The sequence below is a fragment of the Diorhabda sublineata genome, chromosome 5 (genome assembly GCF_026230105.1).
Source record: "Diorhabda sublineata isolate icDioSubl1.1 chromosome 5, icDioSubl1.1, whole genome shotgun sequence".
Classification (NCBI taxonomy): Eukaryota; Metazoa; Arthropoda; class Insecta; order Coleoptera; family Chrysomelidae; genus Diorhabda; species Diorhabda sublineata.
The window spans coordinates 36354482-36420634 of NC_079478.1; the positions used below are offsets into that span (position 1 = coordinate 36354482).

Consider the following 66153-nt stretch of genomic DNA (forward strand, 5'->3'; position numbering starts at 1 on the left):
TAAAAAATGTATATGATCTAAATTGTAGAACGCAAAAAAATGAACAAAAAAGTCATGTATAAAAATTTTCGTATCTCCAACGTAAACCGAGTTATTATGAAAAAACGTTTTTTCAAAATGGCGAAGTCACAGAAAACGGTGTAATTAAATTTTTTTGAGGTAAAAAATATTAATAATCGTAACTTCTGTTCGTGTTTTTTTGATTAATCCATACTGTCTCCCAAAATTAGTATTTTTTTTTCGAGATAATCGAAAATGAAAATTTTACAATAATTTTCGTAAAAACCCCCCTAATTTTGATAATACATTCGGAATTTCGCGAAAATATATCTATATATAACTTAGTTTTCCCTCTATAAGCAAAATATAGTAGAAATTTCAATAAATCGAAGACAAAAATGGAAAAAGACAAAAAAAATCAAAAATCATTTTTTAAACTAACTTTTTCACGAGACACTGTATAATTATTTTTATTATAAAACAAAAACGAATAATTTTTATTTATTATTATTCGAAATTTTTTATATCCACTACGAAATAACAAAAAAAAGCAAAAAACTATTTTCAGTACCAAAATTTTCAACTTTACCACTTGATATCTCAATAACTATGAACGATAACTAAAAAATGTATGGGACCTAAATTATAAAACGCAAAAAAATGAACAAAAAAGTTACTAATAAAAATTTTCGTATCTCAAAGGTAAACCGAGTTATTATGAAAAAACGTTTTTTCAAAATGGCGAAGACACAGGAAACGGTGTAATTAAATTTTTTTAAGCTAAAAAATATTAATAGTAATTTGTTATTATTCAAAATTCTTTTATATCCACTACGAAATAACAAAAAAAAAGCAAAAAATTATTTTCAGTACCAAAATTTTCAACTTTACCACTTGATATCTCAATAACTATGAACGATAGCTAAAAAATGTATGGGACCTAAATTGTAGAACGCAAAAAAGTGAACAAAAAAGTTATAAATAAAAATTTTCGTATCTCAAAGGTAAACCGAGTTATTATGAAAAAAAGTTTTTTCAAAATGGCGAAATCACAGGAAACGGTGTAATTAAATTTTTTTAAGCTAAAAAATATTAATAGTAATTTGTTATTATTCAAAATTTTTTTATATCCACTACGAAATAACAAAAAAAGCAAAAAATTATTTTCAGTACCAAAATTTTCAACTTTATCACTTGATATCTCGATAATTATGAACGATAGCTGAAAAATGTATATGACCTAAATTGTAGAACGCAAAAAAATGAACAAAAAAGTTACTAATAAAAATTTTCGTATCTCAAAGGTAAACCGAGTTATTATGAAAAAACGTTTTTTCAAAATGGCGAAGACACAGGAAACGGTGTAATTAAATTTTTTTAAGCTAAAAAATATTAATAGTAATTTGTTATTATTCAAAATTTTTTTATATCCACTACGAAATAACAAAAAAAGCAAAAAATTATTTTCAGTACCAAAATTTTCAACTTTATCACTTGATATCTCGATAATTATGAACGATAGCTGAAAAATGTATGGGACCTAAATTGTAGAACGCAAAAAAATGAACAAAAAAGTTACTAATAAAAATTTTCGTATCTCAAAGGTAAACCGAGTTATTATGAAAAAACGTTTTTTCAAAATGGCGAAGACACAGGAAACGGTGTAATTAAATTTTTTTAAGCTAAAAAATATTAATAGTAATTTGTTATTATTCAAAATTCTTTTATATCCACTACGAAATAACAAAAAAAAAGCAAAAAATTATTTTCAGTACCAAAATTTTCAACTTTACCACTTGATATCTCAATAACTATGAACGATAGCTAAAAAATGTATGGGACCTAAATTGTAGAACGCAAAAAAGTGAACAAAAAAGTTATAAATAAAAATTTTCGTATCTCAAAGGTAAACCGAGTTATTATGAAAAAAATTTTTTCAAAATGGCGAAATCACAGGAAACGGTGTAATTAAATTTTTTTAAGCTAAAAAATATTAATAGTAATTTGTTATTATTCAAAATTTTTTTATATCCACTACGAAATAACAAAAAAAGCAAAAAATTATTTTCAGTACCAAAATTTTCAACTTTATCACTTGATATCTCGATAATTATGAACGATAGCTGAAAAATGTATATGACCTAAATTGTAGAACGCAAAAAAATGAACAAAAAAGTTACTAATAAAAATTTTCGTATCTCAAAGGTAAACCGAGTTATTATGAAAAAACGTTTTTTCAAAATGGCGAAGACACAGGAAACGGTGTAATTAAATTTTTTTAAGCTAAAAAATATTAATAGTAATTTGTTATTATTCAAAATTTTTTTATATCCACTACGAAATAACAAAAAAAGCAAAAAATTATTTTCAGTACCAAAATTTTCAACTTTATCACTTGATATCTCGATAATTATGAACGATAGCTGAAAAATGTATGGGACCTAAATTGTAGAACGCAAAAAAATGAACAAAAAAGTTATAAATAAAAATTTTCGTATCTCAAAGGTAAACCGAGTTATTATGAAAAAAAGTTTTTTCAAAATGGCGAAATCACAGGAAACGGTGTAATTAAATTTTTTTAAGCTAAAAAATATTAATAGTAATTTGTTATTATTCAAAATTTTTTTATATCCACTACGAAATAACAAAAAAAGCAAAAAATTATTTTCAGTACCAAAATTTTCAACTTTACCACTTGATATCTCAATAACTATGAACGATAGCTAAAAAATGTATGGGACCTAAATTGTAGAACGCAAAAAAGTGAACAAAAAAGTTATAAATAAAAATTTTCGTATCTCAAAGGTAAACCGAGTTATTATGAAAAAAAGTTTTTTCAAAATGGCGAAGACACAGAAAACGGTGTAATTAAATTTTTTTAAGCTAAAAAATATTAATAGTAATTTGTTATTATTCAAAATTTTTTTATATCCACTACGAAATAACAAAAAAAGCAAAAAATTATTTTCAGTACCAAAATTTTCAACTTTATCACTTGATATCTCGATAATTATGAACGATAGCTGAAAAATGTATATGACCTAAATTGTAGAACGCAAAAAAATGAACAAAAAAGTTACTAATAAAAATTTTCGTATCTCAAAGGTAAACCGAGTTATTATGAAAAAACGTTTTTTCAAAATGGCGAAGACACAGAAAACGATGTAATTAAATTTTTTTAAGCTAAAAAATATTAATAGTAATTTGTTATTATTCAAAATTTTTTTATATCCACTACGAAATAACAAAAAAAAAGCAAAAAATTATTTTCAGTACCAAAATTTTCAACTTTACCACTTGATATCTCAATAACTATGAACGATAGCTAAAAAATGTATGGGACCTAAATTGTAGAACGCAAAAAAGTGAACAAAAAAGTTATAAATAAAAATTTTCGTATCTCAAAGGTAAACCGAGTTATTATGAAAAAACGTTTTTTCAAAATGGCGAAGACACAGAAAACGATGTAATTAAATTTTTTTAAGCTAAAAAATATTAATAGTAATTTGTTATTATTCAAAATTTTCTTATATCCACTACGAAATAACAAAAAAAAAGCAAAAAATTATTTTCAGTACCAAAATTTTCAACTTTACCACTTGATATCTCAATAACTATGAACGATAGCTAAAAAATGTATGGGACCTAAATTGTAGAACGCAAAAAAGTGAACAAAAAAGTTATAAATAAAAATTTTCGTATCTCAAAGGTAAACCGAGTTATTATGAAAAAACGTTTTTTCAAAATGGCGAAGACACAGAAAACGATGTAATTAAATTTTTTTAAGCTAAAAAATATTAATAGTAATTTGTTATTATTCAAAATTTTCTTATATCCACTACGAAATAACAAAAAAAAAGCAAAAAATTATTTTCAGTACCAAAATTTTCAACTTTACCACTTGATATCTCAATAACTATGAACGATAGCTAAAAAATGTATGGGACCTAAATTGTAGAACGCAAAAAAGTGAACAAAAAAGTTATAAATAAAAATTTTCGTATCTCAAAGGTAAACCGAGTTATTATGAAAAAAAGTTTTTTCAAAATGGCGAAGTCACAGGAAACGGTGTAATTAAATTTTTTTAAGCTAAAAAATATTAATAATCGTAACTTCTGTTCGTGTTCTTTTGATTCAATTCAAAATTTCAATAATCTAACTAACGTACTCGATGAAAATCCAACTATTAAGTATTAAGTATCAGTATACAAACTGCCTTAAATACTAAATCTCATCGTATACAATAATAACTACAAATAATCATAAAATCGGTAGATAAGGATCTAGTGGTTGTAGTTCTAGTGATTAATGTGGTTTGAGTGAATTTTTATAAATAAAGGACACTTTGAATCGCTTAACTATGTGAAAGAATCCGGCCCTGTACCGCATATATTTCTTTATTAATTGATATTATTAATTAAATCGACTACGATTTTTTCTAGGACAGTTATGAAGAAAATTTTCTCCAATATAATTTTTTTTTGTTGTTATAGTCGATTCACCCATATTTACTTTGCGATATCGCGACCTTCGTAATAATTGAACTAATTAAGGTAGAACGAAAAAAAAAATGCGTTACCAGTCATTTGGGACATCGAACATGTGACAACATTAATTTATAATGTAAACAGGTCTAAATAGAACATTTCAACCAAATCACGACGTTAATTCACGTGAGATAAATTAATTTACGTGTAAATTAATTCATACGAGTCCAAAAAATAAACAGAAACTAAAAAAGTTTACAATTTTCTTAACTGTGTTATCAAATTTGTCCGATTTCTTCAGAATTTGACTGTACTAAATTAGGGAGGGGTTTCTAGGACCCTAGGGTACAATGACCATGCAGCTGGTAGTCGAAAAAGATTCAACGACGAAATATTTTAAGGTTAGATTTTACTACAACGAGTTCTAGGTGTGATTTTAATTTTTAAAAGTGCTAAATGGAAAAAAAACGACGTTGTATTATTTTCTTAATCATATTATTAACTTTAACGATGATAAATGAATTATTTCCATGTTGATTTAAAAAAAAATAATTTTCTCGCTTGCGAATGTATATATACAGAGTGTTTGCAAAAATTCGATTACGTAAGAATTATAAATTCGAACATTATGAATTTTTAATCGATGATTACTTATGTTAAATTAGTGTGTTTGACGGAAAAAATAATTCCAGGGGTGGCTCGTGCCCAATGGTTAATAATCCGTAACGTTTACAGTTTAATACTTTGATTCACCCTGTATCAGATTCGATGAATATTAACGAGATTAATAATTTTTAACAATTTTCACTACTAATCGAATGTTTTGATCTGTATAAATCTTAATTTTTCTAACATTATACAGGGTATTTAACTTATTACGATTTTTATAAAAAATTGGTTACAACCTTCTAAATACCCTGTACAGAAAAAGGCTAATATCAAACTAATAATTCGAGGTATAGGAAATATTTGGAGAAAAAAGAAGTTTGTTGGTAGTACTTTTCGATATTTACGTAAATACAGGGTGATTCATTTGAAATAAACCAGAAAAATAATGTATATTAGTATTTTGATTCACCCTGTATCTAATTCGTTGATTATTAACGAGATTAATGATTTTGAACAATTTTCACTACTAATCCAATGTTTTGATATGTATAAATCTTAATTTTTCTAACATTATACAGGGTATTTAAGGTATTAAGATTTTTATAAAAAATTGGTTACAACTTTCTAAATACCCTGTACAGAAAAAGGCTAATATCAAACTAATAATTCGAGGTATAGGAAATATTTGGAGAAAAAAGAAGTTTGTTGGTAGTACTTTTCGATATTTACGTATATACAGGGTGATTCATTTGATATAAACCAGAAAAATAATGTATATTAGTATTTTGATTCACCCTGTATCTAATTCGATGAATATTAACGAGATTAATAATTTTTAACAATTTTCACTACTAATCGAATGTTTTGATCCGTATAAATCTTAATTTTTCTAACATTATACAGGGTATTTAACTTATTACGATTTTTATAAAAAGTTGGTTACAACTTTTTAAATACCCTGTACAGAAAAAGGCTAATATCAAACCAATAATTCGAGGTATAGGAAATATTTGAAGAAAAAAGAAGTTTGTTTGTAGTACTTTTCGATATTTACGTATATACGGGGTGATTCATTTGATATAAACCAGAAAAATAATGTATATTAGTATTTTGATTCACCCTGTATCTAATTCGATGAATATTAACGAGATTAATAATTTTTAACAATTTTCACTACTAATCGAATGTTTTGATCTGTATAAATCTTAATTTTTCTAACATTATACAGGGTATTTAACGTATTAAGATTTTTATAAAAAATTGGTTACAACTTTCTAAATACCCTGTACAGAAAAAGGCTAATATCAAACTAATAATTCGAGGTATAGGAAATATTTGGAGAAAAAAGAAGTTTGTTGGTAGTACTTTTCGATATTTACGTAAATACAGGGTGATTCATTTGAAATAAACCAGAAAAATAATGTATATTAGCATTTTGATTCACCCTGTATCTAATTCGATGAATATTAACGAGATTAATAATTTTTAACAATTTTCACTACTAATCGAATGTTTTGATCTGTATAAATCTTAATTTTTCTAACATTATACAGGGTATTTAACTTATTACGATTTTTATATAAAATTGGTTACAACTTTCTAAATACCCTGTACAGAAAAAGGCTAATATCAAACCAATAATTCGAGGTATAGGAAATATTTGAAGAAAAAATAAGTTTGTTTGTAGTACTTTTCGATATTTACGTAAATACAGGGTGATTCATTTGAAATAAACCAGAAAAATAATGTATATTAGCATTTTGATTCACCCTGTATCTAATTCGATGAATATTAACGAGATTAATAATTTTTAACAATTTTCACTACTAATCGAATGTTTTGATCCGTATAAATCTTAATTTTTCTAACATTATACAGGGTATTTAACTTATTACGATTTTTATAAAAAATTGGTTACAACTTTTTAAATACCCTGTGCAGAAAAAGGCTAATATCAAACCAATAATTCGAGGGATAGGAAATATTTGAAGAAAAAAGAAGTTTGTTGGTAGTACTTTTCGATATTTAGGTAAATACAGGGTGATTCATTTGATATAAACCAGAAAAATAATGTATATTAATATTTTGATTCACCCTGTATCTAATTCGATGAATATTAACGAGATTAATAATTTTTAACAATTTTCACTACTAATCGAATGTTTTGATCCGTATAAATCTTAATTTTTCTAACATTATACAGGGTATTTAACTTATTACGATTTTTATAAAAAATTGGTTACAACCTTCTAAATACCCTGTACAGAAAAAGGCTAATATCAAACTAATAATTCGAGGTATAGGAAATATTTGGAGAAAAAAGAAGTTTGTTGGTAGTACTTTTCGATATTTACGTAAATACAGGGTGATTCATTTGAAATAAACCAGAAAAATAATGTATATTAGCATTTTGATTCACCCTGTATCTAATTCGTTGATTATTAACGAGATTAATAATTTTTAACAATTTTCACTACTAATCGAATGTTTTGATCCGTATAAATCTTAATTTTTCTAACATTATACAGGGTATTTAACTTATTACGATTTTTATAAAAAATTGGTTACAACCTTCTAAATACCCTGTACAGAAAAAGGCTAATATCAAACTAATAATTCGAGGTATAGGAAATATTTGGAGAAAAAAGAAGTTTGTTGGTAGTACTTTTCGATATTTACGTAAATACAGGGTGATTCATTTGAAATAAACCAGAAAAATAATGTATATTAGTATTTTGATTCACCCTGTATCTAATTCGTTGATTATTAACGAGATTAATAATTTTTAACAATTTTCACTACTAATCGAATGTTTTGATCTGTATAAATCTTAATTTTTCTAACATTATACAGGGTATTTAACTTATTACGATTTTTATAAAAAGTTGGTTACAACTTTTTAAATACCCTGTACAGAAAAAGGCTAATATCAAACCAATAATTCAAGGTATAGGAAATATTTGAAGAAAAAATAAGTTTGTTTGTAGTACTTTTCGATATTTACGTAAATACAGGGTGATTCATTTGAAATAAACCAGAAAAATAATGTATATTAGTATTTTGATTCACCCTGTATCTAATTCGTTGATTATTAACGAGATTAATGATTTTGAACAATTTTCACTACTAATCCAATGTTTTGATATGTATAAATCTTAATTTTTCTAACATTATACAGGGTATTTAAGGTATTAAGATTTTTATAAAAAATTGGTTACAACTTTCTAAATACCCTGTACAGAAAAAGGCTAATATCAAACTAATAATTCAAGGTATAGGAAATATTTGAAGAAAAAATAAGTTTGTTTGTAGTACTTTTCGATATTTACGTAAATACAGGGTGATTCATTTGAAATAAACCAGAAAAATAATGTATATTAGTATTTTGATTCACCCTGTATCTAATTCGTTGATTATTAACGAGATTAATGATTTTGAACAATTTTCACTACTAATCCAATGTTTTGATATGTATAAATCTTAATTTTTCTAACATTATACAGGGTATTTAAGGTATTAAGATTTTTATAAAAAATTGGTTACAACTTTCTAAATACCCTGTACAGAAAAAGGCTAATATCAAACTAATAATTCGAGGTATAGGAAATATTTGGAGAAAAAAGAAGTTTGTTGGTAGTACTTTTCGATATTTACGTAAATACAGGGTGATTCATTTGAAATAAACCAGAAAAATAATGTATATTAGCATTTTGATTCACCCTGTATCTAATTCGATGAATATTAACGAGATTAATGATTTTGAACAATTTTCACTACTAATCCAATGTTTTGATATGTATAAATCTTAATTTTTCCAACATTATACAGGGTATTTAAGGTATTAAGATTTTTATAAAAAATTGGTTACAACTTTCTAAATACCCTGTACAGAAAAAGGCTAATATCAAACTAATAATTCGAGGTATAGGAAATATTTGGAGAAAAAAGAAGTTTGTTGGTAGTACTTTTCGATATTTACGTAAATACAGGGTGATTCATTTGAAATAAACCAGAAAAATAATGTATATTAGTATTTTGATTCACCCTGTATCTAATTCGTTGATTATTAACGAGATTAATGATTTTGAACAATTTTCACTACCAATCGAATATTTTGATTTGTATAAATCTTAATTTTTCTAACATTATACAGGGTATTTAACTTATTACGATTTTTATAAAAAGTTGGTTACAACTTTTTAAATACCCTGTACAGAAAAAGGCTAATATCAAACCAATAATTCAAGGTATAGGAAATATTTGAAGAAAAAAAAAGTTTGTTTGTAGTACTTTTCGATATTTACGTAAATACAGGGTGATTCATTTGAAATAAACCAGAAAAATAATGTATATTAGTATTTTGATTCACCCTGTATCTAATTCGTTGATTATTAACGAGATTAATGATTTTGAACAATTTTCACTACTAATCCAATGTTTTGATATGTATAAATCTTAATTTTTCTTACATTATACAGGGTATTTAACTTATTACGATTATTATAGAAAATTGGTTACAACTTTTTAAATACCCTGTACAGAAAAAGGCTAATATCAAACTAATAATTCGAGGTATAGGAAATATTTGGAGAAAAAAGAAGTTTGTTGGTAGTACTTTTCGATATTTACGTAAATACAGGGTGATTCATTTGAAATAAACCAGAAAAATAATGTATATTAGTATTTTGATTCACCCTGTATCCAATTCGTTGATTATTAACGAGATTAATGATTTTGAACAATTTTCACTACCAATCGAATATTTTGATTCGTATAAATCTTAATTTTTCTAACATTATACAGGGTATTTAACTTATTACGATTTTTATAAAAAGTTGGTTACAACTTTTTAAATACCCTGTACAGAAAAAGGCTAATATCAAACCAATAATTCAAGGTATAGGAAATATTTGAAGAAAAAATAAGTTTGTTTGTAGTACTTTTCGATATTTACGTAAATACAGGGTGATTCATTTGAAATAAACCAGAAAAATAATGTATATTAGCATTTTGATTCACCCTGTATCTAATTCGATGAATATTAACGAGATTAATGATTTTGAACAATTTTCACTACTAATCCAATGTTTTGATATGTATAAATCTTAATTTTTCCAACATTATACAGGGTATTTAAGGTATTAAGATTTTTATAAAAAATTGGTTACAACTTTCTAAATACCCTGTACAGAAAAAGGCTAATATCAAACTAATAATTCGAGGTATAGGAAATATTTGGAGAAAAAAGAAGTTTGTTGGTAGTACTTTTCGATATTTACGTATATACAGGGTGATTCATTTGATATAAACCAGAAAAATAATGTATATTAGTATTTTGATTCACCCTGTATCTAATTCGATGAATATTAACGAGATTAATAATTTTTAACAATTTTCACTACTAATCGAATGTTTTGATCCGTATAAATCTTAATTTTTCTAACATTATACAGGGTATTTAACTTATTACGATTTTTATAAAAAGTTGGTTACAACTTTTTAAATACCCTGTACAGAAAAAGGCTAATATCAAACCAATAATTCGAGGTATAGGAAATATTTGAAGAAAAAATAAGTTTGTTTGTAGTACTTTTCGATATTTACGTAAATACAGGGTGATTCATTTGAAATAAACCAGAAAAATAATGTATATTAGTATTTTGATTCACCCTGTATCTAATTCGTTGATTATTAACGAGATTAATGATTTTGAACAATTTTCACTACTAATCCAATGTTTTGATATGTATAAATCTTAATTTTTCTAACATTATACAGGGTATTTAACTTATTACGATTATTATAGAAAATTGGTTATAACTTTTTAAATACCCTGTACAGAAAAAGGCTAATATCAAACTAATAATTCGAGGTATAGGAAATATTTGAAGAAAAAAGAAGTTTGTTGGTAGTACTTTTCGATATTTACGTAAATACAGGGTGATTCATTTGAAATAAACCAGAAAAATAATGTATATTAGTATTTTGATTCACCCTGTATCTAATTCGTTGATTATTAACGAGATTAATGATTTTGAACAATTTTCACTACTAATCGAATGTTTTGATCCGTATAAATCTTAATTTTTCTAACATTATACAGGGTATTTAACTTATTACGATTTTTATAAAAAATTGGTTACAACTTTCTAAATACCCTGTACAGAAAAAGGCTAATATCAAACTAATAATTCGAGGTATAGGAAATATTTGGAGAAAAAAGAAGTTTGTTGGTAGTACTTTTCGATATTTACGTAAATACAGGGTGATTCATTTGAAATAAACCAGAAAAATAATGTATATTAGCATTTTGATTCACCCTGTATCTAATTCGATGAATATTAACGAGATTAATGATTTTGAACAATTTTCACTACTAATCCAATGTTTTGATATGTATAAATCTTAATTTTTCCAACATTATACAGGGTATTTAAGGTATTAAGATTTTTATAAAAAATTGGTTACAACTTTCTAAATACCCTGTACAGAAAAAGGCTAATATCAAACTAATAATTCGAGGTATAGGAAATATTTGGAGAAAAAAGAAGTTTGTTGGTAGTACTTTTCGATATTTACGTAAATACAGGGTGATTCATTTGAAATAAACCAGAAAAATAATGTATATTAGTATTTTGATTCACCCTGTATCTAATTCGTTGATTATTAACGAGATTAATGATTTTGAACAATTTTCACTACCAATCGAATATTTTGATTTGTATAAATCTTAATTTTTCTAACATTATACAGGGTATTTAACTTATTACGATTTTTATAAAAAGTTGGTTACAACTTTTTAAATACCCTGTACAGAAAAAGGCTAATATCAAACCAATAATTCAAGGTATAGGAAATATTTGAAGAAAAAATAAGTTTGTTTGTAGTACTTTTCGATATTTACGTAAATACAGGGTGATTCATTTGAAATAAACCAGAAAAATAATGTATATTAGTATTTTGATTCACCCTGTATCTAATTCGTTGATTATTAACGAGATTAATGATTTTGAACAATTTTCACTACTAATCCAATGTTTTGATATGTATAAATCTTAATTTTTCTTACATTATACAGGGTATTTAACTTATTACGATTATTATAGAAAATTGGTTACAACTTTTTAAATACCCTGTACAGAAAAAGGCTAATATCAAACTAATAATTCGAGGTATAGGAAATATTTGAAGAAAAAAAAAGTTTGTTGGTAGTACTTTTCGATATTTACGTAAATACAGGGTGATTCATTTGAAATAAACCAGAAAAATAATGTATATTAGCATTTTGATTCACCCTGTATCTAATTCGATGAATATTAACGAGATTAATAATTTTTAACAATTTTCACTACTAATCGAATGTTTTGATCCGTATAAATTTTAATTTTTCTAACATTATACAGGGTATTTAACTTATTACGATTATTATAGAAAATTGGTTATAACTTTTTAAATACCCCGTATAACAATTCAAAATCATATATTATTCTAATAAAGAAATCAAGCTGATTCCAAATCCGTATGCAAAAATATAGGGTGTTTCATCTAATTCGTAAATAATTTTGAAATGTGAATACCGATGTCGTACTTCAATCGCAAACGAAAAACGTTAAATTTGACCGTACTATAGGGCGCACGTGTTTGATAAACGGTACGGGAATATCTTTTATCATCGTCTAACGTTTCAATCCCGCTTCTCTCAGTTCGCCGGCAAAGTTTCTGTGAGACGGAACACGAACAAAAAAAAAAAAAAACCAACAAACGGTCGCCAATCTTGCAACAATGTTAAAAACAACAACCGAGCGGTTTGAATAATAATTAAATAATGTTGTTATTGATAGCGATAAATCTGTTCAGTCTATGGGAAAGTGGTTACGGTGAATCGTACGGGAAATGTTGTAAAAACGGGGAAATTTTACAAGAAATTGGAGATTCTTATAAATGCGTCCCGGATTACGTTAAAAGACACGGCGTGTTAGTACCGCGAGTTGACGTCCTTGAAAATAGTACGGGTGAATGCGTCGAATTTAGCACGGATTTTTACCAGTTTGAAATATCCGGGAAAATTATAATCAAAAAGGAACCGATTAAAGATGAAATATTCCCAAAATGCTGCCCCGTAGGTTATATTTATAACGAAAAGAAGCATTCGTGCGATAAAAAAAATACCTACGAACATAATTTCATTAAAACTACCCTCATTGCAGTGGGACTTCCACGGTGTCGATCGATACTAGATACGAAAATGGATTCTATCGAAAATTTCGAAACTGAAGGGGATTATTGTATAGACGAAACTAGTACCGGCTTCATTAGAAGAGAATGTAAAAATAATACCGATTTTTGTAATTACATAAAATGTATTAAAAAGTGTTGTCCAGATGGAAAAAGTTACGTAAATAGTAATAAATGTTCGGATTCTTATGTAAACGGAATAGATTTGGAATTTTCCGAAAAAATCGACCAACCTAACGGTAAGTACAAACTTTTTTTATGATTTTTCGTCACATAAAACGTCCCAACATAGTTAACCAACTTATATTTTCGACGAACCTCGTATATACGTCTAAATTCATCGGGGACATACTGTAGAAACTCCAGACCGATGATTATTCAAAAGATTCATCATCATATCAGCTGGAAAGTCTGAAAAACTTCTTATGATGACCGGAAACTTCTAATAGGTCATTAACCTTGTTAAATACCACATTATCAGGGACATACTGTATAAATATACGTACACAGAAGTGTAAAACTTGATATATTCGGTATAATACAAAACGCAATATCGAAAAAGATAAAAGTTGATATAGAAAATATTTAATAAAATTAATTCTAAACATATTGTGAATATTTATTATATTTTCATATCATGTGACAGCTAATAAAAACATAAAACAATTATGTCGTTTATTTACATCAATTTAACGATTTATCCTAATCATAACAAGCAAATATTAATAAGAATATAGTTTCCATATGGGAAGTGGGAATTTTTTTTTACAATCTGACAACAGCGCAAATCCATCCGGTACAGCCGAATCGTCGCGAAACGATTCGTTGGGAATTGAATCAAATTAACGTAAGGGATACTTCTGTTGTTTATAATTTTACGGTCTGATTATTTAATTACGAAATGTATAAAAAGAGTTATTACTTTTATTAGAACTACCATCAACTCGAAATGATTTAGTTATCTATGTCAATTAAACGCACTTTGGAAATACACGGTTTTATCAGTTATAAGCCATATGCAATTATAGAATATAATCGCGGTTATTTACAATCAGTGTAAATAATAAAAATAATTATGATTAAATGTTTGTTTTTATTAAATGGCGGTGAAAGTTATTTAAATATTTATATAGTAAATGTATATAGGGCGTGTTTTACGACACGAACAATTCCGAAAGACGTACACGAAGAAACACGAAAGTAATCGAAAGGGTTTCGTTATTTTTTTATTATTTTACTCTAAATATAAATATAGGGACGACAAAATATGATGTTATATGATAAAAATAACAAATAAAAATATCCGGAACGAGTAGATATACACACCGGAAGGAAAAAAATACTAAAAACGTGTAAAAATGTAACATAACCATACTTTTGTATCGACGCATTCATGAAACGATAGATATTAACTTGATTTGAATGTATTTTGTGAAAAAATATTTAAAACGTAAATAGTTTGAGTCAATTTTATAGAAAAAATTATTTATTATTATTACCACAAATTTTATATACAGATGATGAAAGATGATGTGACATCATTGATGTTACCGCTCGTAAATTGAGTTCTAATAAACCAGTGGTGTTGTATAGGGGTTTAAAATGTATTTAAACTCGTTTTAAGAACGTAAAAAAGCATAGTTGCCAGATATATTCTATAAAAAACAATCTTGTAGTAATTGTAATATTTATATGGTATGCAACCCAATGTGCGTCATTACCTTTTACGTATGCAACCAGTTTTACATAACATCGTTGACACAAGAATATGAATATTTTGAATGAAATATTCAATTTTATACACGTGACACATTTTTTAATATACTTTTATGTGTTTTCAACGATAATTTTGAATTTAAACATTTTCGAAATAAGTGATTGTAAAATTTTATAGTCTGTTTATATTTCTTCGGTTGAAATGGGAAACGAAACGTAAATTTTGCGTGGGGGTATTTTAAAACAAATAGTTTTCAACTACCAACAAAGTAGCGATTAATTTTCATTTTTATTGACTTTGTATATGCCAATTTTATTTTATTTTTCGTGCCAAAAATTATATTTATGATATATAATGTGAAAATTTATTTCTACCGAGTAAAATTTTTAGTTGAGGGACACTATATAAGCAAGATTTGGTACATAGTGACCGTTAGGTTTTTGCTAACGTTTAAAAAAGTATTAAGTGTGTGAATTTAAAGTACGAAAATAAAATTTAAACCTCCATCTTGTGTTCTAGGGGTTGAAAATGGGGTATAAGAGGACTTTTTTTGGATTTACTAAAAAATGGGGCATCCTAGAAAAAAATTTCTATTACAAAAGTTGTAGATCATACAAAAATCTGCCATTTTTGTACGAAACATTTTTCGCATAACCTCAAAATTTGCGGGCTATGATTTTTTTTTAAACAAATGGTTCGATTTTCACGGAAATTTTTGTGAAAAATCTGATGAATGATGAAAATTTAAAGAGGAAATTGTAGATTTTCACAAGATCTAGAAATTTTGTAAAATACATTTTACTCAAAGACGTTCCATTTTTTTCTAAATTACGACAAAATATATAAAACTTATTTTCTACCCCGTAGCATAGCGTGTTTTATACTTAAACCCACCCCTCGAATAAGTTTCAGCAATAAAATTGTAATTTAGTTCCCCCCTCAAATCTCCTTATAATTTTTGAAGCGCGGCAACATCGCAAAGTCGTAGCAGACGAAATGGACAAATATTTCGTTTATGAAAATAACTTTCATTATTATTTTTTCAGAACCGTTCGGTATTATTCACAACACAACTTTATGCGACGGAAAATTCTACTTGATGAACGAATCCAGGTACATATTTAACCTTGAAAAGAACGGAGAATTCAAATATTGGAAAAACACGACGAATTCGTTCGTAATAGAAAAACCAACGGATACGACCGGATACTGTATAGAACACGCCCACAGACATAACATGAATGGATACTTTTTCTTCAATTGCATACCGAACACCCCACCCAAACCTAAATTCCGATACACAAAATGGCCGAAGATACTTTCCTGCATCTTCCTATCACTGACAATAATAATTTACGTCCTACTCAAACAAACCAAGAAATTATTCGGAAAAATTTTAATCAATTATTGCGTTGGTACTTTGTGTTTATACGCACTTTTGACTTATACGCAATTCGATTTGCAACCGAAAGATATTTCATGTCACATTGTCGGTAAGTACACTTAACCACACTTTTTTATTTGTTTTAAATAATACGGAAACGACTTTTACTGCGGTGTTGCCAATAGTAAACGTTTGTCTTGACAATATATAACTATATACAGGTGCTTTACGATATTTAATGTATTTATATTGAATTATGTGGTGCATTACTTTTTGCGTATAATTAACATTTTTTTTTTAGGTTATATGTTGATTTTTTTTGCTAGTGTGTCTTATACATGGTTGAATGTTATGTGTTGGGACATCTGGTTTACGTTTGGGTAAGATTTTGAACATTTTAGCGTAAAATATTTACAATTTAGTTGGTAGTCGAGTGTATTGACCTTGATAATAAATCTGGGTGATTGTAATATCAAATATTGAGTTAATTTTATCACCTGAATGTAGTTTATATACACAAAAACACCGTTTTAGTGGTTAAAATATATTGTAAGATCTAAATTACTCATTTTTTGATAAAAATCAACGTAATTTTCACAGTCGAAAGCTATTTTAAACTCTATTTGTTTGTTTTCGAGAAAGTTTATTCAGACAACGTTATTTTTGTCAATATAAAAATAATTATTTATAAAATAATAACGTTTTTATACAATTCGTAAAGTGGATATTATTTTTAGAACGAAAATATACAGAACAGACATTTGATATACCACACCTTGAATTCGGAAATCAATTTATTTAACACCTACTTACGTTATATAAATTTACGATTAAAATCCCACCAAACAACTTTTTTTTCATATTAAAATGATGAAATTATATAAAAAAACATTTCATATCAAAAATATTCATTACTTCAAACAAATTTAGTAGGCAAAACTGAATTTTAGTGCCTTGTTTTTGAGATAAACATATTAACGCATAGGGCGATGCCGGATCTGCGCGTAGGCGGTATCAACCTATGCAAACATACGAAAGGGGACGAACTATGACGAAAATAAACGAACGAAATTCGCAGATCGGAATGTGTGTTAATCATGACGTAATTTGGTTATTTCAGTACTACGAAACATTCGATCGGAACGTATCGACAAAGAAATGACATGAAGAAACTGTTGGGTTATATGGTATACGGTTGGGGAGCCCCTCTGATTCTAACTTTGGTTGTATTCGGCTTCAGTGTTACCGACGTGTTACCAACTTCATTTAAACCTTACGTTGGCACGACTGCTTGCTTCCTAGTAGCTAGTAAGTGTCAATTTCGTTAATCGACAAATTTATCGATCGAAGAAATTCGTGTTATCAAATTTGGCAACGCTGTAAAGCACGCGGTTGTACAATGATTATATAACTTGTGACGTATCGAGCCGTGTTGCCAAATTTGTGGTTGAAAAATTATTTGATTTAGAAAATTGTTTTTTTTAGTGCAAGGAAATTACGCTTTGTTAATTTTTTTGCGGCTTCCGCATCTTGTGATCCAGCTAGTGAATACATTCCTGTTTATCAGAACCATTTTGTATTGTTTGAGGATAAAAAATGAGATTGAACGTATCAATGATACGAAGAACGAGAAGAAAGCTAAATTTAATAAGGATAAAGAGAAGTGAGTTTTAAGTGAGGTTAGAATTTACTTCATACTATAAAATGGAAGAAAATTAGATCGTCCGCCATGTTGTGGTTAAAATTTCTGATTAACTTACGCCGATGAATATAATTTTGTTGAAATAATTACGCGAGTATGTCGAAAAATTGAAAAATTTAAACTGTAGATGTTGTTATAGTCGGGTTAAGGTATTTGGTTTATAGTCTGGGAAGAAAAAGTCGAAAAATTCGAAATTTTAGTATTTTTCGAAAATCTCTTTAATTTTTGCATGTAGGGAATTTTATGCTGTATAAAATTATTGAACAAAATTTGCAAAAAAATTGTTTTAACCCTCGATTTTTCGAAAATTTCAACATTTCATTATTTATACCGTAATTATATTAAAAATAACATAATCAAATTAATATTGTATGGAAATATAGAGGAAATGTTTCTAAAAAAGTTGATATTTTCAAATTTTGAAAAATCAAAATGGCTGCCGCGTAAGCTGAACTTTTGTATATATTTTTTCAATTTCTTCTCATTTCATTAATATTAACAATTTCGAGATGTAGTTTGCTGCAATCTATAGTGGAAATATTGGTTTTTAATAAAAAAATCGATTTTATACTTTCTTTAACGCTTAAAGTGAAAAAAAAAATTTTTTTAGATTTTCTTTTTAAATTTATTATTAAAAAATTAATTTTTACTACTATTTTGATTGATTGAACAAAAATTGTTTAAAAATGACATATTTTCGAAAAAAAAATTTCAAAATCCGATCATTAGAAGCCGAGATACCAAAAGTCAAAGTCCGACATAATACCAAACGAAATGACGTGGCCGCCATTTTGAATTTTCGAAGTTTAAAAACACCAACATTTTTAGAAACACCTCCTCTATATATCTGTGTAATATCAATTTTATTTGTTTATTTTTACTACACCTGTGGCATAAATAAATATTCGACAAATTTTCCAAAATTAACGTTTAAAAAAATTTTTTTTTAAAAAACGATTTATATAATTCTATAAAACATAGAATTTTTTTACAATTTTAATATCTACAATTGTTTTGTACGAACAAAATTCAACTGAATTAATTACGAGGTTTTCCTAATTTTCCTGGACTATTACATATTACGAACAAAAACATTCACATCGGGAAGAAATCTGCGGATATAATTATCAAGTTTCGTACTATACCACTAGATGTCGTATCTAACGAAAATATACATAAAATGTATTTTCTCGGATTTTATATTTTGTATTGTGAAAAAAACTATTTTGAAAAAACGACTTTATTATTTACGTAACAAAAAAAATGACTATTAATAAAAATGATAGTTTTCAATAGTTTCTTGTTATACTGACGGGTTTGCATTGTTCCAACGACAATATCCTTCATCTCGACGTTGCCAGATTGTTTACATTTTCCGTTAATTAGCATAAATTCCAAATCAACATATATTGTATGGAAATATAGAGGAAATGTTTCTAAAAAAGTTGATATTTTCAAATTTTGAAAAATCAAAATGGCTGCCGCGTAAGCTGAACTTTTGTATATATTTTTTCAATTTCTTCTCATTTCATTAATATTAACAATTTCGAGATGTAGTTTGCTGCAATCTATAGTGGAAATATTGGTTTTTAATAAAAAAAATCGATTTTATACTTTCTTTAACGCTTAAAGTGAAAAAAAAATTTTTTAGATTTTCTTTTTAAATTTATTATTAAAAAATTAATTTTTACTACTATTTTGATTGATTGAACAAAAATTGTTTAAAAATGACATATTTTCGAAAAAAAAATTTCAAAATCCGATCATTAGAAGCCGAGATACCAAAAGTCAAAGTCCGACATAATACCAAACGAAATGACGTGGCCGCCATTTTGAATTTTCGAAATTTAAAAACACCAACATTTTTAGAAACACCTCCTCTATATATCTGTGTAATATCAATTTTATTTGTTTATTTTTACTATACTTGTGGCATAAATAAATATTCGACAAATTTTCCAAAATTAACGTTTAAAAAAATTTTTTTTTAAAAAACGATTTATATAATTCTATAAAACATAGAATTTTTTTACAATTTTAATATCTACAATTGTTTTGTACGAACAAAATTCAACTGAATTAATTACGAGGTTTTCCTAATTTTCCTGGACTATTACATATTACGAACAAAAACATTCACATCGGGAAGAAATCTTCGGCTATAATTATCAAGATTCGTACTATACCACTAGATGTCGTATCAAACGAAAATATACATAAAATGTATTTTCTCGGATTTTATATTTTGTATTGTGAAAAAAACTATTTTGAAAAAACGATTTTATTATTTACGTAACAAAAAAAATGACTATTAATAAAAATGATAGTTTTCAATCGTTTCTTGTTATACTGACGGGTTTGCATTGTTCCAACGACAATATCCTTCATCTCGACGTTGCCAGATTGTTTACATTTTCCGTTAATTAGCATGAATTCCAAATCAACATATATTGTATGGAAATATAGAGGAAATGTTTCTAAAAAAGTTGATATTTTCAAATTTTGAAAAATCAAAATGGCTGCCGCGTAAGCTGAACTTTTGTATATATTTTTTCAATTTCTTCTCATTTCATTAATATTAACAATTTCGAGATGTAGTTTGCTGCAATCTATAGTGGAAATATTGGTTTTTAATAAAAAAAATCGATTTTATACTTTCTTTAACGCTTAAAGTGAAAAAAAAATTTTTTTAGATTTTCTTTTTAAATTTATTATTAAAAAATTAATTTTTACTACTATTTTGATTGATTGAACAAAAATTGTTTAAAAATGACATATTTTCGAAAAAAAAATTTCAAAATCCGATCATTAGAAGCCGAGATACCAAAAGTCAAAGTCCGACATAATACCAAACGAAATGACGTGGCCGCCATTTTGAATTTTCGAAATTTAAAAACACCAACATTTTTAGAAACACCTCCTCTATATATCTGTGTAATATCAATTTTATTTGTTTATTTTTACTATACTTGTGGCATAAATAAATATTCGACAAATTTTCCAAAATTAACGTTTAAAAAAATTTTTTTTTAAAAAACGATTTATATAATTCTATAAAAAAATAGGATTTTTTAACAACTTTAATATCTACAATTGTTTTGTACGAACAAATTTCAATTGAATTAATTACGAGGTTTTCCTAATTTTCCTGGACTATTACATATTACGAACAAAAACGTTCACATCGGGAAGAAATCTTCGGCTATAATTATCAAGATTCGTACTATACCACTAGATGTCGTATCTAACGAAAATATACATAAAATGTATTTTCTCGGATTTTATATTTTGTATTGTGAAAAAAACTATTTTGAAAAAACGACTTTATTATTTACGTAACAAATAAAATTACTATTAATAAAAATGATAGTTTTCAATCGTTTCTTGTTATACTGACGGGTTTGCATTGTTCCAACGACAATACCCTTCATCTCGACGTTGCCAGATTGTTTACATTTTCCGTTAATTAGCATGAATTCCAAATCAACATATAACTCAAGTTAAATAAACGATTAAATACTTTTTTGACTACAGTTTCGATAATTCTAAATTGTTCGGTTCTCTAAAATCCAACATGGAAGTTTATATCTCAAAAAATCTAGTTAATGATGATTAAATCCAATTTATTGTGCATAATTTAACATTCTAATACTTATTAGGTTATATCTGATCTTGAAATTGGCGGTTATAATGGGCATAACCTTCATAATGGACACCGTGACTGGTTTCGTCGACATGAATAACTTGGGAACTTTTTGGATGACTGTAGAAATTGTTATAGACTCCATTAATTGCTTACAAGGTAAACAAATGACCATTTAGTGAATATATTTGAAAAAAAAATGTTTACTCAAACCAAATATTCTATTAATATGAGTTTATAAAGTGCTGCTTTGAAAATATAATTAATTTTATAAATACGAACGAATACTTTTGGATTAACCCCCGTATCATTTCAAAAAATTTATAAATCAATCATAGATTAACAATTTATAGTTTAGATCACGAATCACATATTTAATATGTTATCTATGGTTTTGTTTGACTAAAATTAATAATTCAGCCATATTGTGACAGTAGTAGTTCAAATTCACATCATTAGGTGGCGTTAATTTATTTCTCACAAATACAATTGTAGTGAAATATCTAAATGAAAGTGAATCTGTGATCTAATTCTTCTTTTTTTTAAAATAAGGGTCGTATTGAGAGGTTATTTGGAAATAACGTCACAACCAGCTGCCATATTGTCTTATTTATTATAGAAAATTAATTTTTTTTCGGAAAAATATTAATTATAATGGAAAAATGCTTGAAACAACGAATTCTTCAGCCAAAAATAAAATAAAATTTTTGTTTGTCATCCACGACAATATGGCCGACATTTTAATTTACGTCACTCGAAACGACTTATTGTTTTTAGTGGTTTTGTTGGAAACAATTGGAAAAATCTTCTTTTTTTAGGTGTCTATATATTTGTCATATTTATTTGCAAGAAATCAATTTATCACGACTTTATGAAGAAGCTCTATGTAATAAAAAGAGAAACGTATCTGAATAACACCGATTCTTTTGTATCTACCACCCACATCAGTTTGAAACAAAACAAAAATGATGAATACAAATAAGCTGCCTGTGATATTTTTACTAATTTTTGTATTTTTTTTACTTTGTAGACATGGAAAAATCATTTTTTGTTGACTATAAGCTAATGATCCAGTAATTATGAAAATACATTAATGTTCTTAGTTGTATCGAAACGGCTTCTTGATCTACCTGGTACATTTGACCGATAAATAATGTCTGAGCTTCAATTGAACCGTGGTGGAACCACTTCTCTTAATTCAGGTGGTTTAGAGACGTGGTGCAATGGAAATGACTATTAGAGGGTTTTGCGTTAATTTAACCCTGTTAGATGAAGGGATGAAATTGGGGTCAACCTCACTAGACCCCTATTCAATAATTTAAACCTTCTCAGATGTTTTTTTTTTGAGAATTATAACCTTATTTAATATTTTCACCTTTCCAGACACTTTTCGAATACACGAAATTTGATTAGACAATTTTTTAACGATTTCCATCTTCTAAACCCTGCCCAGAAAGATTTTTTTTGAATATTAAGTTCTTTATAGACATTTCCAAAAAATTTTATCCCTCCCAGATACTTTTTTAATTATTGAAATTTGTTTTGATAGATTTTTTTTGATAATAGAAACTTTTTAATAATCGATCCCTTCAAAAATGTTTTTTAGAACCGTCATGACATTTTTCTAGTAATTTTAATCTCATTAGACACTTTTCAGAAAATGAAATACGTCTTAGACATTTCGTAATACTTTTAGCATGTATAGAAAGTTTTATTTTTGATAATTTGGAGTTTTGGAATAGTCTCGATACTTTTTTGATAATTCTATTGTTTCTAGAAGTTTTTCTAAAAATTTAAGGCAGTTTTGTAACAAATCCAATTATCCTAGACGCTTTTTTAATAATTGAAATTATCCTAGACACTTTTCTCATAGTTTAGAACCTTCCTAGACAGTTTTTTGACAATTTCAATGTTTCTAGACGTTTTTTAAATAATTTGAAACCATCTAGACACATTTTCTCATAATTGCAATCCTCCCAGTGATATTTTACAGCATAAAAACCTTCCCAGTGGATTTTTTTATCATTTAAATCATCCCAGACACTTTTTTTTTATAGTTTAGAACCTTCCTAGACAGTTTTTTTACAATTGCAATGTTTCTAGACGTTTTTTTATTAATTTAAAACTATCCAGACACATTTTTTCAAAATTACAATCCTCCCAGTGATATTTTACAGTATAAAAACCTTCCCAGTGTTTTTTTTAATCATTTAAATCATCCCAGACACTTTTTTTTATAGTTTAGAACCTTCCTAGACAGTTTTTTTACAATTCCAACGTTTCTAGACGTTTTTTTATTAATTTAAAACTATCCAGACACATTTTTTCAAAATTACAATCCTCCCAGTGATATTTTACAGTATAAAAACCTTCCAAGTGGATTTTTTAATCATTTAAATCATCCCAGACACTTTTTTTTATAGTTTAGAACCTTCCTAGACAGTTTTTTTACAATTCCAACGTTTCTAGACGTTTTTTTATTAATTTAAAACTATCCAGACACATTTTTTCAAAATTACAATCCTCCCAGTGATATTTTACAGTATAAAAACCTTCCCAGTGTTTTTTTAATCATTTAAATCATCCCAGACACTTTTTTTTGTAGTTTAGAACCTTCCTAGACAGTTTTTTGACAATTCCAACGTTTCTAGACGTTTTTTTATTAATTTAAAACTATCCAGACACATTTTTTCAAAATTACAATCCTCCCAGTGATATTTTACAGTATAAAAACCTTCCCAGTGTTTTTTTAATCATTTAAATCATCCCAGACACTTTTTTTTGTAGTTTAGAACCTTCCTAGACAGTTTTTTGACAATTCCAACGTTTCTAGACGTTTTTTTATTAATTTAAAACTATCCAGACACATTTTTTCAAAATTACAATCCTCCCAGTGATATTTTACAGTATAAAAACCTTCCCAGTGTTTTTTTTAATCATTTAAATCATCCCAGACACTTTTTTTATAGTTTAGAACCTTCCTAGACAGTTTTTTTACAATTCCAACGTTTCTAGACGTTTTTTAAATAATTTAAACCTATCCAGACACATTTTTTCAAAATTACAATCCTCCCAGTGATATTTTACAGTATAAAAACCTTCACAGTGGATTTTTTAATCATTTAAATCATCCCAGACACTTTTTTTTGTAGTTTAGAACCTTCCTAGTCAGTTTTTTGACAATTGCAACGTTTCTAGACGTTTTTTTATTAATTTAGAACTATCCAGACACATTATTTTTAGTTTAGAACCTTCCTAGACACTTTTTAATCCTTCTAACTTGTCTAAACAACTTGATTTTTGATGATTTTAATTTTTTGTTCTGTTTAGACAGTTTTTTGACAATTGCAATATTCCTAGATGCTTTTCTCATATTTGAAATTTATTCAGATACTTTTTTCTATAATTGCAATTTTCTTCATGACTTTTTGAACAATTAAAATCCTTCTAGACACTTTTTTCGTAATTCAAATCTTCTCAGACATTTTGTTTCTATAATTTTAATCTTCCTAGGCACTTTTAATCATTATAACTTATATATAAAGGTTTTTTTTTAAATAATCTGAATTTTCGTATTCATCAAAACAACTTTTTGTCAATTGCAATTTTTTAGACGTTTTCATAATAATTTTAACGTAATCGGAATTTTTTTATATTACATTAGAACCTTCTTAGGACTTTCCATTTGACTGAATTCATCCCACGCACTTTTTTGATAATTTAAACACTTACCCAATACATTAAACTCTCCTATACACTTTTTTATCAACTTAAAACTTTTCTTAGCAATTATTCTAATCAAAAGCATTCCTAAAAATGAAATTTCCAACGCCGTGTTCGTAGACCATATTGTTAACAACAGTTTTGAGGTTATATATATAAAAAAGTGTGAAGTGGGAATTTGGTAGGGACGACTGGAGCAAACTAAATACATATATATGATATAGACATCAATTAGATAAAAAGTGACTTGTTCAAGACGTATTATTTCATTTTCCTTTAATCCACCAACAGTTTTTCCGTTCATTATTATTTTTATATAAATATTTTCACGTAAATATCGATATTTGTCTATGATTTACATTTATTATTTTGACATTTGGTCCAAAGTGTAACTAAAATCATCACTCGCATAACGTTGACGTTAGTGCGTCAGTGTTGCCAACTCTTCGTCTTTTTATGTAGATCCATGTTTTTTACGCAAATTACGAATTGCTAATTAAAATTATTCGTCTACAAGAAGTGTGTTTTCTTTATTTATTTAAACACAATTTGTATCAAACTTAATCTAATAAATTAATTTAATATAAAAAAAATGTATTGTCCAATGGTAAATAGTATAAGAAATAAATTGCATATCAAAATATTGGTTTCATTCAGTTTCACCTAACCTCACTTTTCAATTTCTCACGTAAATATAATACGTCGATCAATTTATTATTATTTATACGTAATTAAATACAATTTAACTTTGGAACAAAATATTTTAATACGTTATTAAGATACAACGTGGCAACGATGTAAACGTCTGTCATTAAACATCGTACGCAGTCGCCATTACGTTGCCGTGTTTATTATTGTGTATTTCATTTATTTATTACTTGAAAATCTTCAATTAAAATTAATTTAAATCATTGTTATAGTTGGAAGAACGAAATTTAAAAACCAATGAATGTTTAAATAATATTCAAGGTTGCATAATTTCCAACATATTACGTGTATAACTGTATTTGAATTCTTGGATATTGAATTATATAGAAAAATATTTATTTAAATAACTATACACATTCGAGGTTGAATCATATAAAAATATATTCAAAATGGAATATTTTTTATCGTTTCGGTTAATAGAAAACAATAGACGAATCGAAATTTATTTCCTTTCACATAACAATCAATTATACGATTCCTCGCGAATATAATAACGTGATTAGGAAAGTCCTTTATCGTTTCCCCCCTTCTTTTCGCGATCTGTCCTGGGGATCTCCAAAATATCGCTTCATTCGACAATAGCGAACCGATTAGTCGACAACTGTCCGTTGCAAAATGATAAAAAACCAGATTTAAAATGAAACTAACATTACTGACTGTTTGTTTTATTATTAGAGTGAGTTTGAGTGACGAAGTGTTGAAGTGCTGTTCAGAAGAGGAAGTTCTAGATAAAAAAGAAGAAGTATTCGAATGCATTCCAGATGTAACTGAACAATTTCAGTTAAACACAAATAAAACGGGAGTTTTGGCTAATTTAACCGATGGGGGGTGCTACGATTTGTACAATGATCGATTAATTTATTTGGACGTTGAAAAAAACGAAATAGTTTTTATGGAAAAACCGGTTTTTCCGAAGTGTTGTCCTTTGAAGTATGTTTATAATACGGTATTACATTCTTGTATGAAACAAGAGGATTCGGTTAATAGTTTTATTAATGAAAGTTTAGTTAAAGTCGGTTTACGTAAATGTAAAACTATTATTGATTTGAAATTCGATTTTTTCGATAGCATAAAATCTATAAATAGATCTGTCGATGATTTTTGTGTGGATCAAACTGAATATGACGGTTTCGTGTTGAGGGAATGTCGAATTGGTTTCGATATATGTGATGAGTTGAAATGTATTAGAAAATGTTGTCCCGATGGGCAGAGTTACGTGAACGGGGCGAAATGTGAAAATACTTACGAACACGGTACGAATTTGAGTCGATTTAGTGATATAGTGGAAAACCACGAAGGTTAGTATTTTAATTTGAGTATTGTTTTCATGTAACGGCCATATTTGTACGACGTTGCCAGGTTGTAATACCGTTTTTGAGTTTGAGAATTATTTTTCAAAAAACGAACGAATTTGTTTGTTAATTTTGAAATAAATATGAGGATATTTGTTTAATGAGAAATTATTTTTTTATAAAAATTGTTTAAAACGTAATTTTGAAGAGAAAATATCAACTTTTTTCTTTATACAACAAGTTGACCTTGAGAGACGGTGTTATTTATAAGGAATGCCAAAAATCAATGGCGCTAATTTATTTGTTTTGTAATTTTAGAAAAAAATAAGATCAGGACTATTTATTTTTAACATCTCGTAGAATAGAAATATTTGAATACGTGATTTTTTTCCGTTAATATTATGTTTGATAAAATATTATATTTTTAATTAATCTCGTGGGTTCTAAGATAATGCATTATACTAATTACAAATTATTATAGTCCGGGGAAATAAATGATGAAACGTAATTTTATAATTTCGCGTTTTTTCTCGTTTTTTTGGCTCTAGAAAATCGAAAAATTATCCGATTTTGATGAATTTTGTTTTAAAATCTCTGTTTTTACGACGGATTTATATGAAAAAATATCTTACTTGAAAATTTTTTATCGTTAAGTTAGGTTAAATTTTACTCCCTTCCTAGACAGTTTTTTGACAATTCCAACGTTTCTAGACGTTTTTTTATTAATTTAAAACTATCCAGACACATTTTTTCAAAATTACAATCCTCCCAGTGATATTTTACAGTATAAAAACCTTCCCAGTGTTTTTTTAATCATTTAAATCATCCTAGACACTTTTTTTTGTAGTTTAGAACCTTCCTAGACAGTTTTTTGACAATTCCAACGTTTGTAGACGTTTTTTTATTAATTTAAAACTATCCAGACACATTTTTTCAAAATTACAATCCTCCCAGTGATATTTTACAGTATAAAAACCTTCCCAGTGTTTTTTTTAATCATTTAAATCATCCCAGACACTTTTTTTTGTAGTTTAGAACCTTCCTAAACAGTTTTTTTTACAATTCCAACGTTTCTAGACGTCTTTTTATTAATTTAAAACTATCCAGACACATTTTTTCAAAATTACAATCCTCCCAGTGATATTTTACAGCATAAAAACCTTCCCAGTGTTTTTTTTAATCATTTAAATCATCCCAGACACTTTTTTTATAGTTTAGAACCTTCCTAGACAGTTTTTTGACAATTCCAACGTTTCTAGACGTTTTTTTATTAATTTAAAACTATCCAGACACATTTTTTCAAAATTACAATCCTCCCAGTGATATTTTACAGTATAAAAACCTTCCCAGTGTTTTTTTTAATCATTTAAATCATCCCAGACACTTTTTTTTGTAGTTTAGAACCTTCCTAGACAATTTTTTTTACAATTCCAACGTTTCTAGACGTTTTTTTATTAATTTAAAACTATCCAGACACATTTTTTCAAAATTACAATCCTCCCAGTGATATTTTACAGTATAAAAACCTTCCAAGTGGATTTTTTAATCATTTAAATCATCCCAGACACTTTTTTTTGTAGTTTAGAACCTTCCTAGACAGTTTTTTTGACAATTCCAACGTTTCTAGACGTTTTTTTATTAATTTAAAACTATCCAGACACATTTTTTCAAAATTACAATCCTCCCAGTGATATTTTACAGTATAAAAACCTTCCCAGTGTTTTTTTTAATCATTTAAATCATCCCAGACACTTTTTTTTGTAGTTTAGAACCTTCCTAGACAGTTTTTTTGACAATTCCAACGTTTCTAGACGTTTTTTTATTAATTTAAAACTATCCAGACACATTTTTTCAAAATTACAATCCTCCCAGTGATATTTTACAGTATAAAAACCTTCCCAGTGTTTTTTTTAATCATTTAAATCATCCCAGACACTTTTTTTTGTAGTTTAGAACCTTCCTAGACAGTTTTTTTTACAATTCCAACGTTTCTAGACGTTTTTTTATTAATTTAAAACTATCCAGACACATTTTTTCAAAATTACAATCCTCCCAGTGATATTTTACAGTATAAAAACCTTCCCAGTGTTTTTTTTAATCATTTAAATCATCCCAGACACTTTTTTTTGTAGTTTAGAACCTTCCTAGACAGTTTTTTTGACAATTCCAACGTTTCTAGACGTTTTTTTATTAATTTAAAACTATCCAGACACATTTTTTCAAAATTACAATCCTCCCAGTGATATATTACAGTATAAAAACCTTCCCAGTGTTTTTTTTAATCATTTAAATCATCCCAGACACTTTTTTTTGTAGTTTAGAACCTTCCTAGACAGTTTTTTTTACAATTCCAACGTTTCTAGACGTTTTTTTATTAATTTAAAACTATCCAGACACATTTTTTCAAAATTACAATCCTCCCAGTGATATATTACAGTATAAAAACCTTCCCAGTGTTTTTTTTAATCATTTAAATCATCCCAGACACTTTTTTTTGTAGTTTAGAACCTTCCTAGACAATTTTTTTGACAATTCCAACGTTTCTAGACGTTTTTTTATTAATTTAAAACTATCCAGACACATTTTTTCAAAATTACAATCCTCCCAGTGATATTTTACAGTATAAAAACCTTCCCAGTGTTTTTTTTAATCATTTAAATCATCCCAGACACTTTTTTTTGTAGTTTAGAACCTTCCTAGACAGTTTTTTTGACAATTCCAACGTTTCTAGACGTTTTTTTATTAATTTAAAACTATCCAGACACATTTTTTCAAAATTACAATCCTCCCAGTGATATTTTACAGTATAAAAACCTTCCCAGTGTTTTTTTTAATCATTTAAATCATCCCAGACACTTTTTTTTATAGTTTAGAACCTTCCTAGACAGTTTTTTGACAATTCCAACGTTTGTAGACGTTTTTTTATTAATTTAAAACTATCCAGACACATTTTTTCAAAATTACAATTCTCCCAGTGATATTTTACAGTATAAAAACCTTCCCAGTGTTTTTTTTAATCATTTAAATCATCCCAGACACTTTTTTTATAGTTTAGAACCTTCTTAGACAGTTTTTTGACAATTCCAACGTTTCTAGACGTTTTTTTATTAATTTAAAACTATCCAGACACATTTTTTCAAAATTACAATCCTCCCAGTGATATTTTACAGTATAAAAACCTTCCCAGTGTTTTTTTTAATCATTTAAATCATCCCAGACACTTTTTTTTGTAGTTTAGAACCTTCCTAGATAGTTTTATTGACAATTCCAACGTTTCTAGACGTTTTTTTATTAATTTAAAACTATCCAGACACATTTTTTCAAAATTACAATCCTCCCAGTGATATTTTACAGTATAAAAACCTTCCCAGTGTTTTTTTTAATCATTTAAATCATCCCAGACACTTTTTTTATAGTTTAGAACCTTCCTAGACAGTTTTTTGACAATTCCAACGTTTCTAGACGTTTTTTTATTAATTTAAAACTATCCAGACACATTTTTTCAAAATTACTATCCTCCCAGTGATATTTTACAGTATAAAAACCTTCCCAGTGTTTTTTTTAATCATTTAAATCATCCCAGACACTTTTTTTTATAGTTTAGAACCTTCCTAGACAGTTTTTTTACAATTCCAACGTTTCTAGACGTTTTTTTATTAATTTAAAACTATCCAGACACATTTTTTCAAAATTACAATCCTCCCAGTGATATTTTACAGTATAAAAACCTTCCCAGTGTTTTTTTTAATCATTTAAATCATCCCAGACACTTTTTTTATAGTTTAGAACCTTCTTAGACAGTTTTTTGACAATTCCAACGTTTCTAGACGTTTTTTTATTAATTTAAAACTATCCAGACATTTTTTCAAAATTACAATCCTCCCAGTGATATTTTACAGTATAAAAACCTTCCCAGTGTTTTTTTTAATCATTTAAATCATCCCAGACACTTTTTTTATAGTTTAGAACCTTCCTAGACAGTTTTTTGACAATTCCAACGTTTCTAGACGTTTTTTTATTAATTTAAAACTATCCAGACACATTTTTTCAAAATTACAATTCTCCCAGTGATATTTTACAGTATAAAAACCTTCCCAGTGTTTTTTTTAATCATTTAAATCATCCCAGACACTTTTTTTTATAGTTTAGAACCTTCCTAGACAGTTTTTTTACAATTCCAACGTTTCTAGACGTTTTTTTATTAATTTAAAACTATCCAGACACATTTTTTCAAAATTACAATCCTCCCAGTGATATTTTACAGTATAAAAACCTTCCCAGTGTTTTTTTTAATCATTTAAATCATCCCAGACACTTTTTTTATAGTTTAGAACCTTCTTAGACAGTTTTTTGACAATTCCAACGTTTCTAGACGTTTTTTTATTAATTTAAAACTATCCAGACACATTTTTTCAAAATTACAATTCTCCCAGTGATATTTTACAGTATAAAAACCTTCCCAGTGTTTTTTTTAATCATTTAAATCATCCCAGACACTTTTTTTTATAGTTTAGAACCTTCCTAGACAGTTTTTTTACAATTCCAACGTTTCTAGACGTTTTTTTATTAATTTAAAACTATCCAGACACATTTTTTCAAAATTACAATTCTCCCAGTGATATTTTACAGTATAAAAACCTTCCCAGTGTTTTTTTTAATCATTTAAATCATCCCAGACACTTTTTTTTATAGTTTAGAACCTTCCTAGACAGTTTTTTTACAATTCCAACGTTTCTAGACGTTTTTTTATTAATTTAAAACTATCCAGACACATTTTTTCAAAATTACAATCCTCCCAGTGATATTTTACAGTATAAAAACCTTCCCAGTGTTTTTTTTAATCATTTAAATCATCCCAGACACTTTTTTTTATAGTTTAGAACCTTCCTAGACAGTTTTTTGACAATTCCAACGTTTGTAGACGTTTTTTTATTAATTTAAAACTATCCAGACACATTTTTTCAAAATTACAATCCTCCCAGTGATATTTTACAGTATAAAAACCTTCCCAGTGTTTTTTTTAATCATTTAAATCATCCCAGACACTTTTTTTATAGTTTAGAACCTTCCTAGACAGTTTTTTTACAATTCCAACGTTTCTAGACGTTTTTTTATTAATTTAAAACTATCCAGACACATTTTTTCAAAATTACAATCCTCCCAGTGATATTTTACAGTATAAAAACCTTCCCAGTGTTTTTTTTAATCATTTAAATCATCCCAGACACTTTTTTTATAGTTTAGAACCTTCTTAGACAGTTTTTTGACAATTCCAACGTTTCTAGACGTTTTTTTATTAATTTAAAACTATCCAGACACATTTTTTCAAAATTACAATTCTCCCAGTGATATTTTACAGTATAAAAACCTTCCCAGTGTTTTTTTTAATCATTTAAATCATCCCAGACACTTTTTTTTATAGTTTAGAACCTTCCTAGACAGTTTTTTTACAATTCCAACGTTTCTAGACGTTTTTTTATTAATTTAAAACTATCCAGACACATTTTTTCAAAATTACAATTCTCCCAGTGATATTTTACAGTATAAAAACCTTCCCAGTGTTTTTTTTAATCATTTAAATCATCCCAGACACTTTTTTTTATAGTTTAGAACCTTCCTAGACAGTTTTTTTACAATTCCAACGTTTCTAGACGTTTTTTTATTAATTTAAAACTATCCAGACACATTTTTTCAAAATTACAATCCTCCCAGTGATATTTTACAGTATAAAAACCTTCCCAGTGTTTTTTTTAATCATTTAAATCATCCCAGACACTTTTTTTTATAGTTTAGAACCTTCCTAGACAGTTTTTTGACAATTCCAACGTTTGTAGACGTTTTTTTATTAATTTAAAACTATCCAGACACATTTTTTCAAAATTACAATCCTCCCAGTGATATTTTACAGTATAAAAACCTTCCCAGTGTTTTTTTTAATCATTTAAATCATCCCAGACACTTTTTTTATAGTTTAGAACCTTCTTAGACAGTTTTTTGACAATTCCAACGTTTCTAGACGTTTTTTTATTAATTTAAAACTATCCAGACATTTTTTCAAAATTACAATCCTCCCAGTGATATTTTACAGTATAAAAACCTTCCCAGTGTTTTTTTTAATCATTTAAATCATCCCAGACACTTTTTTTATAGTTTAGAACCTTCCTAGACAGTTTTTTGACAATTCCAACGTTTCTAGACGTTTTTTTATTAATTTAAAACTATCCAGACACATTTTTTCAAAATTACAATTCTCCCAGTGATATTTTACAGTATAAAAACCTTCCCAGTGTTTTTTTTAATCATTTAAATCATCCCAGACACTTTTTTTTATAGTTTAGAACCTTCCTAGACAGTTTTTTTACAATTCCAACGTTTCTAGACGTTTTTTTATTAATTTAAAACTATCCAGACACATTTTTTCAAAATTACAATCCTCCCAGTGATATTTTACAGTATAAAAACCTTCCCAGTGTTTTTTTTAATCATTTAAATCATCCCAGACACTTTTTTTATAGTTTAGAACCTTCTTAGACAGTTTTTTGACAATTCCAACGTTTCTAGACGTTTTTTTATTAATTTAAAACTATCCAGACACATTTTTTCAAAATTACAATTCTCCCAGTGATATTTTACAGTATAAAAACCTTCCCAGTGTTTTTTTTAATCATTTAAATCATCCCAGACACTTTTTTTTATAGTTTAGAACCTTCCTAGACAGTTTTTTTACAATTCCAACGTTTCTAGACGTTTTTTTATTAATTTAAAACTATCCAGACACATTTTTTCAAAATTACAATCCTCCCAGTGATATTTTACAGTATAAAAACCTTCCCAGTGTTTTTTTTAATCATTTAAATCATCCCAGACACTTTTTTTTATAGTTTAGAACCTTCCTAGACAGTTTTTTGACAATTCCAACGTTTGTAGACGTTTTTTTATTAATTTAAAACTATCCAGACACATTTTTTCAAAATTACAATTCTCCCAGTGATATTTTACAGTATAAAAACCTTCCCAGTGGATTTTTTAATCATTTAAATCATCCCAGACACTTTTTTTTATAGTTTAGAACCTTCCTAGACAGTTTTTTTACAATTCCAACGTTTCTAGACGTTTTTTTATTAATTTAAAACTATCCAGACACATTTTTTCAAAATTACAATCCTCCCAGTGATATTTTACAGTATAAAAACCTTCCCAGTGTTTTTTTTAATCATTTAAATCATCCCAGACACTTTTTTTTATAGTTTAGAACCTTCCTAGACAGTTTTTTTACAATTCCAACGTTTCTAGACGTTTTTTTATTAATTTAAAACTATCCAGACACATTTTTTCAAAATTACAATCCTCCCAGTGATATTTTACAGTATAAAAACCTTCCCAGTGTTTTTTTTAATCATTTAAATCATCCCAGACACTTTTTTTTATAGTTTAGAACCTTCCTAGACAGTTTTTTGACAATTCCAACGTTTGTAGACGTTTTTTTATTAATTTAAAACTATCCAGACACATTTTTTCAAAATTACAATTCTCCCAGTGATATTTTACAGTATAAAAACCTTCCCAGTGGATTTTTTAATCATTTAAATCATCCCAGACACTTTTTTTTATAGTTTAGAACCTTCCTAGACAGTTTTTTTACAATTCCAACGTTTCTAGACGTTTTTTTATTAATTTAAAACTATCCAGACACATTTTTTCAAAATTACAATCCTCCCAGTGATATTTTACAGTATAAAAACCTTCCCAGTGTTTTTTTTAATCATTTAAATCATCCCAGACACTTTTTTTTATAGTTTAGAACCTTCCTAGACAGTTTTTTGACAATTCCAACGTTTCTAGACGTTTTTTTATTAATTTAAAACTATCCAGACACATTTTTTCAAAATTACAATCCTCCCAGTGATATTTTACAGCATAAAAACCTTCCCAGTTGATTTTCTAATCATTTCAATAATCCCAGACACTTTTTGTCGATAAAATGACAAGTTAATAAAAATAAATTAATGTTAAGTGTTAGTAAATAGTGTATAAATAAAATTTAAAACACGTAAATTAGAAACCGAAATAAAAAAAAAACAAAGTACAACCAGAATACTACAAGGAAATTTTTATTTCTTTAATGATTCATATTTATTTAAATAATACATCTTGTATAAATGTATATTTTTCGGGGTTACGAGGGTTGATACTTAAGTTTATATTAGATATGGTTTAAATGTTTTTCAAAACAACCTGCATTGAAATCAACACTCGTACTACAACACGTTTTGAGTACGTCCACCATTTAAAAATGTCAAACTTCATGATGGAAATGTCAAATATGACGTATTCACGTCAGCGTCGCCATATCTCGAAACTTAAGTAGCACTTTCGTTTAATGGATTATATTTCGAGATAAATCAACGTTTTTATTCGAAAAATATTTTTTCCAGTGTATTTTCAACAATTAAAAATTCAATATCTACGCAGCTATTGTGTATTAAACAAAAAAAAAATGTCGTACGATTTATTTATAACGATAATGAATAATTCAAAATACATAACAGTGATAAAATCATCATCATCGACTAAACTTGGAAGTTGTTTATGTTTATTTTTATTTTAAACGATATTAACCGCCTACGTGCACATAAAATTCGATAAAAAAATTCACTAAACTTCCGTACAGTTATCTATTATCTATTCCTCCATATTTTTTATTATTTAATAGTAATAAAATCAGCAATTTAATTTATATACTCATAAAAATCATCTTTATTACCACATTTACCACAAAAAATGAAAATTTCCCACTGTATTTACCAAATTTAATATTCTATTGATATAAATAGAACAGGACCTGCTTCACGCTCTTCGTCAGTGAGTTTTGGGGTAATTTTTTCGATATAAGTGGCAGTACTGGCGGTATCTATCTTCCATTGTACCACAGAGCCTCGTAATGTATCATTATACGAGGGTTATTTGAAAAATTTCGTTAGAATCGACAATTTATGACGTGAAAAATTTTTTTTCCAGAAAATTTTGCGATTATTCACAATCGTACATGCCCCCATATACATATGGTGAATCCCGACTCTAATATTACCATCCACAAGAACGGAAGCTTCACCGAACGGTCAAAAAAAGGAGTTAGGACATCCGACGTTAAAAATATGAATTCTTATTGCATGGAACACCTCCAAAGGGGATCTAAGAGAGACTATTACATTTTCCAATGTTTCCCTGAAGACGAGAATAGTTTAACCAAGTTCGATTACAGAATTTGGCCTTTTATATTATCGACCGTACTACTAATTTTGACGATTTTGGTTTATGTTTTCATAAAAGAATGGAAGAAGATGTTCGGGAAGATTTTGATCAATTATTGTATGGCTTCGTTGTGCGTTTTCATTTTTTTGCTTATAGCACAATCTAAAACAACTCCCACCGAGACTGAGTGTCAGTTTAGAGGTAAGTATTTAGCTTTTACATATAAATAATCACAAAAAAAATATGTTTATACCAAAATATTCATTAGCTACCTGTATATCACGATAAAACACCACCGTTGGAATCGAAATTATATGTGGGACGAACTATATACACTTAGCTTTGTAGATGTGCATCGAAGAAATTTCAAATAAAAAGTCTTTATCAAAATATTTACAATTTATGATGAAATATCACTGAATTATATGTGGAACGAACTATATACACTTAGTTTAGTAGATGTGCATCGAAGAAATTTCAAATAAAAAGTCTTTATCAAAATATTTACAATTTATGATGAAATATCACTGAATTATATGTGGAACGAACTATATACACTTAGTTTAGTAGATGTGCATCGAAGAAATTTCAAATAAAAAGTCTTTATCAAAATATTTACAATTTATGATGAAATATCACTGAATTATATGTGGAACGAACTATATACACTTAGTTTTGTAGATGTGCATCGAAGAAATTTCAAATAAAAAGTCTTTATCAAAATATTTACAATTTATGATGAAATATCACTGAATTATATGTGGAACGAACTATATACACTTAGTTTTGTAGATGTGCATCGAAGAAATTTCAAATAAAAAGTCTTTATCAAAATATTTACAATTTATGATGAAATATCACTGAATTATATGTGGAACGAACTATATACACTTAGTTTAGTAGATGTGCATCGAAGAAATTTCAAATAAAAAGTCTTTATCAAAATATTTACAATTTATGATGAAATATCACTGAATTATATGTGGAACGAACTATATACACTTAGTTTAGTAGATGTGCATCGAAGAAATTTCAAATAAAAAGTCTTTATCAAAATATTTACAATTTATGATGAAATATCACTGAATTATATGTGGAACGAACTATATACACTTAGTTTAGTAGATGTGCATCGAAGAAATTTCAAATAAAAAGTCTTTATCAAAATATTTACAATTTATGATGAAATATCACTGAATTATATGTGGAACGAACTATATACACTTAGTTTTGTAGATGTGCATCGAAGAAATTTCAAATAAAAAGTCTTTATCAAAATATTTACAATTTATGATGAAATATCACTGAATTATATGTGGAACGAACTATATACACTTAGTTTTGTAGATGTGCATCGAAGAAATTTCAAATAAAAAGTCTTTATCAAAATATTTACAATTTATGATGAAATATCACTGAATTATATGTGGAACGAACTATATACACTTAGCTTTGTAGATGTGCATCGAAGAAATTTCAAATAAAAAGTCTTTATCAAAATATTTACAATTTATGATGAAATATCACTGAATTATATGTGGAACGAACTATATACACTTAGTTTAGTAGATGTGCATCGAAGAAATTTCAAATAAAAAGTCTTTATCAAAATATTTACAATTTATGATGAAATATCACTGAATTATATGTGGAACGAACTATATACACTTAGTTTAGTAGATGTGCATCGAAGAAATTTCAAATAAAAAGTCTTTATCAAAATATTTACAATTTATGATGAAATATCACTGAATTATATGTGGAACGAACTATATACACTTAGTTTAGTAGATGTGCATCGAAGAAATTTCAAATAAAAAGTCTTTATCAAAATATTTACAATTTATGATGAAATATCACTGAATTATATGTGGAACGAACTATATACACTTAGTTTTGTAGATGTGCATCGAAGAAATTTCAAATAAAAAGTCTTTATCAAAATATTTACAATTTATGATGAAATATCACTGAATTATATGTGGAACGAACTATATACACTTAGTTTTGTAGATGTGCATCGAAGAAATTTCAAATAAAAAGTCTTTATCAAAATATTTACAATTTATGATGAAATATCACTGAATTATATGTGGAACGAACTATATACACTTAGTTTAGTAGATGTGCATCGAAGAAATTTCAAATAAAAAGTCTTTATCAAAATATTTACAATTTATGATGAAATATCACTGAATTATATGTGGAACGAACTATATACACTTAGTTTAGTAGATGTGCATCGAAGAAATTTCAAATAAAAAGTCTTTATCAAAATATTTACAATTTATGATGAAATATCACTGAATTATATGTGGAACGAACTATATACACTTAGTTTAGTAGATGTGCATCGAAGAAATTTCAAATAAAAAGTCTTTATCAAAATATTTACAATTTATGATGAAATATCACTGAATTATATGTGGAACGAACTATATACACTTAGTTTTGTAGATGTGCATCGAAGAAATTTCAAATAAAAAGTCTTTATCAAAATATTTACAATTTATGATGAAATATCACTGAATTATATGTGGAACGAACTATATACACTTAGTTTAGTAGATGTGCATCGAAGAAATTTCAAATAAAAAGTCTTTATCAAAATATTTACTATTTATGATGAAATATCACTGAATTATATGTGGAACGAACTATATACACTTAGTTTAGTAGATGTGCATCGAAGAAATTTCAAATAAAAAGTCTTTATCAAAATATTTACAATTTATGATGAAATATCACTGAATTATATGTGGAACGAACTATATACACTTAGTTTAGTAGATGTGCATCGAAGAAATTTCAAATAAAAAGTCTTTATCAAAATATTTACAATTTATGATGAAATATCACTGAATTATATGTGGAACGAACTATATACACTTAGTTTAGTAGATGTGCATCGAAGAAATTTCAAATAAAAAGTCTTTATCAAAATATTTACAATTTATGATGAAATATCACTGAATTATATGTGGAACGAACTATATACACTTAGTTTTGTAGATGTGCATCGAAGAAATTTCAAATAAAAAGTCTTTATCAAAATATTTACAATTTATGATGAAATATCACTGAATTATATGTGGAACGAACTATATACACTTAGTTTAGTAGATGTGCATCGAAGAAATTTCAAATAAAAAGTCTTTATCAAAATATTTACTATTTATGATGAAATATCACTGAATTATATGTGGAACGAACTATATATACTTAGTTTTGTAGATGTGCATCGAAGAAATTTCAAATAAAAAGTCTTTATCAAAATATTTACAATTTATGATGAAATATCACTGAATTATATGTGGAACGAACTATATACACTTAGTTTAGTAGATGTGCATCGAAGAAACTTCAAATAAAAAGTCTTTATCAAAATATTTACAATTTATGATGAAATATCACTGAATTATATGTGGAACGAACTATATACACTTAGTTTTGTAGATGTGCATCGAAGAAATTTCAAATAAAAAGTCTTTATCAAAATATTTACAATTTATGATGAAATATCACTGAATTATATGTGGAACGAACTATATACACTTAGTTTAGTAGATGTGCATCGAAAAAATTTCAAATAAAAAGTCTTTATCAAAATATTTACAATTTATGATGAAATATCACTGAATTATATGTGGAACGAACTATATACACTTAGTTTTGTAGATGTGCATCGAAGAAATTTCAAATAAAAAGTCTTTATCAAAATATTTACAATTTATGATGAAATATCACTGAATTATATGTGGAACGAACTATATACACTTAGTTTAGTAGATGTGCATCGAAGAAATTTCAAATAAAAAGTCTTTATCAAAATATTTACAATTTATGATGAAATATCACTGAATTATATGTGGACCGAACTATATACACTTAGTTTAGTAGATGTGCATCGAAGAAATTTCAAATAAAAAGTCTTTATCAAAATATTTACTATTTATGATGAAATATCACTGAATTATATGTGGACCGAACTATATACACTTAGTTTAGTAGATGTGCATCGAAGAAATTTCAAATAAAAAGTCTTTATCAAAATATTTACAATTTATGATGAAATATCACTGAATTATATGTGGACCGAACTATATACACTTAGTTTAGTAGATGTGCATCGAAGAAATTTCAAATAAAAAGTCTTTATCAAAATATTTACAATTTATGATGAAATATCACTGAATTATATGTGGAACGAACTATATACACTTAGCTTTGTAGATGTGCATCGAAGAAATTTCAAATAAAAAGTCTTTATCAAAATATTTACAATTTATGATGAAATATCACTGAATTATATGTGGAACGAACTATATACACTTAGTTTAGTAGATGTGCATCGAAGAAATTTCAAATAAAAAGTCTTTATCAAAATATTTACAATTTATGATGAAATATCACTGAATTATATGTGGAACGAACTATATACACTTAGTTTAGTAGATGTGCATCGAAGAAATTTCAAATAAAAAGTCTTTATCAAAATATTTACAATTTATGATGAAATATCACTGAATTATATGTGGAACGAACTATATACACTTAGTTTAGTAGATGTGCATCGAAGAAATTTCAAATAAAAAGTCTTTATCAAAATATTTACAATTTATGATGAAATATCACTGAATTATATGTGGAACGAACTATATACACTTAGTTTTGTAGATGTGCATCGAAGAAATTTCAAATAAAAAGTCTTTATCAAAATATTTACAATTTATGATGAAATATCACTGAATTATATGTGGAACGAACTATATACACTTAGTTTTGTAGATGTGCATCGAAGAAATTTCAAATAAAAAGTCTTTATCAAAATATTTACAATTTATGATGAAATATCACTGAATTATATGTGGAACGAACTATATACACTTAGTTTAGTAGATGTGCATCGAAGAAATTTCAAATAAAAAGTCTTTATCAAAATATTTACAATTTATGATGAAATATCACTGAATTATATGTGGAACGAACTATATACACTTAGTTTAGTAGATGTGCATCGAAGAAATTTCAAATAAAAAGTCTTTATCAAAATATTTACAATTTATGATGAAATATCACTGAATTATATGTGGAACGAACTATATACACTTAGTTTAGTAGATGTGCATCGAAGAAATTTCAAATAAAAAGTCTTTATCAAAATATTTACAATTTATGATGAAATATCACTGAATTATATGTGGAACGAACTATATACACTTAGTTTTGTAGATGTGCATCGAAGAAATTTCAAATAAAAAGTCTTTATCAAAATATTTACAATTTATGATGAAATATCACTGAATTATATGTGGAACGAACTATATACACTTAGTTTAGTAGATGTGCATCGAAGAAATTTCAAATAAAAAGTCTTTATCAAAATATTTACTATTTATGATGAAATATCACTGAATTATATGTGGAACGAACTATATACACTTAGTTTAGTAGATGTGCATCGAAGAAATTTCAAATAAAAAGTCTTTATCAAAATATTTACAATTTATGATGAAATATCACTGAATTATATGTGGAACGAACTATATACACTTAGTTTAGTAGATGTGCATCGAAGAAATTTCAAATAAAAAGTCTTTATCAAAATATTTACAATTTATGATGAAATATCACTGAATTATATGTGGAACGAACTATATACACTTAGTTTAGTAGATGTGCATCGAAGAAATTTCAAATAAAAAGTCTTTATCAAAATATTTACAATTTATGATGAAATATCACTGAATTATATGTGGAACGAACTATATACACTTAGTTTTGTAGATGTGCATCGAAGAAATTTCAAATAAAAAGTCTTTATCAAAATATTTACAATTTATGATGAAATATCACTGAATTATATGTGGAACGAACTATATACACTTAGTTTAGTAGATGTGCATCGAAGAAATTTCAAATAAAAAGTCTTTATCAAAATATTTACTATTTATGATGAAATATCACTGAATTATATGTGGAACGAACTATATATACTTAGTTTTGTAGATGTGCATCGAAGAAATTTCAAATAAAAAGTCTTTATCAAAATATTTACAATTTATGATGAAATATCACTGAATTATATGTGGAACGAACTATATACACTTAGTTTAGTAGATGTGCATCGAAGAAACTTCAAATAAAAAGTCTTTATCAAAATATTTACAATTTATGATGAAATATCACTGAATTATATGTGGAACGAACTATATACACTTAGTTTTGTAGATGTGCATCGAAGAAATTTCAAATAAAAAGTCTTTATCAAAATATTTACAATTTATGATGAAATATCACTGAATTATATGTGGAACGAACTATATACACTTAGTTTAGTAGATGTGCATCGAAAAAATTTCAAATAAAAAGTCTTTATCAAAATATTTACAATTTATGATGAAATATCACTGAATTATATGTGGAACGAACTATATACACTTAGTTTTGTAGATGTGCATCGAAGAAATTTCAAATAAAAAGTCTTTATCAAAATATTTACAATTTATGATGAAATATCACTGAATTATATGTGGAACGAACTATATACACTTAGTTTAGTAGATGTGCATCGAAGAAATTTCAAATAAAAAGTCTTTATCAAAATATTTACAATTTATGATGAAATATCACTGAATTATATGTGGACCGAACTATATACACTTAGTTTAGTAGATGTGCATCGAAGAAATTTCAAATAAAAAGTCTTTATCAAAATATTTACTATTTATGATGAAATATCACTGAATTATATGTGGACCGAACTATATACACTTAGTTTAGTAGATGTGCATCGAAGAAATTTCAAATAAAAAGTCTTTATCAAAATATTTACAATTTATGATGAAATATCACTGAATTATATGTGGACCGAACTATATACACTTAGTTTAGTAGATGTGCATCGAAGAAATTTCAAATAAAAAGTCTTTATCAAAATATTTACTATTTATGATGAAATATCACTGAATTATATGTGGAACGAACTATATATACTTAGTTTTGTAGATGTGCATCGAAGAAATTTCAAATAAAAAGTCTTTATCAAAATATTTACAATTTATGATGAAATATCACTGAATTATATGTGGAACGAACTATATACACTTAGTTTTGTAGATGTGCATCGAAGAAATTTCAAATAAAAAGTCTTTATCAAAATATTTACAATTTATGATGAAATATCACTGAATTATATGTGGAACGAACTATATACACTTAGTTTAGTAGATGTGCATCGAAGAAATTTCAAATAAAAAGTCTTTATCAAAATATTTACAATTTATGATGAAATATCACTGAATTATATGTGGAACGAACTATATATACTTAGTTTTGTAGATGTGCATCGAAGAAATTTCAAATAAAAAGTCTTTATCAAAATATTTACAATTTATGATGAAATATCACTGAATTATATGTGGAACGAACTATATACACTTAGTTTAGTAGATGTGCATCGAAGAAACTTCAAATAAAAAGTCTTTATCAAAATATTTACAATTTATGATGAAATATCACTGAATTATATGTGGAACGAACTATATACACTTAGTTTAGTAGATGTGCATCGAAGAAACTTCAAATAAAAAGTCTTTATCAAAATATTTACAATTTATGATGAAATATCACTGAATTATATGTGGAACGAACTATATACACTTAGTTTAGTAGATGTGCATCGAAGAAATTTCAAATAAAAAGTCTTTATCAAAATATTTACAATTTATGATGAAATATCACTGAATTATATGTGGAACGAACTATATACACTTAGTTTAGTAGATGTGCATCGAAGAAATTTCAAATAAAAAGTCTTTATCAAAATATTTACAATTTATGATGAAATATCACTGAATTATATGTGGAACGAACTATATACACTTAGTTTAGTAGATGTGCATCGAAGAAACTTCAAATAAAAAGTCTTTATCAAAATATTTACAATTTATGATGAAATATCACTGAATTATATGTGGAACGAACTATATACACTTAGTTTAGTAGATGTGCATCGAAGAAACTTCAAATAAAAAGTCTTTATCAAAATATTTACAATTTATGATGAAATATCACTGAATTATATGTGGAACGAACTATATACACTTAGTTTTGTAGATGTGCATCGAAGAAATTTCAAATAAAAAGTCTTTATCAAAATATTTACAATTTATGATGAAATATCACTGAATTATATGTGGAACGAACTATATACACTTAGTTTAGTAGATGTGCATCGAAGAAATTTCAAATAAAAAGTCTTTATCAAAATATTTACTATTTATGATGAAATATCACTGAATTATATGTGGAACGAACTATATATACTTAGTTTTGTAGATGTGCATCGAAGAAATTTCAAATAAAAAGTCTTTATCAAAATATTTACAATTTATGATGAAATATCACTGAATTATATGTGGAACGAACTATATACACTTAGTTTTGTAGATGTGCATCGAAGAAATTTCAAATAAAAAGTCTTTATCAAAATATTTACAATTTATGATGAAATATCACTGAATTATATGTGGAACGAACTATATACACTTAGTTTAGTAGATGTGCATCGAAGAAATTTCAAATAAAAAGTCTTTATCAAAATATTTACTATTTATGATGAAATATCACTGAATTATATGTGGAACGAACTATATACACTTAGTTTTGTAGATGTGCATCGAAGAAATTTCAAATAAAAAGTCTTTATCAAAATATTTACAATTTATGATGAAATATCACTGAATTATATGTGGAACGAACTATATACACTTAGTTTTGTAGATGTGCATCGAAGAAATTTCAAATAAAAAGTCTTTATCAAAATATTTACAATTTATGATGAAATATCACTGAATTATATGTGGAACGAACTATATACACTTAGTTTAGTAGATGTGCATCGAAGAAATTTCAAATAAAAAGTCTTTATCAAAATATTTACAATTTATGATGAAATATCACTGAATTATATGTGGACCGAACTATATACACTTAGTTTAGTAGATGTGCATCGAAGAAATTTCAAATAAAAAGTCTTTATCAAAATATTTACAATTTATGATGAAATATCACTGAATTATATGTGGAACGAACTATATACACTTAGTTTTGTAGATGTGCATCGAAGAAATTTCAAATAAAAAGTCTTTATCAAAATATTTACAATTTATGATGAAATATCACTGAATTATATGTGGAACGAACTATATACACTTAGTTTAGTAGATGTGCATCGAAGAAATTTCAAATAAAAAGTCTTTATCAAAATATTTACAATTTATGATGAAATATCACTGAATTATATGTGGACCGAACTATATACACTTAGTTTAGTAGATGTGCATCGAAGAAATTTCAAATAAAAAGTCTTTATCAAAATATTTACTATTTATGATGAAATATCACTGAATTATATGTGGAACGAACTATATATACTTAGTTTTGTAGATGTGCATCGAAGAAATTTCAAATAAAAAGTCTTTATCAAAATATTTACAATTTATGATGAAATATCACTGAATTATATGTGGAACGAACTATATACACTTAGTTTAGTAGATGTGCATCGAAGAAACTTCAAATAAAAAGTCTTTATCAAAATATTTACAATTTATGATGAAATATCACTGAATTATATGTGGAACGAACTATATACACTTAGTTTTGTAGATGTGCATCGAAGAAATTTCAAATAAAAAGTCTTTATCAAAATATTTACAATTTATGATGAAATATCACTGAATTATATGTGGAACGAACTATATACACTTAGTTTAGTAGATGTGCATCGAAGAAATTTCAAATAAAAAGTCTTTATCAAAATATTTACTATTTATGATGAAATATCACTGAATTATATGTGGAACGAACTATATATACTTAGTTTTGTAGATGTGCATCGAAGAAATTTCAAATAAAAAGTCTTTATCAAAATATTTACAATTTATGATGAAATATCACTGAATTATATGTGGAACGAACTATATACACTTAGTTTTGTAGATGTGCATCGAAGAAATTTCAAATAAAAAGTCTTTATCAAAATATTTACAATTTATGATGAAATATCACTGAATTATATGTGGAACGAACTATATACACTTAGTTTAGTAGATGTGCATCGAAGAAATTTCAAATAAAAAGTCTTTATCAAAATATTTACTATTTATGATGAAATATCACTGAATTATATGTGGAACGAACTATATATACTTAGTTTTGTAGATGTGCATCGAAGAAATTTCAAATAAAAAGTCTTTATCAAAATATTTACTATTTATGATGAAATATCACTGAATTATATGTGGAACGAACTATATACACTTAGTTTTGTAGATGTGCATCGAAGAAATTTCAAATAAAAAGTCTTTATCAAAATATTTACAATTTATGATGAAATATCACTGAATTATATGTGGAACGAACTATATATACTTAGTTTTGTAGATGTGCATCGAAGAAATTTCAAATAAAAAGTCTTTATCAAAATATTTACAATTTATGATGAAATATCACTGAATTATATGTGGAACGAACTATATACACTTAGTTTAGTAGATGTGCATCGAAGAAATTTCAAATAAAAAGTCTTTATCAAAATATTTACTATTTATGATGAAATATCACTGAATTATATGTGGAACGAACTATATACACTTAGTTTAGTAGATGTGCATCGAAGAAATTTCAAATAAAAAGTCTTTATCAAAATATTTACTATTTATGATGAAATATCACTGAATTATATGTGGAACGAACTATATATACTTAGTTTAGTAGATGTGCATCGAAGAAATTTCAAATAAAAAGTCTTTATCAAAATATTTACAATTTATGATGAAATATCACTGAATTATATGTGGAACGAACTATATACACTTAGTTTTGTAGATGTGCATCGAAGAAATTTCAAATAAAAAGTCTTTATCAAAATATTTACAATTTATGATGAAATATCACTGAATTATATGTGGAACGAACTATATATACTTAGTTTTGTAGATGTGCATCGAAGAAATTTCAAATAAAAAGTCTTTATCAAAATATTTACAATTTATGATGAAATATCACTGAATTATATGTGGAACGAACTATATATACTTAGTTTTGTAGATGTGCATCGAAGAAATTTCAAATAAAAAGTCTTTATCAAAATATTTACAATTTATGATGAAATATCACTGAATTATATGTGGAACGAACTATATATACTTAGTTTTGTAGATGTGCATCGAAGAAATTTCAAATAAAAAGTCTTTATCAAAATATTTACTATTTATGATGAAATATCACTGAATTATATGTGGAACGAACTATATATACTTAGTTTAGTAGATGTGCATCGAAGAAATTTCAAATAAAAAGTCTTTATCAAAATATTTACTATTTATGATGAAATATCACTGAATTATATGTGGAACGAACTATATATACTTAGTTTAGTAGATGTGCATCGAAGAAATTTCAAATAAAAAGTCTTTATCAAAATATTTACAATTTATGATGAAATATCACTGAATTATATGTGGAACGAACTATATACACTTAGTTTTGTAGATGTGCATCGAAGAAATTTCAAATAAAAAGTCTTTATCAAAATATTTACAATTTATGATGAAATATCACTGAATTATATGTGGAACGAACTATATATACTTAGTTTTGTAGATGTGCATCGAAGAAATTTCAAATAAAAAGTCTTTATCAAAATATTTACAATTTATGATGAAATATCACTGAATTATATGTGGAACGAACTATATATACTTAGTTTTGTAGATGTGCATCGAAGAAATTTCAAATAAAAAGTCTTTATCAAAATATTTACAATTTATGATGAAATATCACTGAATTATATGTGGAACGAACTATATACACTTAGTTTTGTGGATGTGCATCGAAGAAATTTCAAATAAAAAGTCTTTATCCAAATATTTACAATTTATGATGAAATATCACTGAATTATATGTGGAACGAACTATATACACTTAGTTTTGTAGATGTGCATCGAAGAAATTTCAAATAAAAAGTCTTTATCAAAATATTTACAATTTATGATGAAATATCACTGAATTATATGTGGAACGAACTATATATACTTAGTTTTGTAGATGTGCATCGAAGAAATTTCAAATAAAAAGTCTTTATCAAAATATTTACAATTTATGATGAAATATCACTGAATTATATGTGGAACGAACTATATATACTTAGTTTTGTAGATGTGCATCGAAGAAATTTCAAATAAAAAGTCTTTATCAAAATATTTACAATTTATGATGAAATATCACTGAATTATATGTGGAACGAACTATATACACTTAGTTTTGTAGATGTGCATCGAAGAAATTTCAAATAAAAAGTCTTTATCAAAATATTTACAATTTATGATGAAATATCACTGAATTATATGTGGAACGAACTATATACACTTAGTTTTGTAGATGTGCATCGAAGAAATTTCAAATAAAAAGTCTTTATCAAAATATTTACAATTTATGATGAAATATCACTGAATTATATGTGGGACGAACTATATATACTTAGTTTAGTAGATATTAGATAGATATTAATTAATGGAATAAAAAATATAATAAATATTTGGAAATATTGAAACGGAAACTGTAATATACGAAGCTAGACTAGCGACATCTGGATTTCAATATAAACAACTAAAAATATTGAGGATAAAGTAGGTAACTGTTTTGTTTTTATTAATTTCGTTAAAGCTGATATGTTCAAGTCAATAACCTCAATTTTTCTCATAAAAATTTAGAGTTTTAATGCTTTCTTCTCAAAATAAACGTTATAGTTTATTTTTTCTCTATTTATATTTTCTCTCGTGTATAATATTAAAAACTGGTATACTAAATATTTTACATACGAAATCGTAGGAAATATACCTTGTTATTACAAATGGAAATTATCCCATGCACCTGAAATTTATTTAATTACCTACAATATGATGTAGAAAACAAGTTTGATTTTAATTAAAAGCGGATTAACTACTTCGTTGTTTTTATTTTCGTTTTCGCTTTTTTTTAATACCTATCATTCTGTCTTATACAGATTGTCCCGTTGAAAATTGAAAACACTAGATGTCTGTTTAAATTAAAAACGGTATAACAACATATAGGGTGTTTTTGGAAGGGCTTTGTGCGTCGTAGTATCTACCACCATGATTATGAATCAAAACAAGAGGTAAATAAGTAATACAAACCCTGTAAAATAATTATTTTCATTATATTGTCATTTTCGCGTCACACCCTGTAGTAAACAATATTTAATTAACGATATTAGGGGGTGTTATTTATGTGTTTTTGATAATAAATTGGATTCCAGATAAAACAGAAGTCTCTGGAGAAGAAAAACCACCCCCGTTTAATTTGGTGATAATTCAGTAATTAACTACACATTAAGATAATTAATTATTCTCCTAATTCGATTAGATTTGTTTTTAAAACGATTGGTACAGCATTTTCATGCGTTTCGTTGGGAAAAATTATTTACAAAAACATTGCTCCACGTAAAAATATATTTTCCTGCAATAATTTGCGATATATATCGTTACAAATTATAATTTCCCATCTCTAGCTTTGTCTCGGCCTGAACTATTACTAATAAAAACTTATTACAATAGAAATATAGGTAGTTGCGCCATCTCTAGTTCAATAACACAAGTTCAGTGATTCTATCTGATAGTAGAAAACTGTACGCGAAGTTAAGCCGGTTCCACACGAATGCTTCAAACGCTGGTATGATTGGGGTATGTCAATCGCCGAATGTTTTGCTTCATATGTAGGTTATTGACCCGATATTAGAAACAAAACTTGTGGTACTATAACACTGTTGGTTCGTTTAATATTTAGTCGTACGCGAAAATTTGACAGCATCGTGTAGTACCGGCTTTAGACTTGTATACATTAATTTACGTAGTTTCGTGAATGAATTTATTGCCTAAATATTATTGTTGTTGATGTGAAACGTTTTTTGTCAAAAATAATAACTGGGTATAAATAACTTTGCGTTGGTGAGATTCGTAAAACAAACCAATAAAAAAGGATTTTGTTTTCTTGTGAAAGATCAGGTTTCGTTTTCCAAACATACTTAAAAATAGTAACAAAGGTCTTCTGGGAACGAAATCTAAATAAAAAAAAATAATAAATGTTAATATAAGTGGGTCAATCAAGATTTTTGGTATTTTTATAAGCTCGACTATAAATATTTGAACTCGTTATGACTAACGCTACTTAAAAATTGATTTTATATAGAGGTGGGATTCGATAACAAAAAAAATAATTCAATAACCAAACTTTTTGTTTAATTATTTATTATTTATTGTTTCTTCAATATTTGTTTTAGCTTTCTCTATAATCTTCTTTGCAATAGCTCAGTTTTCTTGGGCGAATGTTATGAGTTTTGAAATCTGGGTAACATTTGGGTGAGTATATCATAGACAAACTAAATATATAGAGTAAAATATTTGATACGTAACTGTTGGTATGGTGTAAACATCGTCTTAAACATTCGAGTACAATGTAGAGGGCGCTACTATTTACATTACTAGAGTTCATTTACCTTACACTGGTTATACTAGACATTGTTGCCATATCTTCTGTTTTTTCTGTATATATAATAAACTTTGCTATGTAATTTTCTGATACTTGTGAATGTTTTTAAGTATAATTTGGGCGTGATTAAAATAGAGTTTTAATTAATTGATTTTTTTTCTCATTACTTTACTCTATTTGAGGATATCGAATTACGTGATAATTTTTCATAATGAAATATGTTTTGACAGCTAATTTATCATTATGTTATAGGTATTAACAGTTTTATTATAATTCTGGAGAAAAAATATTTTTTTATAACTCTTTCTACATTGAGCGGGTATTGTTTGAAACTTAATCTTCTTTTTTATATCATCGCCTGCCTATTTTTTCTTCTTTTTTTCGTAATGTGTCAATATCATTGTTGATACTACTATTCTTCTTCTTTTATAACTTTATTTATGATAATATAACCTCAATTTCAACGAAAAATTTGACAGAACTACCAGGATATATCTAGGATTGAGCCATAAACAAAAAGAATTAAAAAAATTCCATCCAACTATTTATAGGAGACGAAAAACTTTTCTTTATGTATCGTATAAACCTAATTCTTCTTTTTATATCACCGCCTGCCTACTTTTTCTTCGTAATGTGTTGATACCACTACTCTTCTTCTTGTATGACTTTATTTATGATAATATAACCTCAATTTCAACAATAATTTTGACAGAACCACCAGGATATATCTAGGATCAAGCCAAAAAGAAAAAGAACTGAAGAAATTCATATTCTACAGTCTATATGGCTGGGGTGGACCTTTATTAATAACTCTAACGATATTATTATTTACGAAATGGAAAGTTTTACCTTACACCATCCAGCCACTTATAGGAGAAAAAAAATGTTTCTTTGATATCAGTAAGTATCAAATTACCTAAAAATATTGTTATATTGACATACTTTGTAATAATTCGTATTGTTTTGCGTTTTATTATCACACTGAATTCAATTAAAAATAATATTTAGGTTGTTAATGATCCGATAATTGAATTAGCCTACTTTAAAATAGATTTATAATAAGAATAGATTAGATAAATTATTTATAAATGGTTATCCTGTTCCTTGACATCCTCTAAGTGAACAATATTAATAATCTAAGTTCTGAGAAATAGTTTTAATTAATTTAAAGATAACCTAGTCTAGTTTTCTTTTCGTGGAATGTTGAATTTTATTAGTACGAAATCAAATAAACGGTTTTAGGAATGAAAAACTTTTTTTGATTTCAGGATTAGGTAATTATGCCAAATTGGTATTCATGAACATCCCTTTATTGATAATTCAAACGATAAACATGGTTTTTTTCATAAAAACTGTACTTTATTGTGTAAAAGTACGAACTGAAATTAATAAAAGAAATGATAGCAAGATGACGAATTCCGCAAAGAAATTCAGCAAAGACAGACAAAGGTATAAATTAAATAATAACAGAAATATTATTACTTCACCTGATATTTACATCATCCCAAATCCCAAAAACACTTTCAATATTCTAATCGAGAATATTTTTAATTTCGAGGTTATTTCTCATCATAAAACTGTCAGTAGTGATGGGTATTGGTTTAATATTCGAAGTAATAACAGCGTTCTTTGACATGAGTGAATTAGGCACGGTTCCAAAGTATATCGAAATTATTTTTGATTTGTACAATGCTTTACAAGGTAAAAATATTCAATTTCAATAAAAATGTATTATCATATATTTAATTTTTTTACAGGAGTTTTTATTTTTATTATTTTCATCTGTAAGAAGAAAGTTTTTTTTGCTCTGTTACATAAATATAATTTTTTTGGCATGGCTTACACTCACAGCACGTCTTCTATCCGAACCCATTCGTCGATAACGTCAAACGGACTTGCTTTAACTAGCGTTCCCAAATAAATAAAAAATTGTTATTTTTATATATAATATGTCATATATACGTACTTATCGTGTTTATTTATCAAATACAAATTTTATAAAATTGTTTTTTATTTCTACACACCCCCTATATTAAAATAACTGTGTTAAAATAAACAGTAAAATTAAAATGGTTATCGTACCGATCCGACCCTGTCTATTAATAGCTTTGTCCGTGGATTTCACTCCGTCCTACACGCAATCTAAATTGTTCACGTTCTATGAATAGTTCTATTGAAACGTACATTATTCATATAAAAAAGAAGAAGAAAATTTGACGTGATTATATAAGTAAACGTATATGTTTATATAAATAAATGTGATAAAATGTCTGTAAATATTCGAAGACAAGTATTAAAAACGTTTAAAGAATTACATAAAACTAGAAAAACAGTATTCCAAGGTGATTTAACCGCTTTAAGTGAAGCTAGGAAAAGAATAAACGAAGAATACAAAAAATGTAAACACGTTACGGATCTCAAAGCTATAGAAGAATTGATAAAATATTCTCAAGATGTAGAAAGAGAATTGAGGACAACAGTGATACAAGCTAGAGAAGTTAAACCTGGAATTTATGAAGCTAAAATAACAAAAGATACAGTGAAATTAGACAATATACCTTTCAGTGAATGTGCTAGTAAACAAAAAGGTTAAAAAAAGGATTTTGGATTAATAAATACAGACTGGATTGTTAGGTATTGTGTTATTGTGATTATAATTAGAAAATAAATCATTTTTTATCAAGTCGTTTGAATGTAAATGAATAACATCGATTTATTTCTGACTATGCAACCTTTCCTAAAGTTCGTTGCCTAGCACTTGACAGAATATTTCATATTTTTATATTGATTCATTTCATCACTTATAAAAAGTTATAAATATGTATTGAAATTAATGGAAAATTAATAAATAATTCTCAAATATATGAATTAATATGAAAATAATTAGATAAACTTAATATCTCGATTATTAGTATGCAACCAACCATACACTAGTAAAGATGGTTGCATACAACGAAGTCTAAAGCGTACTAATTATACAGGACAGGATTCGTTTTTATAAACAGTGCAAACATTGAAAGCGTAATTATTTACAAATATAACTAATACGTGTTTTAACTTATGGAATTTTTGTAATTAATAATTGAGTCATAATATGCACAAAATCAATTTTTTTCATTCAAACGTAACATCAAACGTTTATTTTATTTATGAACATCCGAAATAATAAACTAACTATCAATTAAAATCAAACGGATGTCGATGCTTAAAATTTGGAATCTATCTAAAAACAATGAAAAACGAGGATGATCTAAAAATAGACGAATATATAGAATTTTTTATTGGAATATAAGTAATTGTAAAATAATTTTACACACATTGAAACAAAGTGGTTAATACTACTGACCTTGATAATCACGTGATAAAAGTAGGCGTGGTATTTACGCAATTCCAAATTTCTGTTTTTAATGAAGTTTTGAATTAAGAATAAGAGATATAGATTAATGTCGATTATTCAAAATATGTTCTTCCTAATATTGTTAGTGTTTACGATATAGGGAACAGAAAAAATACGGATTTTATTTAGTATATACTCTCCAAACAAATAAATATGACAACGTAAGCAATGGTAGCAGTGTAAAGCGGGTTGCCTACTGGTTTATATCACCTGACCGGATACTATATAATGTATAAGTGTACAATGTTGCCAAACCGTTTAAATAGAGGGATTTGGTTTAATATGCCTAAATTTACGAGAATTGTAGATTAATTCGAAGTATTTAAAATACATTTTCTCTAATATTGTTGGTTCTCAATGTACAGGGAGTAAAAAAAAATCGGATTTTATTACGTATATTGTCTCTAAACAGATAAATAAAATACGTAAACAATGGTATAGTTTAGCAAGTTGCCTATTAGTTTAAATCAGCTGACCGGAAACTCTAATGTATACCATAATCAAATTATAAGTGTACAATGTTGCCAAACCGTTTAATTCGTATTGTCAATAGAGGAATTCAGTTTATTATTGAAAAATGTCAAATTAGGATAAGATTAATTAAAAAATACGGATTTTATTAAGTATTATATTCTCTCCAAACAAATAAATATGAACAATGGCAGTGTAAAGCAGCTTGCCTATTGGTTTATATCACCCGATCGGATATTATGATGTATGCCATAAATACATGATAACTGTACAATGTTGCCAAACCGTTCAAATGGTACTGTGAATAGGGGGAATTTAATTAGGTGAATTGTAGGTTATTATGAAGTATTTAAAATAAATTTTCTATAAAATTGTTTATTTTCGAGATACAGGGAGTAGAAAAAATATGGATTTTATTACGTATATTATTTCTAAATAGATAAATATAACAGGTACGCAATTGTATTGTTTAGAGGGTTGCTTAGTTGTTTATATCACGTGACCAGATACTAAAATGAATGATATAAATGAATTATAAGTGTACGATGTTGCCAAACCGTTCAAATCGTACTGTGAATAGGGGGAATTTAATTAGGTGAATTGTAGATTAATATGAAGTATTTAAAATAAATTTTCTATGAAATTGTTTATTTTCGAGATACAGGGAGTAGAAAAAATATGGATTTTATTACGTATATTCTTTCTAAATAGATAAATATAACAGGTACGCAATTGTATTGTTTAGAGGGTGGCTTATTGGTTTCTATCACGTGACCGGATACTAAAATGGATGATATAAATGAATTATAAGTGTACGATGTTGCCAAACCGTTCAAATGGTACTGTGAATAGGGGGAATTTAATTAGGTGAATTGTAGATTAATATGAAGTATTTAAAATAAATTTTCTATGAAATTGTTTATTTTCGAGATACAGGGAGTAGAAAAAATATGGATTTTATTACGTATATTCTTTCTAAATAGATAAATATAACACGTAAGCAACGGTATTGTTTAGAGGGTTGCTTGATGGTTTATATCACGTGACCGGATACTAAAATGGATGATATAAATGAATTATAAGTGTACGATGTTGCCAAACCGTTCAATTCGTACTGTGAATAGGGGGAATTTAATTAGGTGAATTGTAGGTTATTATGAAGTATTTAAAATAAATTTTCTATGAAATTGTTTATTTTCGAGATACAGGGAGTTGAAAAAATATGGATTTTATTACGTATATTCTTTCTAAATAGATAAATATAACAGGTACGCAATTGTATTGTTTAGAGGGTTACTTGATGGTTTATATCACGTGACCGGATACTAAAATGGATGATATAAATGAATTATAAGTGTACGATGTTGCCAAACCGTTCAATTCGTACTGTGAATAGGGGGAATTTAATTAGGTGAATTGTAGGTTATTATGAAGTATTTAAAATAAATTTTCTATGAAATTGTTTATTTTCGAGATACAGGGAGTTGAAAAAATATGGATTTTATTACGTATATTCTTTCTAAATAGATAAATATAACAGGTACGCAATTGTATTGTTTAGAGGGTGGCTTATTGGTTTATATCACGTGACCGGATACTAAAATGGATGATATAAATGAATTATAATTGTACGATGTTGCCAAACCGTTCAATTCGTACTGTGAATAGGGGGAATTTAATTCGGTGAATTGTAGGTTATTATGAAGTATTTAAAATAAATTTTCTATGAAATTGTTTATTTTCGAGATACAGGGAGTTGAAAAAATATGGATTTTATTACGTATATTCTTTCTAAATAGATAAATATAACAGGTACGCAATTGTATTGTTTAGAGGGTGGCTTATTGGTTTATATCACGTGACCGGATACTAAAATGGATGATATAAATGAATTATAAGTGTACGATGTTGCCAAACCGTTCAATTCGTACTGTGAATAGGGGGAATTTAATTCGGTGAATTGTAGGTTATTATGAAGTATTTAAAATAAATTTTCTATGAAATTGTTTATGTTCGAGATACAGGGAGTAGAAAAAATATGGATTTTATTACGTATATTCTTTCTAAATAGATAAATATAACAGGTACGCAATTGTATTGTTTAGAGGGTGGCTTATTGGTTTATATCACGTGACCGGATACTAAAATGGATGATATAAATGAATTATAAGTGTACGATGTTGCCAAACCGATTGAGTCGTATTGTAAATCGGGAAATTCGGTTTATTATTAAAAATATCAAATTAGGAAAATTGTAGATTAATGAGATGGATTTCAAATACATTTTCTCGCATATTTTCAGTTTTTAATATACAGGGAGCAGAAGAAATAAATAGTTTTAACAAAAATTCAATTCTAATAATGCAATTACGTTATACCGGGCGCTCAAAAATTGTTATTGCATAAAATTTTCGTAATAACGACTTGTGTTCGAAATTAATGAACAAAAATATGGAAAATAGAAAAAATAGGAGCCTTTCCACGCCGCTGGCTGGCTCCTATGCATATGATTATTAATAAAATAAACTGGGTTATTTTGTCATATAAACAAATTCCAGATGAAAAACGATCGTCATAGATACAAAACATCGGGAAAAGAAACGATTCGATATAAATCCAGTCGTATAAATGAAATTGAGCGAGCGCGATTGGATTTTTCGAAAACCGAAACAATGCTCCGGAAGTTTTTCTACATAATTTCGATTTTAATCAATTTTCGGTCGTCATTAAACGCGGAAAACTTGCATAAATGTTGCGAACAACGAATGGCGTCGAAAGAAGGAAACTACTTCTGCACTAAAAGCGCCACGACTTCTTCTTCTTTCAGAATCAGCGCTACTCACGACGTTTCGGACGATTCCGCGACGTGCATCGACGTCGTAGACCAATCGGCGACGATATTTCGAAAAAACCATTCGGAATACCGCAAAATAGAACAAGTGGATTTATTTAACAAATGTTGCCCGCCGAATTATTTCTACGACACCGAGAAACGTTCCTGCGCCAATTCCTCGAACAGAACCAACATTTTCGGGCAAAACGTCGTCAAAATCGGTTTACCCCAATGCGAAATAATATCAGATCTAACGGTCGATCTGAAAACCGACGTAGTTTGGGACGATTTCAACGTTGTTATTTTAAAAACCGGCGAAATGTACGCGAAAAATCAATTTTGCTTGGACGAAACTACGATCGGCCGAGGCGTAGTCAGGATTTGCAGGAACTCGAGGTTTTGTAAAACGGTTAAATGCGTGAGAAAATGTTGTCCCGACGGTAAAAGTTTCGTTAACGGGTCTCATTGCGAAGATACTTTCGTTAACGGTATACAATTCGATAAATTCGAAACGTTTCTAGGAAAAACTGAAGGTCGGTATGGAATTTGTTGTTTCCGATCCCCCTCGTACTATATCCCTCCGAAATAAACTTATTTTTCTATATTAACCTTCTAATTAAACAATTTATCAGAGAAATATATTGATTAATATTAATCCGGAACATCTGTAGTATATTCAATAACATAAATTAACTGATATTAAATATACACGGTGTTTAAAAAAAATTCCAAAACATTGTTGCCAGTAGTTGCGTCAAAATCGTAAAAAATGTCTAATGTAGAGATGGGATCACCTTTTATTGAAACGCCCCGTATATAAACAACTTTATTAGCGCCACGTAAACGTATTTTTTTCATTTCCAGATGATATAGCGATTATACACGGCTACCCGGTAGGAAAAGTATACAGGGAGTTGGATGTATCGCCATTTTATTTGGACGAAAAGGGAAATTTTCACGATACGAAAACGGATTCTATATTTCCTTTGAAGGAACAACCTTATTGTCTGGAACACGCGACGAAGAACGGAATAAATTTCGGTTCGGTTTATTTTGGATTTTTTATAAGCGATAATCCGCCGTTGGCTACGAAATTTCTGTGGAATCGAGCCGCCATGATTGTATCTGGAGTGTTTTTGTTGTTGACCATAATTTTTTATGTTGTTTCGAATGAAACGAGGAAGGTTTTTGGTAAAACCTTAGTTTGTTTTTGTTGTTCTTTGTTATTTCTTTATACGGCCCTCGTATATCATACCTTCAAGACGAATCTTCATTACAAACCGACAAAAACGCTTTGCAAATTCATAGGTAATTAAAATCGATTCTTTAAATATTCCGAATGAGATATTCGATTGAAACTATCATGTGAAATTATTCCAGACATACGTTCTAGTTGATATAAAACGATACGTACACACAAGAATTGGATTAAACAAAACATAATATATGCATTAATTATTTAAATTTATTCTTAAACTAGATTTTTAAATTAAGTACCGCGCTAATTTTGATAATAAACAAAAAGAAAATAGCGATCGCAGACGGTAAATCATTTAAACACCCAACACACACTAAACGTATGTCGCGTCTTATTTCTTTTAAATTATAACTTATATACTTTTTCAACCGGCGTTGCCAGATCAGAAAATAAAAAGTAAAACTATTTTATATTTTTCATAAAACGGATTTTTAATCCTACAGAAACTACAAAAACCTGTTCGAAATAGGAAATTCTGTGAAAAAAATCTTGTTTCATAAAATAAAAACCAATTTTGAAATTATGATTATCAATTTTACATTTTGTGATTATAAAAAGCTTATTGTACGTCTGTCCTGTCTTAATTTTTTTATATCATTAATCGTACATTGTTGTCAGATCGGGTACGAATATAAGACTATCTTCTGAATTTTTAAAAAAGTTTTTTTAAATTGATTTACTTAGGGAAAAAATTACTTTTGTCAATAAAAGCGGCTTCTATGCTACAAATACGTTTTCCAGATAATCAACAATATTACTTTTAGAGGTTATATGACGTTTTATGTATAGTTTTATACGTCAAAAAGTATATACTACGTCACAATATCAAGTTTAGAGGTTATATGACGTACTATATATAGTATTATACGTCATAAAGTATATGATACGTCAAAATATTATGTTTAGAGGTTATATGACGTATTAAGTATAGTATTATACGTCATAAAGTATATGCTACGTCAAAATATTATGTTTAGAGGTTATATGACGTATTATAGATAGTTTTATAAGTCAATATGTAAATGCTACGTCACAATATTAAGTTTAGAGGTTATATGACGTACTATATATAGTATTGATACGTCATAAAGTATATGCTACGTCAAAATATTATGTTTAGAGGTTATATGACGTATTAAGTATAGTATTATACGTCAATATGTATATGCTACGTCACAATATTAAGTTTAGAGGTTATATGACGTTTTATATATAGTATTATATGTCAAACAGTATATGCTACGTCAAAATATTAAGTTTAGAGGTTATAAAGTACGTAATTGTTCGATCTAAGTGAATTTTTCGACATTTTAATGATGAAATATTGCAAAAGATTTGGTTTTTAGGTTTTGCTATAATTTACCTCGGATATTGTAGCTTCGTTTGGTTACAAGTCATATGTTATGATATTTACTGTACGTTTGGGTAAGTAACATTATCGTATTGTCTATTTTGTTATTTATATATTAAGAATCCTACAATATTTTCATTATTATTCAGATTATTTTAACAAGTTCTATATAAATGTATGTATATCAGGCAACACTGTTGAAGAATTATGAATTTTTAATAGCGTATGTCGTTGATTACAATCTTAACGTTCCATTCCCCGTCCGCGTATGCAAAATTCTACATTTCTAAATTTGCATCTAGATTATTAAATAAATTGAATATTTACTTAAAAATAAAATAATCCAATATTTTATTAAATAAAAATTAAAGAAACTTCTCCTTGACATCCCAAAAACATAAATAAAACATTCGATATATTTCCTTGTCCATTAAAAACAAATTCGAAACAGTGTTGCCAGAATTCAATAATTCTCCTAACAAATTTTATTTTTATCAAAACTAACTAAACATTTTTTTTTGATAAAATTTCACTATTTTTAAAAATATTTTTGTCTCAAGTTGAAAGAAAAAAGTTTGGTAAAATTTGTTATAATTTTAGGTCCTCGAATAGACAATTGATAAAAATAGAAAAACAAAAAAGGAATTTCGTGAAATTTTTATATTACAATATATACGGATGGGGAGTGCCTTTTTTATATACATCTTTTTTAGTATTTGTCTATGAAACTGATTCCTTACCGGGACCGATAAAAATAGACATGGCCGTCACTAAATGCGCCATAGAAAAAGGTAAACATCCCTAATGCGATACCAGCATCTTTTGAAATCATATATTTTAGGAAACTACGCAGAAATTGTTTTCAGAGCCATTCCATTGACAATAATTCAAATATTAAATTTGGTTTTTTTCACAAAAACCGTTATGTACGTTTTGGCGGTCAAAAGAGAAATCAAAAAAATGGTGGAAACCCCTTCGACGTTAAAAAAGAAGAAGAAATTCTTCAAAAAGAAAGCAAAGTAATATGACGTTAGAGTTAAATTATAGTACAGTCAAATTATATATTAATTTTTGTAGTATTCCTACAAATCCTAAGACGTGTGCAACGGTATGATATTTTTGAGAAACAAAGCGTGAAAATTTTTTATTTTGTAGGTTTCGCCTAGTGGTTAAACTGTCATTTTCAATGGGGGTTTTATATTTATTTGAGGTTATATCATCTTTTTTTGATTTCAATGATTACGAAGCCACTGCTATTCTAGAAATAATATGGGATTTTATAGATTGCTTACAAGGTGAATCAATTCATTCATTCTTTATTAAATTTCTTATAGAAAAAATAGTTTTTATTGTTTTTCATTCTAACAAAATGTTTATTATAGTATGGAAAATAGGCAACACTGTTGTCGACTGATGGATTCTATGCTTTTATTCGCATACTTAAACTTGTCGTTCAGTTCCCCGTCCGCTCTTATACTATCTTAATTTATTAGCTATTAATATAACCTAAAACTTTTTAATTATATTATTTGTTTTTATATTACAGTACATATTTTAAATTTATATCGAAAAATTAATAATAAAACTACTGATTCTAGACACTTTTTTATCGTCAGTAAATGGATTCGACTTCTAGACGCTTTTAATTTTTTTTAGGTTTGTTTATATTTATAATTTTCGTTTGTAAGAAAAGAAACTACATCAGGTTAAAGAAATCCAGCGCCGTGGAAAGAATAAGAAAAATATCCTCGACGACATCAAGAAAAACCAGCATAATTAACAACATAGCGAATATTAACAATCCGTAGCATACTTATTCAATAAAAGTTTTTTCAACTGCTTTCTTTTAATTAATTAAAAAAATATACCACAACGAACGAAAAAATAATAAATTTACATGATGTCTACAGTTAATTACGTGTATTGTAAAATCTTTATTATGTATTGTATTATCTGCATTTATTGTGGGAGAAGTACAGTCTACGACGTGGAAAAAAAACCCTAAACACCAACGGTCATAATTTCACATTATACTCACAATGTTGCCAAGCCAACTCAAATGAAGTAAATTATTGTATTTACTATAAAATGTTAATTTATTTATATAAAACAAACTAGTGTGGTTTCATAAAAGAAAAATTTACATCAAACTATTTTTTATATTTTTTTCGGTATAAGAAATCAGTATTTTTACAGTCTAAATATATCTTAACGATGTATATGATTAAAACATCGGCAACATTGTGCCGATTTATATTTCGTGACCGTGGTCGTCTAAAGCAAAGATTTATACAAGGAGGCGTAATTATGTATGTATACCACATACGGGTGTAAAGATATTATTTACGTAATTTATAATCATGGGAAACAACGGATTTATGGGGGTTCGTAACCTTTCATCTTATTAAATTTTATACAAAGACAAACTTTGATAATGAAACTATTCGATTTCTCATTGATATCAAAACCAGTTGGTTACGTGTATTAAACAAAGGATGGGCGTGTCCTTTTAAACGCTTTTGCGATAGACTGTACCCGTAGGTAGATAAAAGCTTGTATTTCAATGACAAATAATTAAAGAATGTCGTTTGTTATTTTCTTCGCTAGGCAATAATTATGGCGCGTGTATATGGGCCGAACTAATTACAAAAATAATTTAATATACATCCGGAAATAAAATAAAAAATCGTACTCGGTTTAGTATACGAGGTTCGATTCGAAAATATCGAAATTCAGTTAATATTTTCACATTCTGACTTGGTACATACCGAAACCATATTTTTTCGTACCTGTACACGGTAGTTTAGCATTTTCGATGTCATATAATCCATTTATCGATTTCGGGGGACCTATTTGAGGGGATTGAGTGGGGATAGGAATGACGTACGGTAAAAAAAATGTCTAAAACAATTGTGTTTAGGTTAGGAAAGGTTAGATTTGGATTTGTTGGGTTAGGTTAGGTTATCTGATTGACATAGGGACGCGTTTTTTTGTGTAATTCATAAAATTAGTTCAAAAAGGTGAACTAGATGTTTCGGGAGTCGATAAATGGACTATACGACTTCGAAAACGCTAAATTGGCGTGTTTTTATATTTTTTATTAATCGTTTGAGCAGTTTAGTTCAATTTTAAAGGTAGGGAAAGTTTAAAAAGATGATGATTTAATTATTTTCGCCAAAAATGGACGCAAATACGTTTTATTGACATTTTTATATAATAAAAAAACAATTTGAGACTACATTTCATATATTTTTTACGTAAAATTTGGAAATGCAAAAAACTAGGATATACAATTTGATAAAAATATTGATGACGTCATCACACGAAGATGGATCACCTTGTATATAAAATTATTTTTAAAAATTGGTTAATTCAAACAAAAAAATCGAACCGAATCTGCAATTTCTAATATAATCTTTTGTTTAGCCGACAAAGAGTGTGTATAAATAATTTATTGTTTTATATACGAGGGTTATTCAGAAAGTACGTCCGGTAATGATTGATTGAGTGATTTATAGCAGATTTTGGTGGTCGAATCAAAATTATATCACAGTCCAGTAGCAGCAACAAGTTTTACCACCCCCTACCCCAAATAAAAAATAGTCGAAACACATTCAAATTTGGTTCATATTAAAATAACGAAAATTTGACCGCCCCGTATAACAAACGCCTTAATTTATTTTGTAATTATATAAAAAATAATAATTTCAATCATTTTTTTCAAGTTTAATTAATAAAAAAAAAGTTTTTATTGTTTTTATTTGATTTTTTGTATTTAAATTATTATAATTTGTGTAACCCTCGTAATATAAAGATCATTATTCAACTAAAAAAATAAATAAATAACCAAATACGTAAAAAAGAATCTAGTTCCTTTAAAGTCGGATGCAAAAGGGCAGTACAAAGGATGTGGATGAGGGAAGCCCTATGATAAATTCCTTCACGGCCTTTTTGGTTACATCAAGTGGAAAATACGTTATAATAAACCAGCACGCTTCGTATAAGATTATTTATCCAGTGGCGGAGGTATAAAAAATATATTTTATCAAAAATATTCGAAAAAATAGGAAGTGGGGGGGGCACTCTATTTTTTTATATGAAAAATCTAAAAATTAATTTTTTCAATAATTTATTTTCCATTTTTTCTTATTTCATCATTAATTTTATTAACAATAAACAAATTTAGTACAATAATTAAATCATTCTCAAATTCTCTAACCTAAAAACTACTTTTTTTTACACGACAGAACCTATTGTAATCATTCTAGCGCGTCCTAGACATAGTCCAGTCGAATTAGATCGAAAAGAAGATTATTTACGACGTAATTTACTATTGGGATATATCGTATGTTTTTATTACGTCATTAAAATAGTTTTTATTGTTTTTCATTCTAACAAAATGTTTATTACAGTACGGAAAATAGGCAACACTGTTGTCGATTAATGGATTCTATGCTTTTATTCGCGTTCTTAAACTTGTCGTTCAGTTCCCCGTCCGTTCTAATACTATCTTAATTTATAAGTGATCAATATAACCTAAAATTTTTTAATTATATTATTTGTTTTTATATTACAGTACATATTTTAAATTTATATCGAAAAATTAATAATAAAACTACTGATTCTAGACACTTTTTTATCGTCAGTAAATGGATTCGACTTCTAGACGCTTTTAATTTTTTTTTAGGAAAAAAAATGCGGAGAAAAATAATTATTATATGTATATATCGGTTCTCGTCCGCCATTACAATTCACGTAGTAAATTTTTTTTCACGACAGAACCTATTGTAATCATTCTAGAGCGTCCTAGACATAGTCCAGTCGAATTAGATCGAAAAAAAAAATTATTTACGACGTAATTTATTATTGGGTATATCGTATGTTTTTTTTTTGTTAATTACATCAATACACCGTGAAAAATTAACGTCATAACTTTTGGTGGAATTGCTAATATCACTTTCAAAATGTAGGTATTGAAAAACCTACAAAATTATAAATTAATTATCAAGTCTTAATTTTTTTCTATTTAATTATTTATTTCTCGACCTTTTTATATGTTTTTGTTGCAATATTGATAAATTTCGTTTTTTTTTTTTTCGGAAAGTACATACAAAAACGAAACTTTGGAAAAAAAACTTATCGAATATTATAATTCTAGCAAATTTTCAAATATTTATCAACAATTTTTGGTAATTATCTAAAAATCATCCCCCTCCCCCCCTACAATATAGGAGGAGGTGGAATTAACTGTCGGTCATTATTTTTAAGTTAGGTTAGATTAGTTTTAGGTTAGGTTAGGTTAAGTTAGGTTAGGTTCTATACAAGAACACTATTTGTACATTTTTTTGGGCTCTTTCAACACCCCCACCCCCCACGCCACACCCCTTGATCCTTTTTTTACCCCATTTTTCCATAAAAAAATAGTTTTTGAATTTTCAATTTTTTCATATATATTTCCCCGAATTAATTCCATATATTTTTCACATTTTATTTTCACTATTTAGCTGTATTTTTTGT

At 27.0% G+C, this 66153-nt stretch overlaps 4 protein-coding genes across 5 annotated transcripts; all 4 read left to right on the plus strand.

Moving 5' to 3' along the window:
- The first annotated feature begins 12797 nt into the window (after window positions 1–12797).
- Window positions 12798–26141, plus strand: LOC130443995 (probable G-protein coupled receptor Mth-like 6). 2 transcript variants are annotated; one of them, XM_056778942.1, is made up of 7 exons: window positions 12798–13570; window positions 16095–16541; window positions 16734–16812; window positions 17553–17740; window positions 17918–18095; window positions 21794–21936; window positions 22808–26141. In XM_056778942.1, exons 1-7 carry the CDS (start codon window positions 12922–12924, stop codon window positions 22852–22854), a joined length of 1731 nt encoding a protein of 576 aa, XP_056634920.1. In that variant the 5' UTR covers window positions 12798–12921; the 3' UTR covers window positions 22855–26141. The 2 variants fall into 2 exon arrangements, with proteins under 2 accessions (XP_056634920.1, XP_056634919.1); XM_056778941.1 differs by having other exon boundaries at window positions 12799–13570; window positions 22596–26141.
- A 632-nt stretch (window positions 26142–26773) lies between these two features.
- On the plus strand, window positions 26774–53329 carry LOC130443818 (G-protein coupled receptor Mth2-like). The gene is made up of 7 exons (XM_056778673.1): window positions 26774–27506; window positions 36519–36953; window positions 51118–51196; window positions 52039–52226; window positions 52595–52775; window positions 52885–53027; window positions 53084–53329. Exons 1-7 carry the CDS (start codon window positions 26846–26848, stop codon window positions 53245–53247), a joined length of 1851 nt encoding a protein of 616 aa, XP_056634651.1. The 5' UTR covers window positions 26774–26845; the 3' UTR covers window positions 53248–53329.
- A 191-nt stretch (window positions 53330–53520) lies between these two features.
- On the plus strand, window positions 53521–54009 carry LOC130444385 (complex III assembly factor LYRM7). Its single transcript, XM_056779481.1, has one exon. The coding sequence runs from the start codon at window positions 53593–53595 to the stop codon at window positions 53917–53919; it is 327 nt and encodes a 108-aa protein (XP_056635459.1). The 5' UTR covers window positions 53521–53592; the 3' UTR covers window positions 53920–54009.
- A 3950-nt stretch (window positions 54010–57959) lies between these two features.
- LOC130444729 (G-protein coupled receptor Mth2-like) lies at window positions 57960–62476 on the plus strand. Its single transcript, XM_056780003.1, has 7 exons — window positions 57960–58560; window positions 58892–59335; window positions 60632–60710; window positions 61237–61427; window positions 61478–61655; window positions 61792–61931; window positions 62293–62476. The coding sequence occupies exons 1-7, from the start codon at window positions 57960–57962 to the stop codon at window positions 62442–62444; spliced, it is 1785 nt and encodes a 594-aa protein (XP_056635981.1). The 3' UTR covers window positions 62445–62476.
- The last annotated feature ends 3677 nt before the right edge of the window (window positions 62477–66153 follow it).

Coding starts and splice junctions, on each gene's coding strand:
- LOC130443995 (XM_056778941.1), top strand. CDS start 12,922: ATGTTGTTATTGATAGCGATAAATCTGTTCAGTCTATGGGAAAGTGGT. Junction 13,571..16,094: donor AAAAATCGACCAACCTAACG/GTAAGTACAAAC, acceptor TTATTTTTTCAG/AACCGTTCGGTATTATTCAC. Junction 17,741..17,917: donor TGCTTGCTTCCTAGTAGCTA/GTAAGTGTCAAT, acceptor TGTTTTTTTTAG/TGCAAGGAAATTACGCTTTG.
- LOC130443818 (XM_056778673.1), top strand. CDS start 26,846: ATGAAACTAACATTACTGACTGTTTGTTTTATTATTAGAGTGAGTTTG. Junction 27,507..36,518: donor TATAGTGGAAAACCACGAAG/GTTAGTATTTTA, acceptor TTTTTTTTCCAG/AAAATTTTGCGATTATTCAC. Junction 51,197..52,038: donor GAAATCTGGGTAACATTTGG/GTGAGTATATCA, acceptor TAATTTTGACAG/AACCACCAGGATATATCTAG.
- LOC130444385 (XM_056779481.1), top strand. CDS start 53,593: ATGTCTGTAAATATTCGAAGACAAGTATTAAAAACGTTTAAAGAATTA.
- LOC130444729 (XM_056780003.1), top strand. CDS start 57,960: ATGGCGTCGAAAGAAGGAAACTACTTCTGCACTAAAAGCGCCACGACT. Junction 58,561..58,891: donor GTTTCTAGGAAAAACTGAAG/GTCGGTATGGAA, acceptor TTTCATTTCCAG/ATGATATAGCGATTATACAC. Junction 59,336..60,631: donor AACGCTTTGCAAATTCATAG/GTAATTAAAATC, acceptor TTTGGTTTTTAG/GTTTTGCTATAATTTACCTC.